Below are 61,601 nucleotides of genomic sequence, written 5' to 3'. Positions count from 1 at the left end.
AAGCCATTTATATTTCATAATAATTAGGTATAAACTCGTCACCCAAGCGGATTTGCATTTTCGTTTTCTTTTTAATTCAACTAATTTTACTAACTTTTGTTTTTTGTCAAACAATAGATTAAATGTTAAATTAGCTATCAACGGGAACAAACATATGCCATCATGCAAGAGCTGAACACATTTTCACCATTATGGTAAAGAGCTACTTGCAAAAGAAAACTTTTTTTTTTCTTACTAATTTAGTTTTAATAAGGTGTAAATTATTACTGTTATCATTCTATTAAGTTATATCTATAAGACCATCTTCAACCCTTAGGCTAAAACCTAAAATTTTTAGCCTAGAAACAATTTTTCTGCTCCAACCTTCTGACCTAAATTTTTTAGTCTGAGATTATTAAAGAATAAATTTAGGCTAATTTTTTATTTTAAAGTAATTAAAAAAATATATGTACACTATCATAATTTTATTTTATGAGCATTTTAATCTAAAAATATTTGAATTCCAATAAATATTGAAAAATCACTAAATTTGGGTGAATTTTGAGTTAAATAATGTTTTTAATTATTTTAGCAGTTGGATTTAATTTGGGCCGTTAGATCTTTTTTTTACCGTTAGATTTGTTTATATTCGATTTCAGTCGTTGGATTCAATAGATCATGTGAGACATGCCCAAGTGGGTGGGGTCCCGCTGGTGGTGCCCACACCATTTTCTGGGCTAAATCCTAGAGGAAATTTGGCTTTTAAATTTTAGTCCACACATTTAACATGGATTGGGTTGGGTTTGGGGAGGGGGAATAAAACCTAAAAAATAGCATTTAGCCCAGAGTTGGATTTGGTCTAATGAGAAGGGGTTGGCAACTATTTGGATGTTTATGCTGCACTTTGTAATGTAGGGCAAAATCCGGGGCCCAGTGCCATGATGGGTCCACTCAGAGTTGGATACCAAGTAAGTAAATCAGAAAATCAGAGCCGTTGAAAAATAATTTGATCTAAAATTTATAGAGACCCACTCATCATGAAATTGGAATGGTTTTCTTGGACTGAGGAACGAGAATGTTTAAGTACTTCGCAATGTGTCCCTTGATGGGTTAAGTACTTTGAACCGTCCAGAGGGGTTACACGACCTTTTTGTTTATTGCAAATTGATGGACAGATTGGTAAAATGATCAAATTAAATCCGTCAAAGTTAGATTTGAGGAAGTAAATAATTAAAATTTTGTCCCCTATGGAGTTGTAATATTAGTGGGAAGAGTATTTTTCCTTATCGCTTGTATTATAAAATTGACAGGGAAAATGCCAGAACGCCGTCTGGTAATCCTTGTTGGATATAAGTCAACAATCTGTGATAATTTATATATGCTAATAAATAATAAATGCAATAGAAACTAACAAAATATAAACTAGAATATGAATTATAAAACAGACAACTTGAAGATCGAGGCTTGCGTACCGCAATGTCCTTGAAACAGAAATTTCGTCCCTACTCTGTGCTTGTAGTTCTACGGACGTCTGCTTCACCAGGATTCAACGATCAAGTTAAAATTCCAGCACCGGAAAATTTAACTTCTGGCGAATTTAGTGTGGTTCTCTCAGTAAGAAGGTTTATGAATGTAGAAGATGAAGTTTATTATTTCTGTTATCTAAATGCTATGCAGATGTATGTATATATAGCAGATAGATGCCTGTTTGCAACAGGTATGAGAATGGGGTGTGACTGTTGGGAGACATCTCTTCAGAAGGGTGCTTTGCTCTGTGTTCAGAAAGAACTCTCAGACTTCATCTGAAAGGATGAGTCTTTTCATAAAAAATAAATAATTAATTAAATTCGAATTTAATTAAAAAATAATTAAGTAAATCCGAAAAATAATTAATTAAATAATTTAATGTGCTTTGCTCTGTGTTCAGAAAGAACTCTCAGACTTCATCTGAAAGGATGAGTCTTTTCATAAAAAATAATTAATTAATTAAATTCGAATTTAATTAAAAATAATTAAGTAAATCCGAAAAATAATTAATTAAATAATTTAATGTGCTTTGCTCTGTGTTCAGAAAGAACTCTCAGACTTCATCTGAAAGGATGAGTCTTTTCATAAAAAATAATTAATTAATTAAATTCGAATTTAATTAAAAAATAATTAAGTAAATCCGAAAAATAATTAATTAAATAATTTAATTATTAGAGCCCCAAGGCCCAAGGCCCATCTTTTGATAATTAAATATATATTAATTATATATTAATTATAATTAATTATATATTAATTACCAATTAATTATTACACCCCAAAGCCCAACCCCAAGGGTGAGCCCAATTTTAGTCTCCAGGCCTATTACTCCAATCACTTTCTTTAAAGGACAAAACCTTATAAAGTGATAAAATCTTTTGGGAATGGCCAATGTGGGACAAGGAAATTTCTACTCAAACTACTCAAATTTCCAACAATCCTTTCGTTTTGAGTTTATAGCTTTTACTATTTTATTGATAATAGAGAGTAAATTTGATGGGAGAAAAAAAATGCATGAGCAATGGTTGGAAGGAAGTAAAAGAAATGTACATGAAAGATTACACCAACCGAAAACTAAAACAAATTTTATTAGGTTTTGTTTCCTACATTATCCTTCATTTCCTTCATCTATTCTTCTTCGATCTACGTTCTTTCATATGCATTATCTTTATCTCTATCAAAAGAAAACTAAAAATGAAATCATATCAAACAAACCCTAAAAGAGTTCAAGCCCTTTTGAAACCATTACATATAAGAGAAATAATGGATAATAATCAGGTATATATGGGAGAACTTAAGGAATTGAAAAGGGCAAAGAGAGGTGGCGGGAGGGAGGAGGGAGATTTAAGAAGAGATTATGTGAATACTAATATTTGAAAGTTAAGACAAGTTTGCTTGGTTTTTAGTTTTTATTTTGTGAATCAATTCATACACATTTTTTTTTATCATCATTCCCTAACCGTTATTCATTCTCTTGACCCAAAAACAAAAACGTTTTTCATTCTCATTTTCTCCCATTTACTTTTTCTGTATCTCTCTCACAAAAACTAAAATTAAAAGCGAACTTGGTATCAAACGGACATTCAATTTTTTATTTTTCATTTATTTATTTATTTACTTTTTGTGTACTTTTTCATTCCCTTCTTTTATAACAAAAAAAAAATTATTTAGAAAATGGTACTATCAAACCAACCCTAAAAATGTTTTAGGGATGGAGATTAAGAAAAAAAAAAGTAATGACATGATAAAAGAAAAACATGTGAGAATGTGAAGGTAAAAAAGTCACACATCAGTGAAAAGGAGAAATCTTGCAAGGGCTTGAGGTTGGGCTACTCCACATAGCCAATTCGTTTTATAGTGAAATCTCAACCTTCTTTGTAGTAACAGAGCTAAATTGGCCCAAGTGTGAAGCACAACGGCCACACATGCTCCACGTCATTCAATTTGTGTTGTTCATGTGTTTGGCTTGAACATTCGCCACACATGAGGAGGTGTGTGAGGATGTAAAAGTAAAAAAGTCTCATATCGATGAAATGAGAAATCTTGCAAAGGCTTGAGGTTCGGGTACCAATTCATTTTATGGTGGAACGTCCACTTCTTCAAAATAAATGATCAAATCATTTATACGTCTCTAGGTTAAAGAAAAAGGGAAAGGGATCTCGGATCCCTTCCATCTAATCCTACAAGTCCACAAATCCAGACACTTGAAATTTGATCCAACGGCCCATAAAAAGTTATAATAACTTTAGCCGTTTGATCAAATTTCAAGAGTCCGAATTTGTGATCTTGGTGGATTATGTGGAATGGATTCGGAAATGATCCATTTCCAATAAAAAAATACCAAAATAGTTCACACATAACCAAATTTATAAAAGTATAGAATAATGCATAGCCGAGAATCTCATGCATTGAAGCCGACATGCATATATGAATGAATGTCTGCTTTTTGTTGGTGACAGTCAAAATCAAATTAATATGTAATTTCCAAGAAATTTTAATGAAAAACTCATAGTACATTTTAATGAAAAATTATATTTTTACATTAAAAAGTCAATCATGATACTATTCACTTTACCATTTATTCATTTTCATTAGTTTTCCTTAACTTCTATACATTTCAGGCCGATGAATTCATGCACGACCAACACAATAATTTGGGATGAGGATCCCATCCGAATCCAAATGGTGGGGATCTTAGGGATCCTTACATCCTAGCCGTTCATCGTATATCGTGCGGTTAGTTTTCATCAGGTACTATTTATGTTTAATTTTAAATAATAAAATTCAAATGATTTATGACAGCACGATATATGATAAACGACTAGGATGTGAGGATCCCTAGGATCCCCACCATTTGGATCCGGATGGGATCCTCATCCAGTAATTTGGTCTGCATCGTGATCCTTGAATTTCAAATTATTAGGTTTCAAACCATCCATCTGTGTCGTATTGTTTTCCATAACTCATGTAAAAACAAAGCCATATTGGCAAATTCAATCTACAAGACTCTAATGCTCATTTTTACGTGTATTCGTGTACCATGTGGATGGATTAGCCACCACTCCACCACCATTGACCTTGGGAATTTTGTTTCCACTAGACCTTTGAATTGTTTGATCGTTACATTTGGATTTTTTTTTTTTTTTACATGGTATATAAAATTATTGAGCAACGTGATCGAGATTTGATGGACTTAAACTATGGTATAATAATTAAACACACATATAATATAGTATTATGAGATTAATAACATCATGTGATAGTGTAGAAAATTCACGATTAAGTCATCATATTTAGCCACTAAGGTTTGAGATTTAAATTCAACATTTTGAAACAACAAAGTATTAAATCAAGGCTTTTAATATTAAACTTCAAGGGAAAAATAATCAAGCAAAATCATTAATCTAATTGACAAATTGCGTATAAGTAGATTATTTTTTGTAGTATATTTTTCCCATAATTGTCACCGTTCATTGCTCCTAAATCAGAAACTCCCTATAGTTGACAGTTCATCTGCAGATGAAGCAAAACAACAAAGTTTGGTGACCCACACGAATGAAAAAGATTTGGAATTGTTGCTGCTTGTTGCACTGCATGACACGCTTCCATTGTTGTGTTGACCTAATTCTCTTCATTGTTTGTATGGTTCATAATTTTCCAGCATTATTTGTTGTTATGACGAAATTTGTAAATGAACCACCTGTTTTACTGTCCTTATGCCTACGAATCATTTTCCACAAGATTTGGACGTCTTTTTTCTAACAATGTTTAGGAAAGTTAGTACAGTATTTGACAAGCTAATTTGTTCAACAGATATATTACTTATAATTGTTTTTAGAGATCCACGGCATAAGAGAAAAACTTTATTAATAATCATTAAGCAAGATACAATAAAAAGACGAACAACCAAATTCCGATTAATTAACAAAAATTCTTAACAAGTTAGGGTGTTTGAATAAAATCATATGCACCTCAAATCGCTCAAAACAATCCGAAGTAGACAAAATGAAATCTGCAAGTCTATGCTATAATTATTCAAGTGAAACCGTTTTAAGTGATTTTCACATGCTTCTTTTTTTCTGTTGCAAACTTTTCTCTGTCTTTTGATTTACTTAATTCAAGTACCCTAAATTACAATCTGGTGGTAATCCTCTTCACTTGTAAGTGAAAGGTATTAAGTTCGAATCTCATAGATGACGAATTCGATACCAAATTAGGTTGCCTATTATGTGGCTTAACCCAACCTCCCTCCCCTTAGTCACTTCTCAGACGGTTTAGTCGATAGTGACGGAACTATTATACCCTAGTTGACATAAGCCTAACATTTTTCAGTACAACTTAAGTCTTAAGATGTAATTTTCAAATGATAATTTAATAACAAATTAATAAAATGAAGAATGTAAACTATTTTCATCTCAAGCTTTTTCAGTTGCTTGCCCTTCTCCCACGACATTGATTCCCTCTATTATATTACACATGCAGATTATAATATAAATACGAAATATAATTATATGTAGATGTAGATGTTATGGAATTTACTCGTATTCTTTTTATTTATTTAATTTTGGAAATTATATATTGAAACACAGTGGAAAAGATGATGCAGTTTGCAACACTAAAACCCAAATTATATCGCTAGGTCAACCAGTGCCACTCCTCAGTAGGTTTCGAGAACACTCTTATCTTAGCCACTTAAACAAATTGAGTGGGGCAGTCATTTGATTGTGCTTTTTTTGGAAAAATTGGAAAAAAGAACACGTCTTTCAGATTAAATTATAACTTCTTTATGAGAAGATTTGTCAACCATTTGTTTATTAATCAGTGGTTAACACAACAAAATAAGCTATATCATTGGGCGGTAGTATATAATATTGTAATTTTTCAAATGCCAAATAAATGAGAATTTTTCGATATGGGCATGATCTTTAGACCTATCCATAATTCCATATTATAACATGTGCTTTATTCAAATTGTCGCGATATGATTTTTTTTGAGATTATCGTTGGAAGGGATAAAAATGTTTTCTGATTGTGTTTGTGTTGATCCTAAAAACTACCAAGTCTGCGTGGCGCGTAGGCCGAGTAACTAATAAGCTAACTACATCATTTGGTTATGTGCGGGGCGTGCCAACTCGACGGTCGAGCTCGGCCGGTGAGTAAAATGTGTGGATGCGGCATTGGGCGAGCTGCTCGATCTTGCGACTGCGGCCGAGGAAGGAACACGTCTTGGCCTTTAGGTTCTAGAGCCTGAAGACAAGGCTACTATTTCTACGAAGTTCACAAATCATCGGCACCGGATTCGGTCACAGTGATTATATTCGTAAGAGTACAAGCACGCCGAATCGACACCAGAGTATACGGACACAAGCACTCAAAAGAGATGTATGTCTTGATGGTGAATGTGGTTCGACAGTCAAAATGTCGAACTCTAAAACTCACTTGCAAATATCCAATCATAAAACAACTTGACGTTCAATGTGCCGAGCCCAGTAACTTGTAACACCTCACCTCGCCGAGAAGGCTAGTGAGATGATCTCTGCCAATAAGGATTTGAAAACCCTTCTTGACCGCGACTTGGATAGATAACCAGTCAGCCTCGACGCAATGTTGTTTATCCAAACTAAAGGTGCTCCGTGGTCGGTTGATTATACGGCAACAGTGCTATTTATCCAAATTGAAGGTGTTCGTCGATTGCCTTTGTTGAGAATATCGCGTTTATGAATGGGAAAAGCAAGAACAAACTCCGGAAATCGAAAAACAAATAACCAAGATAAATAACACCAAGAACTTACGTGGTTCGGCAATATGTGCCTACGTCCACGGGACAGCAACAACAATCTTTCACTATATCAATAATGAGTACAACCAATAATCTTGCCAAATCTCTAGAACTAGGACTTGACGAAAAACCTGAAAGAACAAGAACAAGAAATACAATATCTCTTTTCTTTTCTCTCGCACACACTTTACAATATTCTCTCACTCTAATCCCTTGATTGGTATACAATTTATTGTTTTGCTCCCCCTCAAAACTAGTACAATAGCCCTTTTATATAGACATAATAAAGGTCTTCTTCACTAAGGATTATTAATCCTAATTGGAATCTAGTTATGAATCCTACTTCAATTGAGAAACTAACTCTAATTGGGTAAACAACTCCAATTGGGAAAACAATTTAATCCTCTAAGACTATTAATTCCCAATAGACTTAGGACAACTAATCATGGGCTGGAAAAAATCCAACAATCTCCCCCTCCAGACCATGAGGAAGGTATACCATAATAGGATTGCTCATCTTGACCAAACTCCCATTGATCGAACTTTTCATGACCAGACTCCCCTTGATCGAATTACCCATAACCAAGCTCCCCCTGATCGAACTACTCATTAACCAAGACCCTCTTGATTAGACTTCTCTTGACCAAGGCTCCCCCTGATAAAAACTACCATCGTCATTGGCAAAGGAAATTATAGACTTCTTTGCCAGAAAACATCGCTTATCTTCATCTTGGTCCAATTAGCATCAAACATACTTGTTGGCTTGCTCTTAACACCTTCAGTAAAGCATGTCCTCCTCTTGATTTCCATGTAACCCAATTAAAGCGGGTTGCACCCTCCATTCTAAACGGATATCAGACAAACCATGCTCTGATACCACTTGTTGAGAATATTGCGTGTAAGAATGGGAAAAACAAGAACAAACTCCGGAAATCGAAAAACAAATAACCAAGATAAATAACACCAAGAACTTACGTGGTTCGGCAATATGTGTCTACGTCCATGGGACAGCAGCAACAATCTTTTACTATATCAATAATGAGTACAACCAATAATCTTTCCAAATCTCTAGAACTAGGACTTGACGAAAAACCCGAAAGAACAAGAACAAGAAATACAATATCTCTTTTCTTTTCTCTCGCACACACTTTACAATATTATCTCACTCTAATCCCTTGAGTGGTATACAATTTATTGTTTTGCTCCCCCCTCAAAAATAGTACAATAGCCCCCTTATATAGACATAATAAAGGTCTTCTTCAATAAGGATTATTAATCCTAATTGGAATCTAGTTATGAATCTTACTCCAATTGAGAAACTAACTCCAATTGGGAAAACAATTTAATCCTCTAAGACTATTAATTCCCAATGGACTTAGGACAATTAATCATGGGCTGGAAAAAACCCAACAGCCTTCACAGTGCTGTTTATCTATACTGAAGATGTGTCGGCGAAAAAGAAAATAAAAATCTCAAGGTTATTGAGAGGTTTCTCGTAGAGCTAGAGTTTGTGTAGGGCAGTTTGTGTGTTGATTTGGAGAGGGCTTTTCCGTTGTTTGTAGCCTTGTATTTATAGGGATGAGTATGCGCTGGTTGATAAGCTAGTAAAGACTACCATGTTATTAGAACTCTTCCACTGATTTGAGCCTCAAATAAGCCTTACTCCCCCCAAGACTCTGAACTTAGCCAAAAATACAACCAAATCTGATCCTTGTGTTTAGTCTTATCAGTTATCACATCAAATCCCCAAATAATCCGCATGCTTGGAAATGAACAAATAAATAGCCACCAATTATTATATATATATATAGTTAGCCCAGTCCACACGGCATGCAGACTATATGGCCCAATCCTATCATCAATTCTTATGGCCTTGTACTCAATCTGACAACACCATCACCATGCATTAAAAACCTAGCCTACCTAGGTTTCTCATCTCATCCTCACATCATCACCAAAAGCCATCATCTTTATTGTCGTGCATGCATTCTGATCAAATGAATTTCAAATTCATTTTAAGCTTCCAAGTGCCGTCAGACATCCCAAATCAATTCAAACTGTATTGCTTTATTTGAGAGGAGGCAGATTCTCTGCCCTCCAGTGCCCTCCTGTTTGTGTGGTCACGGTTAAGCCACGTCAACATTTTATATTACTATTCCTTTTTGTCTTATTATCTCTATAAAAAAATAATATAAAATGTTGACGTGGCTTAACCGTGACCACACAAAACAGGAAGGCACGGGAAGTGGGAGGGCAGAGAATCTACCTCCTATTTGAGATATAAATTGCATCCTATTTATCTGGTTTAAGAAGATGCCAAGAAAATAATTATTATGATAAAATCCATAATATTATCCTTTAGCAAAAATATCTTCATTTTTCCATCCGACGGTTGAGAACCATGCTCACTCAACGGCCTCGATTACTCGGACCAATGATGTAAAATCGGGTCCAAACAGTTTGGTATAAAAACTTAGAAGCGCTTATGACTCATAGAAGCCCATGCTTCATGAAAAAATGGTTATGAACCCAAGTGTTTTTAGAGAAGCAACCAAACATGCGATTACTTGTAACATTAATTTAACTTGGCATACCAAGTATTGCCCATGCATAATCTTTTTGGTGTACAATCTCACTTAACCAATTGGAGTAAATGCTAATTTCGCTCAAAATACACTTGAAAAAACTTGGTTGCAAGTGCCTAATCTTACTCAAAATATCGTGTTCTAAAACTTGAGCTTGCACCTTTCAACGATTAAGTGAAATTGAATACAAGAAAAGTATAATACTCCTACACGTGAAGCCAACATGAACATCTTGTTACACTAGTTGACGAAAATTGATCAATAGAATAGACCAAAATTGGTATCAGAAGTAAACCTCAATGGTATAAGTGACGAAATTGAGGCCACAACTTAAAAGCAACACTTAAACGCAAACCACATGAACCACTTGTGACTTTTAGCCTTAAATGATCTCCTAAATTTGTCGTATATTTATGTTATAACACGTAAATTAATTTTAAACAAATCAAAAAGTCATGAATGCAAAAGAGGTGGGAGTGGTATTTCATGATCCTGTTTGGAACCATATACTCATTCTTTAGTGTACTTTTTTGGGAGTGTATCTGTGTATGTCCCTCGTCTATGTTCAGCGTCACTTTCCCAATGTAGGAAGCTCCATTAAATTCAACACTCATTTTTACTTACAATGGAAAAGTTGAATGCAAAGGATAAAATTGACATGATCAACACTACTCAAATAAGAAAATGAATTGTTATTAGCACTTCAAAAGTTTAAATGTCCAAACTTTTTATATTTAGATTTAAAAATACACTTACAAAGGGTGCACAATAAATTTTTTGGAGTGGCCAATGATAATTTCCATAAAGAAAGAACCCCTTCCTTTTTCAAATCACTTGCTAAAAACCTATGCATTTGAAGTTCGGCTTCAATACTACATAGCATTCAATGACTCGTGTTTTAACCTTTAGAGTTGATCTGCAGAACTGTATTTTCAATCTCATCCATTTATTTTCCGTATTCCTCATTACTACGTTCCATTGATGAGAGAGAGAGTGTGTGTGGTGTTTTGATACATTGTCATTTTAAGAAAATAATAAGCAAATGCAGTGTCATATCTCTTGATTATTTCAAATATCAATACAAAATTGGCCTTTTTGTTTTTATTAAGCACTACATGTCACTCTAGGTACTACATATCATTCCTTACTTATTTTACACAATTCAGAGCATGTCAAAGGACGTTGCCAGAGCTTGGAATGCTAAAACTTCATCTCACACTATTGTGTTCTCTTCTTGTCCAGAACTTGAATACCTCAGTCATAAACTGAATCAGTAGACGTACAGGCTGATTCTGGCTAAACCTCCTCCTAAACAAGCCACAACATGCAATACTTTTGATAGAGTTAACTCGAGAATATGGTCAATTCAAATACTCATATGAACAAGTAATCACATCGACCTTTAGAACACGGTGAGAAGGCCATATTGAACCAAACAATAATGCCTATACTTTCAAGTGACATGTTTGTGAACAATTGACGTGGGAATCAAATCTGAACGCAGCAAATGGCTTTCAAGGTGGAAAAGGTGGCGATTAACTGTGTAGGAGGAGACAAATAGAATCTTGGTAGCTGTAGCAACAGACACTCCAGCAGAGACTGTTACACCCACCCCTAATTTAAATTGTATTTTCACTAAGTTTGAAACTATCTTGCTTTTAAAATGGTTTTTGGGTCTTAAATGGTGTGCCCAAGGGGCCCACCCCCTGTTTTGTCCCCCGGTGCCCTTTGCTTTTTCTTTTATTTTTCTGAAAGTCTTCCTCTTTCTCTCTTCTCCCTCACTCTCCCTCATCACTCTCTCTCTCTCGGCTCTCTCTATCTCAGCTCCTCTGAGAGCTTTTCTTACCAACAAACAACACCACAACAACATCAACATCTCCATTAGCACCCTAGTGAGCTTAGAATTGAAGAAATAACACCCCAAACCCTTCTCTTCCATTTGGCCAGTACTGTTCATCGTCTTCCCCGATGAGTTTTTGGATTTTTCAACGTTGGTAAGCTTCTAAAAACCCTTGGGATGTGTTTTAGGATTAGATTTAAGCTTGTTTTAAGTTGTGTATACGTTTGAATTACAGAAAATAGCTCGGGAAAGCTTTTCCAAATTTTCCGGCGAGCACCGTCACTTTCGAGATAATTTCCAGCCAAACCACTGCTAGTTGGCCGGCGTTCAAGGTATCAATATCTTCGTCTCATCGAGTACTATAATTTTCCTTTTTGTTTCACTCAATTTCGTTGAGTATTGAAGACGTTATACTCATTTAAATCTTACCCAGTTTCCGGCGACCTCCGAGGCTTTCAAGGCATTTTCCGGCAAAACCACGGCGATTTAGATGTCGTGTGAGGTACCATTCTCTTCGACTCTTCAAGGGCTACAACGTTCGTTTTTGTCCCGCTTAATTTCGTTGAGTAGTGACAAAGTTATGGCCGTTTAAAGGTTGTGTATTTTCCGGCCGATTTTCGGCTCTCTCTCCCATTGGGTCCGGCGACCCACCAAACCCAGGCTCTTTGGGCCTTTCCTGCGGAGCCCAACCCAAACCCATTTCTGTTTTCTTATTTTTTTGGTTTTATTAAATTGTTTTAAGTTAATGGCCCTTTGGGCCGTTTGTGTTGAAGCCCCAAAGACCTAAGCCTTTAAAGGCTTAAAGCCTTCAGGCTGTCTCTCTCTCCCTTAGGCCATCTCCAACCGAAGGGTCCAGAGGGCCAGATGGCAGAAAATAGCCCTAAAACCGTCTCCAACCGAGGGCTCGAGAATCTGGGAGGGCCCCACGGAATTTCAAAGGGCCAAAGGGCCAAAGGGCCAAAGGGTTGGCTGCTTCCAGCCAGCCCCGGGCCGGCTATTTTTTTTTTATAGTTTTGTTATTCCTGTCGGTTATAATCGACATGAATACATGCTATTATTTAATATACTAAATAATGGTGTATTCCTGTCGGTTATAACTAACAGGATTTTTTTTTTAAATTCAAATGAAACGGCTACTAGCTGTTGCATTTGATTTGATTTTTTTTTTACATTATTATTATTTTTTTTTATTTACAAAATTTTTCATATAACTTCTATTTTTTCCTATAACTTCTATTTCACAAAATTTGGTTCATATTTTTTTTTAAATTCCATTTTTTTCCTATAACTTCTATTTCACAAAATTTGTTTCATATTTTTTTTTTAAATTCCATTTTTTTTCCTATAACTTCTATTTGACAAAATTTGTTTCATATTTATTTTAAATTCTATTTTTTTCCTATAACTTCCTAAGCCATTATACAACATTAAATTAAATTAAGTAACATGAAACAACATTAAACAATATGAAACAACATTAAATAACATTAACCAACATAAAAATTATACAACATGAAACTTAAACAACATTTTAGTTGTAGTTTTTAAATAATAAATTATGTTTGGCCCTATGGCCCTTTGGCCCTCGGTTGGAGACGGTTTTTTGTGACAGGGCTAAAACGAGCCATCTGGCCCTTTGGCTCTCGGTTGGAGACGGAGGCAAATATGATCATGTACTGTTCATTAAAATATTAATATCTTGGAGAATCTTAGAGGGCCAGAGGGCTAAAACAAGCCCTCTGGCCAGCCCTCGGTTAGAGATGGCCTTAGGCCCTTGGCCTTGGGGCCGGGCTTTAAGCCCATTTCCTTAAAATCCTAATCCCAATTCCCTAAAGCCAAAAACCCTTTTATCAACCTAATTCCCTAACCCATTAGCCTAAACCCATTAACCCTTTAACCTAAACCTAAACCTTAACCGGTTCAAACCCTTTTTGGGGAATATTTCGTTAAGGAATATTCCGTCAGGGAATATTCTAGGAATATTCTATTGACTTTTACATAATTTATTCGGGAGCCTTCTTAGGGTAATTTGACGTTCTGAATCTGTTTCCAACGTCTGTTTTCCCAAATTCAATTGTTAAAATAGAGTTTTATTAATTGGACCCTTTACGTGCTTAGGGGCAATTATTGGTGACGTTTTCTTGTTCGTTAGTTTGCGTGGCTCTTCGGCGACTAAGTACTGTGAGTGGACACCTTCTAAAATGCATGTTTTATAGTAGAAATGCATACATGAAAAGCATGATTTGATGATTACGTTTTATGAAACGTTTTGTGAGATAACATGCTTACTGAGGCTACTTTGAATTATTACTATTTTTCCTATAACCCGTGTTCTTATAGAATATCTGATGGATGACGATATGATATTTAGAACATGTTTCGAACACCTCTTTATAGTATAGATGATGGATGACTTTATACTATAAAGTTGTTTTTCAATATATATATGTTCAATGGTTTTGTACTTACCTAGTGGTCCTTTCCGCTATGGGACGTAGGGATAGATTCCGGTCCGTCCCGGGCGACGGTTTGGTGTTGGCATAGGGCCTGGAGTGTGTTTCCTCTGGCTATTTAGCACAGGAACGGGGAGCCGGCATGGGGCCTGAAATGTATTTTCCTCTGACTGTCTGCTTAGAGACGGGGAGCCGGCATGGGGCATAGGGGTTATCGGACAATTCACTAGTGATTATTATATATGAGTTATGATTTGAGACATTGCACGACATGCTAGGTTTCGGAAAACCTATGTTTAACATTATCTATGTGTTTTCATAAAACCTGGGGGTTAGTACGTTAATAACTGTTTTATTATATATATATATATATATATATATATATATATATATATATATATATATATCAACTTGGTCTACTCATGTTTGTTTTGCGCCCCCTTCAGGACTTAGAATCGAGGCATACAATTCCGACATCAAGGTTCTTCCGCATCAGCATCTTCGAGTCCTCTTGGTGTGGGACCCATTCTTTTATTCATTCAATTTTATATTATTTCTTTTAGTATTCTAGTTAGTCGTATGCTCTGAACACGTTCCTTAAATGCATATTCCTTATTATTTTACATTTATAAGTTTTATCTATCCTTTATTTTCAGCAATTGCACTCAATAAATGGCTTTCGTCACCCTCGGGTGTCGGCCAGCACATGACCATCCCGATGTCCCAAGGATATCGGAATCGGGGTGTGTCAGAGACTCTCTTCAACAATCAAAATGGAAGACGGGGAAATTAACTGCAGGGGGATTACATGGACTCTTGCTATCAGTAGAGAACACGCAGCCACGCATATGAATAACAAAACAGCTAACCAAGATGGGAACAAGCTAACTAAACTCAAGGCAAAAATTAATGCCAAACATCATAAAACCTCTCATAGAAAGGAAATGCAGGCATCCATAAACAATATACTTAGTATTTAAAACACTATTAACACCGAATGCCACTACCAAACGACCAAAACCGCAGAAACTTAGCAACCCATCACATAAAAACCATGCACCATTCACTTATAAAAGGATTATACACACCAAAGATTTGTTTTAATTGCACAATATCAACACTACCATTGGAAATACTAAAGTTACCTGCAATCTGAAAACAAGAAAACACAACCTAGAGATTCAATCATACAAACAACAAGTGAAATCTCATACAATCAAATAAAGATACGCTGGCTCCACCCCATATCGTCAAATTTCAATGATAAAAACTGGGTTTTAAAGCATTTTCCATAACTCATAAATCCCAAACTTTTTTCCCAACATTTCAACCACAACAAATAATCAAAACTCCAAATCTAGACCAAAACAAACAACAGCAATCCGGCGCAATCATATCACATTCACAGAGATGGATCAGCAGAAAGATCTTTGATCAATGCAGGAACTTCGTGACAGCAGATAGCAACTAGCGTACTAGCAACTATTAAAATGTTGGGAGCAGTCTAGGCTGGCATTCAATATTCAAACGTAACCCCACGCCTTTTCATGCGACCCATCCACTAAGGCTGATACCAGATCAAACCCTAGTTTTTAATTTTAATTTCCAAGAGGTTACAAAAGTCACAGTGCAAAATCTTTAGCAAGGACTTGGGACCCTCTTCGGATTTTTTTTTCCCAGCATTTTCTGCCGTCACAAAATCCCTGCTCAAACCTTTTACTATTTCACCATCATATCCATCTCAATTGTGACAATTTTGCTTCTTTTCTGTAATTTTCTCGGCATCCAAACAGAAGGTTAAGGGGGAGACTAAATACCTGGGCAATGGCGAAGAGCTTGAGGGTGATGCTCAACCACCCCCGTCGCAGTGAGCAGAGTAACACTACAAGGCACGAGCTGGTAGCTGCGAAGGGAGCGGCAGATACTGTTATTGTTATATAGGGCGGCACGTTTTTGGGACGATGTCGTTGGGTCTATTCTCTTACCTAGGTCTGACCCTGAAGCCCAGCCCAGTTAATGCGAAGAATAAGGCCCATCAACTCTTGCAAACCTTGGTTTTCAAAGGCCTAGTACCAAAAGTAAAATATGTTCAAGGTTCTTAAAGACAAAAGAGTCACTACCGGTCCTGAGATTTTCTTTACACAATGAAATACGTCTACATTAAGGAGTAGGGAATAAATTAGTTGCGAACTCGTCATTTTCGACATCTCACTTGCAAATGAAGAGAATACTAGCAAATGAAGAGAATACTACTAGACCGTAGTATTAATATGTGATAATATTTAAAGGAGGAAAATTTACCATTAAATATGGTATAAAGCGTTTTTCTTGGTTGTTGAACAACAAAAATATATAACATATAAAAAATAGAGTCCATACAAATTAGGTCAAACTACAAGATAAAACAAAAGATGTAATCCAGCTCAAAAGATAAGGATGGGCTTTACATACAAATCAACATCCATAAATAAATAAATATAAATAAAATATGCATTTCTTCCTACAAAAGGGGGGAAGAAACGTGCAAAAACAGGTGCTCCTCCATTTTCTGCAACAAAAAGAAACATGGAGTCAATAAGGGGGGTTAAGAGAAAGTGGCGAAAAAAAGGCCTCTATCTACCCCACGTAAGAGCTGTAGAACCCTCCTAAAATGTCTATAAATAGGCATCAGTTGCAGTAAGAAGAGGGAACAAAAAAAAAAAAGAAAGACTCTGCAGAAATTGTGAGAGAAATTGAGAGAAAAGATAGCAACAAAGGGGAGTGACAATAAAATGCTGCAGAAGTTGAAGCACATGGAGAAGAACAAAGGAAAAAAAGGAAAGCAAGGAAGACACGGCAAGGGGAGCAAAAGTTCAAGTTATAAATTTATCGTTTATAATTTGTTCTTTGTCTTAGTGTTGGTTCAGTTTTTTTTTTCAAAAGAAAAGAAAGAAGACTTGGCTCTTCTTATTTTCACCAAAGCAAAGAAAAAGGTGAAAGTTCCACCATCGCAGCCCATCAAAAGGATAAACCTTCCTCCTTCCACCTTGAATTTCCAAGATCACACCACTTCTCTCTTGGATCCTCCACTATGGAGCTCTCCGCTCACATCCTCCTACACCGTTCCTGGAGTCGTTTCCCAATTTGAGAGCACTGCTATTGTAGCAATCACTACCACCAATGTTAACCTCCCCATGAATTTCTTCGGGTGGGTCTAAACCACCTCGTGAAGTTTCAACCAAGTCTAAGTGATCATTGCATTGCAGCAAACAGCTCAAAAGTTGCTCTTTAAAACAGATTGCAGAAGCTCAAAAGCTTTCTGTGAAGTTCCTACACCTATACCCGACGATCGTGCAGTACTATTCAAGACTAGGAAAGATCAAAGTCTTCAAAAAGGGGAAGGAAAAAAGGCTTGCTGACAAAGGTGGAGATAAGCTTGGGACAAATGGTTTTAAAAGTCCCATATTAAGTGGGATCAAAAGTTCAAAAGAAAAAAAAAATAAAAAAAGGGGCTGCTCAGATTCAAGAAAGGTTTGCAAAGGAAAAGTGAGTAAAATTGACAGATACTACAAGACAAAAGGGAAAAGAAGAGAACGTATTGTTCAAGAGTTCCACCCAAAGTCTTCTATGTCGAGAATTCGAAATATAAGAAAAAAATGGACAAGAAGGTTTGCAGAGAAAAAGTGAGTAAAATTGACAGATACTACAAAACAAAAGGGAAAAGAAGAGAACATATTGTTCAATAGTTCCACCCAAAGTCTTTTGTATCAGAAAAAAAAAATAGAAAGGGAAAAGAAAACGTAATGTTCATCACATGGATGTCAGCAAGCTTCAGTGGTGAAGTCAAGAAGAAAAAGATGTTTTCCTACAATTAGAAAAGTCCCAGCAAAAGTACACTTAAAATAATGAGGCTATTGGCTCTACAAAGAAACAAGACAAAAATATGGGCAAGTGTGCTTAGGGGAAGTCGAGGCCCCCTGATCCTTTCACGTGATGAAAAGCAAAACAATTTGGGAGGCCATGCAGGTGTTTCTCTAGAAAGAGGGACAAGTTTGCTACAGAACAAAAATTTGCCAAAGAAAAATTGATATAAGATTTGAACCCCACCAAAGAAAAGTTGCGGCAGGAAGAAGAAAAATAAAAAGAAAGGGTGGCTTTATCCCTTGTGAAGTCCTACTGGACTTAGAAGAATTCAAATTCACAAAAAAGGAGAGAGTAAGCTTGTTGTCAACTTCCTTTGAAAAAGCACTCTCGTGAAAATCAAAAGGGAAAAGCCATGGGATTCTAATCCTTCTCAAACTTTATTGGTTAAAGCACTACAAAGGAAGGAAATATTGTTGCTGCTACGCTCTCAAAGAATCAACCAAAAAGAAGGAAAATACTTTAAACCGTGTGGAAAAATCATACAAATATAGTCCTAATTTACTTGGGATTAAAATATGAGGGAAGCTTTTCAAAAAGCTAATGCAAGTTGAAGTTCGTGGGCCCACCATTTTTACCAAGATGGACTTTGTAGACTTGAGCACCCATTAAATTAGATCAAGTCAACAAAACTTGCAGCATAAGCATGGAGACAATGACAACACAAATCCTTTCAAACACGTGGCCTTCAAACTTTAGTCATAATTATGACTAGTCATTCTTTTACCTGCTGCAGAACAACTCTCCAAATTAAATGGGAAAGACCACTTGAAGATCAATGGAGCTATGAGATTTTATGTGGTCACAAAGGACAATTTCTTTATGGTGATTTAACTTATGCTGCTTCCAATTGGATCTCATCCTCCTCAAACCACCAAGGGGATATATGGCAAGGACAACAAATCAAAGTAGAAAAAAAGGGAGACACACGGCAAGGACAAAAGCAAGTCAAAGCCAAAAATAGAGAAAGAAGAAAAGCAAGGGACTTAAGCCTGAAAAGGCATTGGTAAAAGAAAAAGGAGCCCTGACACTTGCTTTTATATTTTCCATATGAAAGCAAGGATTTTTTTGTGATACAATGCAAAAGATAAAAGGCAACAATAGAGTGATGGGCTTGTAGGCAAAATAAAATGGGTTCCAAGACAAAATAAATGAAAAGGAAGACAAAATCAAATACCAAAGTAAAAGTAGGTTCATCACAAATATTCCCATTAAAATTTACAAGACACAAATGGCACGAAGCCGCGACAAAATCTCAAATGGCTCGAAGCCATATCAAGTATTGAAAGGCACAAAGCCGTATCAAATTTCAAATGGCACCAGGCCATATCAAATTTACGGTAGCACAAAGTTGTGTCAAAAATTCAAATGGGCACGAAGCCATGCCAAATATCAATTGGCATGAAGCCGTATCAAAATTCAAATGGCACGAAGCCATATCAAGGCATTAAAGGCTCCAATGGCTCAAAGACCTCGCCTGCACGAGCTAAAATTGCATAAGGCACCAATTGCTCCAATGGCTTAAAGTCCTCGCCCACATGAGTTAAAACTGCATAAGGCATTAATGCTCCAATGGCTCAAAGTCATCGCTCACACAAGCTAAAACTACACAAGGCATCAACCGCTCAAACGGCTTAAAGTCATCAACCTCTCCAATGGCTTAAAGTCCTTGTCTACATGAGCTAAAACTGCACAAGGCATTAAACGCTCCAACGGCTTAAAGTCCTCGTTTGCATGAGCTAAAACTGCATAAAGCATTAATTGCTCCTTGCCTGCACGAGTTGAAACTGCACAAGGCATCAAACCCCAACAAAACACATAAGGAACTACGAGTGACTTGATCTCTCAACGAGGGTACGTAGGTAATCTAGGGCTCTATCTAGACGCAGTCACAAAATCAAATAAACACCCAAATCCCCAAGTTACGATTTATTCATATTAGAATAAAAGGGTATTCCTTTCCCAAAGGAATGGTTGTAATTAATAGGCGCGTAGCCTAAAATAGGTCGAACTCGAATTAATAAAACCCTCTTTGAAAAAATGAACGAGGGCGAAATTGTGTTGAGTGAATTATTTGTTTACATATTGTATACAATTTTTGCTCAACATTGGTAAACTTTGTCATGAATGTTAAAAATAATATTAACTACCATGTAAAATTGATTAGGTTGGATTTCTGTATTGTTATACTACATACACTAGAAAATAATTTCGAACTTTCGGCACATTGGCTCGAACATATTAAGCTTGTGGTTTAAGTTCTATGGTAACTTAAATCAAAAGACTGCCAAATAGGCCACCAATACTATATGATCATATATGGGAAGGATTTTGTGGGAAATTCACACACGTGATTATAAAAGCAATTTTGTCTATCTCAATTCCTCTTAGGCCATCTCCAACCGAATGAGGGCCATATGGCTCGTTTTAGCCTTCTAACCTTCCAAGATATTAATATTTTAATGAATAATACAGTGCCATATTTGCCTCCATCTCCAACCGAGAACGATGAGAAATGAACCCACACCAGGGTGCATAGGTTTTATTGTTTTTCACCACTGGATGAAGCATCATCTGTATTATGTAGCATGTTGTTATCTAAAATAAATCAATACAAGATTTTTATACATATTTTCCTTCACTTGTAAGAGTTTGAGAGTCTTTGTAACATCCCACATCGCCCAGAGGAGTGGATCATGTAAGCCTTATATGTAGATTCTCATATTTACCTAGCGCGAGGCATTTTGGGAACTCACTGGTTTCGGGTTCCATCGAAACTCCGAAGTTAAGCGAGTTCGCGCGAGAGCAATCCCATGATGGGTGATCCACTGGGAAGTTCTCATGTGAGTTCCTAGAAACAAAATTGTGAGGGCGTGGTCGGGGCCCAAAGCGGACAATATCGTGCTATAACGGAGTCGAACCCGGGATGTGGTGGGGGCCCGAGCCGGATGTAACAATTTGGTATCAAAGCCAACCCTGGCCAGAAGTGTGTTGACGATGACATCGGGCCCCTAAGGGGGATGGATTGTAACATCCCACATCGCCCAGGGAAGTGGATCATGTAAACCTTATATGTATATATTCTCATCTCTACCTAGCGCGAGGCCTTTTGGGAACTCACTGGCTTCGGATTCCATCGGAACTCCGAAGTTAAGCGAGTTCGCACGAGAGCTATGCCATGATGGGTGACCCACCGGGAAGTTCTCATGTGAGTTCCCAGAAACAAAACCGTGAGGGCGTGGTCGGGGCCCAAAACGGACAATATCTTGTTATGACGAAATCAAGCCTGGAATGTGATGGGGACCCGAACTAGGATGTGACAATCTTTTTGTTCACCTTAATTTTGTATAATGGGCTTGTAAATTTGTTTTCTTTTGGCTCAATGTGTTCAGTTGTTTGTTGAATTATTTTCTTATGATCATTATTGTTTAAGTGAAAAATATACATTGTGTATGTTATTTTGTTTGATTTTAAAATACATTGTATGTATTAATGTTTTCGTGTGCTTTGCTTTTATTTGGCCCAGATTCATTTTTTTTATTTTTTGTATACCAATTTATGGAATGTGTTTTGCCGTTGGATTTTATTCATTAAATATACCTAACTTAGACTAGTGTGATCGCTAGTGAAGACCTAATGTAAAATCCTCCACTCTCTTACTTTGCTTTAAATTTTCTTTTCATTTAGTTTAGATTGATCTATATTCAGTTAAAAAAAAATAACGTTTCTTGCATAATCCTTTTTTTAACCGTGGAAAGTTCTTGTTAAAAAGACAATTATGCAGGAAACGTTACTTTTCTGAACTAAATACAAATCAATCTAAACTGAATTTGTTTTCCCATTGGATTTTATTCATTCAATATACCTAACTCAGACTAGTGTGACCCCCTGTGAAGAACTAACGTAAAATCCTCCACTCTCTTATTTGCTTTAAATTTTCCTTTCATTTAGTTTAGATTGACCTATATTCAGTTCAGCAAACTAACGTTTCTCCTATAATCGTCTTTTTTAACTGTATGCGGGAAACGTTACCCTTTTTGAACTGAATACAGGTCAATCTAAACTAAATGAAAGGGAAATTTAAAGCACCCAATTGTAGAAAATTTATGAATTAAATCACAGTTCATACAATTCTTTGCTCCCAATTCATGTCTGCAGAGCTTGAACCCATCTCCTAACAATTAATTCGGCAATTTGCTTGGGATGGAGTTGCTCTAAGAATAACTTTTTTTTTTCACCTGCACTTGTAATTTTCGGTTTCTTTACTGCAATTCATATTGTAACCATACCAGTTTAGAATAAAAATGTAAATTCCCTTCAATGGCTCAGATTTTATTTGAGAAATGTGTTGAGCTTTTGGCCCTCCTTCACACCAAAAGAAAAGAACTGTGTAAAATAAAGAATCAATGAAAGTGTTTTTTGTTAATGGTATAGCCCATAGAATAGCTTAGTTTGCCTTTTCTATTGGCAATGAACTAGTTTGGTTCAAGGAGGCCATTTCTATTGGCAATGATGAGATTGACAAATACTAAAATTGACTTTCACTAACCGACGTCTTTAGAGTTCTATTCCCTCAAATTGACCAATTTTAGCCAATTTAAATCATAAATTCGTTAGCTAAATGACATGAATTAGGAGATTCAAATCTTCATTGATGTCTTGATAGTTTAAACATGCTTAACTTTTGTCCACGTTATCACGGAACGCTAGTTTAAACATGCTTAACTTTGGTAAGAATCTGAGAGCCTCCAGATGTCAATTAGCATAATAATGTATGAATTAGATTAGTTTTAAGACGTATTATTATCGTAATTGTCTGATTAAGTGGGCTTTGCGGTTTTGCAGATGGGAGTCACTCTTACATGTTCCGCCATCGGAAGAAGCATATCGGTGAGTGCCCAATTCCCCCCCCCCCCCCTTTGGATTGTTTTTGTGGTGAGAATTTTCAGCTGCTTTCATGTAATTATGCTCATGAAGTTTATATGGTTCTGTTTTTAATGTTTGGAAGATTTACAGGAAATTTATATCAATCATTTTACATTTTATGTGTAAGAAATTTACATAGGCAACTTATAAAGTCTAATTCTCTTGGTCATCCAGTGATTAACAAAACTTTTTATATGTATACATTTTATTATTTTTTACTTCGGAAAAAGTTAGTGTCTTCTGAAACCTCGCCACACAGGAAGGACATGGGGATGTAAAAAAGAGGATCCTATCAACTTATTTTGACCTCATGAGCTTATTCTTACTTCACAATCGATAAACGAAAGAAAACTTCCATCTCCAAGTTTAACTCAGACGTAACTCCTTCTTTTTGGGTGTGAAGTAGTGTCAAATCAAAATACCTAACAAGCATTAGCTCCTCTGAAAAAGAGGTGATCCAGCCACACACCTTCCAGTACGGCTACCTTATTACGACTTTACTCCAGTCACTAGCCCTGCCAATTTTGCATCTGTTTAATTCAGCTGGTTTACTTGCTCGCACGTGTCTAATTGCATAATTCAGAGTACAGTGAAACATTTGGCTATCGTACTAATGGGTTTTTCATTGAATTTTGGAAGCATCTCAGACTGGACGCGGGTCGGTGCATTTTCCGTTGAACCTTCAGAAGCATTCCTAACAGAAAAGCTGATCAAACCATCAAGGCTCCCAGAAGGATAGAGCATACAGAAAATGTTGGAGTCCTGCGGCTGTTGTGTGTTGGATAAAGTTAAAACTGGGATATGGATTGCTGGTAATTACTTGGGCTGCACTCAATCATCCTGGTAATTATTTTAGGGAAAAGAATGAAGATTAAATAGTGCTAAAGTTTAAATTTTATCACTTCAATTTAGTTAACTTGTGTTTTCAACTGTAATGGTGTTCCACAGATCTCCAACTTGCTCGATGCCCCGTCTGCGAGCTCAATACTTGTGATGGTAAGGCAGAATAACCCATCACTGCTCAATATGTGTGCTTGATGGATGTGATCACTTGCCGTTTGTTAAAATGCCTTTGTAAATCTAGATTAATGTGTTAAAATGTATTTTTTAAATTTTGATTAGAAACTTTAATCTTGCTTTCTTTCTAGTTCTGGAGAGGAGCAGAAGGCATGTTTGCCAAAATGCTGCAGAGTGCAGAGTAATGTGATAAATCCACAGTCACACATTATCTTACTCTTCAAAAACGACACTTATTTTCGCAATCTGTTTACGTTTCCTTGTTATATTTGTTAATAGCGTAATTGTGCATGTTTGCATATATATGCAGGAACGATGCAGACATTGGATGCAAGGCGTATAGAGCTGTTCTTGAGCGAGGGGTACAAGAATGGAAGTTGGGATTACAAGCTCATCGGTCACCATGTCAACGAGCATGCCAATGGTGCTTGTGGGGCAATTTTTTATATGAAACACCTCAAGGACTCTTCAACATCTTGTAACTTCAGATACTCTTTTCCCTACTAATTCTCCAATAACCCAAAATTAGTCACTTGGCCATACTACGGATTGGTTTAGTATATGTGACACTGGTATTTGCTGTTTCAGCTACTTCTTGTTACATGTAGCAACAAATTCCCGCATGGCATTTTTCCCAAACACACATTTTAACCATAATTTCAACCACTCGCGTTTGTTGATCGTATAAATTGATCTGGTTTAATGTCAAATTAAACAGCAGCAGTGTTTAATCTCAAGCCATGGGTGGGCAAACCAACAGACTGGCAACCAAAGGCTGTCATTACTCTACATGCAGTTGCAGTCAACACAAATTTGCAGAAGAACGAAGGTACTAGTTAGTCGATTTTCCATAAACATAACCGAACTCAGCTTAATCGAGAATCTAAGTGACAAAATCCATTTCTAACTTCGATATTTCATCGATATTCTATATACCAGGACTTCAAGTGAAATGCCATGTCATGAGAGCTGGACCTCAAGGAGAAGTAGCATCCATCAGAATCTCACAGCAGCTCCTGTAAAGTCCCACGCCTCAAAACTTGCTTGCCAAGCTACACGAAACAGATTCCCGGAACTCCACAGGTTATTGCCAGTTGCTAATCTCCTAAAGGGAACTTAAAACGCCTTTCAAATAATCAGATACTACGAAAATATTTCAGTTAATAGCTTAATTTCCTGTTAGAGATAGATTTGGTCGTTCTTGTAGAACTAATGGGCACATGATGTGCTGCTACATATACATGTTTACATGCTCACACTCACACACATACTTGTGAATGAAATCAATGAACGGCTCAGATGAAATCTTTGAAATTAATTACTTAAACATTAATTAATCTCTAATGATCATTCTTATGCTTAATGGATGACCAAAGGATTCATCTCTGACCTAGAATTTGAAATTATAAAATATGATTACAAAAACATATTTTAATTTGTAAAAGCTTACTAAGAAATGATTGTGATAAGCAATGAGCACTTAGTGATAATTACTTTATAAGCTTTTGACTTTTGGATTTTTATATATATTTTTTATATAAAATTTATCTAAATTACGAGGAGAAATATTTAAACTCAAGTCGAACTTCGACTTTCGGGTTGTTAACGAAGCTTTGTCATTCATGTTTTAGTCCTTCTGAGATAACATGGACATCTCACACCTCCTCTTTCCCCTTCTCTTCCTCCTCTTCACCCACATCTCTGCACTCAATGATTGCCCGGCTTCCGATTGTGGCGGTGACGACAGCTTCCCAATCCGATTCCCTTTCCGGTTAGTACCCAAACAACCCAAAAACTGCGGTTTCCCGGGTTTCAACCTGGCCTGCAACAGCCACGGTCAAACAACTCTAAAACTTCCAAACTCCGGCGACTTTTTCGTCAGACGAATCAGCTATGCCACACAAGAAATCCAACTTTTCGACCCCGAAAAATGCCTCCCTCGAAAGCTTCTAACCCTCAATCTCTCGGGCTCTCCTTTTGTTACTCCCACGTACCAGAACTACACCTTCCTCAGCTGCCCGGCTTCGTTCACCAAGTCGAGGTTCACTCCCATTGACTGCCTCAGCAACTCCACCACCTCGGTTCTGGCCACCCCTTCCGCCACCCTGGCGAATTCGATGTCCGCCACGTGCCAGATTGTTGACACATTGGAGGTTCCGGTTTGCGGGCAGGTTCAGACGGAGGACGGATTCTCAACCAACCTTGACTGGGATCTTAGTTTGACTTGGTATGAGCCTTCTTGCAGTAGTTGTGAGGTGGAAGGTGGCATTTGTGGATTTATCAACAACACCACCCAAGAACTCGGTTGCACCTTCAATTCAACAGCAGGTAATTTTCTAATGGTAGACTTTAGATGCGGTTCATAACTATGAATATTCTTTCATTAAAACCTTATTGGTTTTTAATTTTTTATCAAAGTCCATAAAATTAATGTGATAATTTATTTCTATGTACGTTACAATATTTTTTAAATTAAAAATTTATATTTATATTTGTTTATATTAATGAGATCTTAAATAAAAAAAAACCATAATTTGTGGGATTAAAAATATTAAAATATAAATATACTATTGTGTGTGTGTATATATATATATATAAACATGGGTACATTCATCAAAATTAACCAAAAAATTATTGTATCAAAACATGAGTACATTCTTCAAAATCACAAAAAAAAAAAAGAAAGAGATATTAGGCTTAATAATATTAGTAAATTTTTTCGATTAAACTTAACATGGATACATTCTCAAATCAAAGAAAAAAGAATGTATCCATATATGTTTAAAAATGGATTAGAAAAAAATTGAATAGATTTTATATATAAAAAAAGTGGTACATTTTACATATAACAAATTGGTATATTTAAGAATGAGTACATTTTAAGATTAAAAATTTGAAAAAAATACATGAATGGGTACATATAATTAGCATGGGTACATTTAGCAAAAATAAAAATGGGTACAAATAAATAAAAAAAATATGGGTACAAATAAAAATAAAACTTTAAAAAATATGGGCACAAAAAAAAATTAATATATGGGTACAAATTAAAACTAAAAAGAAAATTGGTACATATTAAAAATGGGTACAAACTAAAAATAAAAATATATGATAAAAATATACTAATGGTAACATTTTTAACATTAAATGAATATATTTAGAAATAAAAAATATTTTATTATTGAAATAATTAATGATGTTATTAATACCAAGGACCATGATCAAAAATTGAAAAGGAATAAGGTTTTAATCAATGGAGTAGCAAAAGTAAGGATGAAAACCTAATTTCTCCTTTTCTAATTCACATATTTGCATGATTGCAATTTTCCATTGAAAGTTCATAAAGGGTTTCATACTCTCGTTTTCTTCTTTTGCACCGTTTTTGGTCTTGTTTTCGTTCCTCAATTCTCTTTTGATTTATTCAAGATAAGTAAGATGGGGTTGAAAGCCACTTACCTTTGCAAGTTGTAGTTTTGTAGTTAATCATGATAAAACTTAAGAGGAAGAGTAGAAACTAAAACTTACACAATTTGACCGACCATCTATTATTTTAGAGCGATACTTCTTTTCTCAATTTTAGAAGTTATTTAATTACGCATTACAGTATTTGTTTACACTAGATTATTATTAGAAGTATTATTAATAAAAGCAATTTCAAATATGTTTTTAAAAGCAGAAAATGTCTACTAAATAAAGAATCAGCAACGAAGAAAAGTTCATCTTGCCCTTGTAATATGGCACACGGTACGCCATCTTATCGATTTAAAAAGGTTCAACACGTTATCTTGCAGGGGCGGGGCCAAAAGTCAAATTCCAATCTGTTTTTTTATTTTTTTTTTAAGAATAAGAAATGGAGGAGAATAGATAATATTATTAAGGGAAAAAAAATTAGTAATAGTAATTCTTTGTAATATAAAAACATCACTAGGATATAAAAAAAAATTAAAAAAATTAAGTGGTGGATAGATAGGGCCATTTTCTTTAGCCTACTGCATTTCAGATTCAAACGACAGATCAAGAGCTCATTTTCCAGCACTAACAAATGGCTTCAAATTCTAGGAGGATCAAGCAATGGTTTATATGTTTTCAGGATCATTTGCTTGTCCATCACGGTACCAGCCACCACATGCGCAGTTGTGATTGGCTGCTTTGCTTGTATCAGTGGCAGGGGTAATGCTGCACAGCGAAGGTCCACCGCGGTTAATGCAGAATCGCCACCACAACCCCCCGCCGTTGTAACAGTTGGTTTGGATCAGACAACCATTGAATCCTACCAGATGCTAGTTCTTGGGGAGAGTAAGCGCCTTCCGGGACACAACGATACCACCTGCGCTATATGCTTGTCGGAGTATCTCACCAAAGAGACGGTGAGATGCATACCAGAATGCAAACACTGCTTCCATGCTGATTGTATTGATGAGTGGCTGAAACTGAACAGTTCATGCCCAGTTTGCCGGAACAACCCGTCCCCGGCTCATGTCAACTCAACGTCCCCGGCTCACGTCAACTCAACGTCCCCGGCTCACGTTGACTCAAACAATGTCTGAAATTTCTCTCCTTTTTGTGTTTTTCATTGTACATGCTCACATTTTGTGGATGCCGACAATAGAACATGTAGTTTTGTGGAAAAACAAGACTAAATTATGGGACGACAGTGAATTTCACAAAACGAAAGTTGCACATATATTATTGCATCAGTCAAAGCATCATGGTACACAAGTACAAAATTAGTCCGACAAACGGGCAGAGATAGAAATATACACATCGAAACCCCGATATTCATACATTGATGAGATTTTTTCTTCTTCTAGAAAGTACAAAGTTAAATGAAGTACATAATGTTGTCATTTCTTTGCAAGGAGCTTCTTTGGAATCTTCTCGATCGGGGTAGCTTTTAGCATGAAAAGCCTCGCAGCTTGCTCCTGCAGAGTACCCCCGCACTTTAACCCACGAGTTTGCAGTTCAGACTTTAACCTTTCCCGGCCAAGAACCTACAATAGAAAGGTGGAAAGTCATGTTGATTCTGCTTACTAACGATTTGAAGTCAGAGCCCTCCCCAACTAAAATGACCATGGTGGGCAAGATGAAGGTGCAAGGTGTGAGACAAAAGCAACGAGGCAGGGATGTAATAATTAATATGGGCATTAATTTAGCTTTCAACGTGGACATGCCTAGTCATGTTCACAAGGCGGACTGTATTATACATAATCAACAAACACGGGAAAGCGAAAAATTCAGCTTCAAGAACTTAACCAACGCCCTAAAACATTTAATTGGAAGAGTAATGGAGGCTGCAAAAACCCTATATCGCTTTAGCAGTAACATAAATTTAAATAAAAAGATTATTAATATGATTAAAAACTTAGAAGCATACCTCCATTTCAGCTGCTGAACCGTACTCATCAAAATTCAGTGGCTTCTCTATCTCTAGAGTGTTTCCACTCGCAACTGTTTCCTCCTGAACTCCTGAATCATTGGCTTCAGCAATGACTGATGCACTTTCAATTTCTTGCCCATGCCCTGAACTAGGAACCTTCTGGGATTGACCAACTACTTCATTCAGATTTCCCATCTCAGGTCCACTGCAACCTATCTTTCCATCTTGATCTGCTTCAACTCCCGAAACCGTATCAAGCTCTGAACAAGTAACACTTGCACTACTAACCATCTTCTCTTCAGGAATCACTGGTTCAACCATCTCATTCTTCTCGTTATCAAGAGATTCTTGACCAGGGCCTCCACCAAAAGGTTGTGCTCCCTGCACAACCATCTCTTTCTCTTCCTCCGAGCCACTCTCACTTGAGCCCCCACCTGAGATCTCACCATCTTGTTTCCTACCAGTCACAGAATCCAAACTTCTCTCAGTTTCTTTACTTGAATCTGAGTTATTCCCATTATTTAATACAATGGATTTCTCATTTTTATCTTCATTATCACTGTCGTCATCCTCTGAATCACTTTCGCCCATTTTCCTCTTGCCCATCCTTACAAAAACAACAAATCAGACATCAATACCAATAACAATCATCTTATACAACAATATTAAAGAGAAATGGCAGGAAGATACAGTGTTTCTGCAAAAACTTTCTGAAATAAAAAAATGTAGGATTTCCGAAACAAGGTTTCACCCGAAATCAAGATTATAAAATGAAAAAAAATAAATAAAAAACCAGACATTGCTCTAAGCAACCTTCTGGCTAAACCTTGTCTATCCTAAATGAACTTAATGGGTTCCATTCCTTCACTCTATCATCCGATTGACCCCCGTAAATCAAAAGCAAAGAACATGGCTTTGTTAACCAAATTATGTATATCGTGTGAGTTTTCGACTTCAATTTTCATACTAACCTCTATACCAATAACTAACACGTCCAAATTCTAATATTCATTTCAACTCATAAAAGAAAAAAACCATTTATCTCAAACCACCATATCACTTCCCCATTGCATTACTTTATTTCATTCTCCTAAAAGCATTCCTCCGAATTCATCATTTCCAATTTCCAAGCACAAAATCAACATAGCAAACATAAATAAACAGAACCCATTAAAACCCAACACAAATCCTTACCGAATTTTCAGCCTTTTCGAATCTGCCACTGTTTCCTTGGCCGCCCCCCTACGCTTTCCCTTAACAGCCTCCTTAACCGAATCCAAAACCTCCGAAACACAGCGTTCCGATTGCTCCCTATACTTGGCCACATACTTCTCAACCTTATCGTCCCCAGTTCCCACTTTCCCCTTCTTCGCAATACGCTTCAAATAATCCTCCGCCATCTTCTCGAGCATCCTCTCTTCTTCCTCAGCCCTCCACTCCTCAAGCTTCTTCTCCGCATTAACATGCCGCAGCCTCCGACCACTCATATCACGACACGCGTCGAAATTACTCGTCTTCTTCTGCCCGGCCTTCGTCGCCGCCCCACGCAGCAGCGACCCGAACCCGCCCTTTCCACCGACGAGCCGGAGCAGAAGATGCACCGTTGGGAAGTACGGCGCGTCAGAGGAGGAACACGAGATGACGGAATCATCCTTGAGTTGGCGAGTCCCGGTGACGAGGCGCTGGTGCTGGAGGGGTATTTTGGTGATTTTGTATAAGAGGTGCTTGATGGAAGTGGCGGGGATCTTCGGGGTTGTGAATTTTAGGGTTAGGGTTTTGCCCTCCAAAAGTTTCACGAATAAGTTGTAGGTGCTGGATTTGGTGACGGTGGATTCCGCCATTGATGAAAATTGAGGGGAGAAGTTAGGGTTTCGAAGGACGAAAGATTGATGGCGATCGAGTCGAAGGACAAAAGGGAAAGGTGGTTTGTTCTGGGGATTGGTTATTTATGCGGTTCGCGAGTTTCCGTGTTTACCAGTAACCAATCCGGGATCACATCCCGGGTCGGGTCTTTATTTCCTTTTCGGGTAAGATGATTTTGTACTTTCTAAAAAATAATTTTAAAAAATAAAATACTCTCTATTAATTAATAACATACTCATTTTTAACTAAAATTCTTTGAAATTATCATTTTAATCCTCTAATTAATAAAAGTATTATGAATAGAATAACTAATAATAAGGACATAAGCAATAAAATTCGCAACTCCGAAATACATAAGCCCAAAATAAAGAAGAAAACTGAAAGATAAAAGCCTTATTTAATACTTGGGTTGTAATGGATTTTTATAGAGTTAATTAATTTATAGAGATTTCATATGTATTTTTAATTCAATTCCCTTAAAATCTTATGGGAATATATGAGATTTGTGGATACAGTACGAAATCTCTCAAATTTCATCTAATTTCTCAACTTTTTCAAATTATTTAAAATCAATTTAGAATTGAATACATTTGTAATGTTATAAACTTCTTCAAAGTCTAAATTGAATACACTCGGATTTATAAGGATATTAATACTTTATCTTAAAATTCTAATTAAATACCTCTTAAGATTCCTCAAAATCTCAATTAAATACACCATGTAACCAAAGTATAAAATATCGATGATATCAGAAATATCGGTAGTCTAAAAACACGGAATTTTCGATGGAAATATCGGGATATTATCGATATCCATAAAAATTGAATAAAAACCATGGAAATTGTAAGAAAAACTTGGAAATTTTTATTGAAACTTTGCAGGATGTTTATTTAGTCAATTATCTATTAGTTTATCACAAAAAAAAATTGGAAGGAAATGTATTGCATGATGGATTTAACTGATTTAAGTTGATTATATAGAGAGCTGGCAAACATTGTGAGTGTAGAAAATATGTAGTAATTAATTAAAGAAGTTTAAACACACCATAATCATTTATATATAATGAATTAGTACAATATTTTACACTTTATACATTGCATAGTAAGATATATGAGTGACTTAGTACCACATAGAGTTCCTATCAAGGTCTAAAATATCGATGATATCGGAAATATCGGTAGTCCAAAAACACGAAAATTTCGATGAAAATATCGGGATAATATCGATATTTTAGACCTTGCATGTAATATACCATTGAGTTTTCAAAAGAAAATGAAAGGAAAAAAAAGTCAATTTTGTGGGGAAATTATAATGGATTTATAAATAGAATTGAGAATTTAAGAGATTCTAATAGATTTTAAGGAAGTTTAATTGATTAGTAGACATTTTATGTAAAAAATTTATTCGATCCCTCGAAAACTTAGGAGGATAGATGAGATTTGTGAATGTTTAAATTACACTACGAAATCACTCAATTTTCCTCAAATTCCTCAACTTTTTAATATTATTTAAAATAAATTTCTAATAGATACATCTAAAATATTATAAACTTCTTTGAAATCATAATTGAATACCCTCGGATTTCTAAGGATTTTAATTAATTATCTTAAAATCCCGATTAAATACACATTTTAATTTCAAAGAATTATTTAAAATTATGATTGAATATCTATAAATTCATTAAAATAATTAAAATCCTTCAAATTCTCAATTGAATACAATCTCATAACATGTTTAGTTGAAAATTTATTTAAAATGAGTAATTTATGTAAAGAAACATTTTCGTATATAAAAAAAGGATAAAAATGAATCAAAATCACAAAGAAACAAACAAATCAGACCACGACTGTTATGATCTCTCTTCAGCCAAGAAACAAAGAGAAATAAACTTTGTCTCCTCTCATACGAATCCAAGAGCCTTCCACTCCCATAAGGATTTAATGGGCGAAAGGGGTCGGAGCTTCACGGTGGATCCGAACGTCCCCAGATATGTCTGCCAGAACTGCCGCAACTCTCTCTGCGTCGTCGGCGCCGATTCCTACGCCGAAAAGTTCTTCCACGATTTCTCTCGCTCCGGTTCGTTTTCTTTAATCCTTGTATTAATTTTGCTTAATCCGTATTATGTGTGCATGTAATCGCCCAAATTTGTGTTCTGCGAATCGGATTATAGAATCCCAATTACTCTCTGGGGGCTTTCAATTGAAGTTTCACATGGGTGAGATTGCGAAATGGTTTTCATGGATGGGCAAATTTATAATTAAAATTTTAAAATGGGTTGGGGTTTGATTTAGTAAAGCTAAAGTTTTGTTCTTTTTGAACTTTTTGAATTTCAATTGCTGCTCGGAAACTTCAATTATGCTGGTTTAGGCGTTAAATTTTGCCATGGAGTGTTAATTTGTTGAGCAAATAGTTTGAGATGGATTTGGGACTTGTTGCTGGGTGCCCCTTGTTGTGAAGAGCTAAGTTGTAACTCTTTCTTTGTGGAACCTTTGCTAGAATGAGAGCCATGTTGGACTAATCGATCGAAATAAGCGTATATCTGACTAGAATCGCACAGTGCTTACTAAAATATAAGATTTCCTGAGTTGTATATTTTGTGCACATTTGAGTTTGTGATTTACACGGAGTTAAGGGTTTTTTTATGGCCCGGTGCAGTGATGTGTGCTGGAAATGATTCGTTGTTTGTAATCAGTGAGTGTTTTGGTGATGAGCACATGCAGGTATGCAGGGCTCTTCAATGCATGGGGCGACCAGTGTGTTATCATCAATGCGGATGGACAATTCTTTTGTTGTATTACCGCAGCAAAGAGCACAAGGAGTCCCTCCACGTCCCCGTGGTGGAGCAGTCAATACAGGCCATTCTGGAAACGCAATGGATGAGTCCTTTGTGGTTGTTAATAAATCTGAGTCCTCAGCGGATGGTGGTGGGGCTCATTTGCCGTCACCTGATGGAGGACCCAATGGTCCTTTGCAGCCTAACAATTCTGGCTTTCACTCTACTATATCTCTCCTGAAACGGGCATTTGAAATTGCGAGCACCCAAACACAGGTATATCAGAATGCAAAAGAACTTGACGTTTTATGGTATGTTGGTGCTGGTTATTGTTTTTTAAGTAGGTTATGATCTATAGGCTTCTGCTAACATGTCCAGGTCGAGCAACCTTTATGCGTTGAATGCATGAGGGTATTGTCTGATAAACTTGACAAGGAGGTAGAAGATGTCAATAGGGACATTAAAGCATACGAAGCCTGTCTTAAACGCTTGGAGGGTGAGACAAGGGAAGTGCTTAGCGAGACTGATTTTCTCAAGGAAAAACTAAAGGTGCCTATTTCAAATATTGTCTAATGCAATAATATCTATGTGATCTGTCTATGGATAGTGAAAAAAAAGGTTGTTTTATTGCCATTATGCCTTCATTCCGAGCAATGTCGCAAATGTCAACTCCAAATGTCACACATCAATTGCCTACCTCCGTTTAGGTGGCACTTTTGGAGATTGCGTGGCCAGTAGGATGCACTGCATTAATATAAATACATTTGAGCTCTCATCCTACATTCAAGTGTTATGTTCTTTTTCTTTGTTTTGTTGGTCATAACTGAACCTCTTCTCCTTATTGATTACCCCTTTTTGTGGGAAGTATGCCATGAATCACTCTGATTTCTTTGGTTTGGATGAGTGGGGAAAGGTGGTTATATCTTGCTGATAGGATATTTACTTTGCTGTTTAGAGTATGCAGTTTGATCCAAAAATGGCACAAATATATAGGACTAGCCTTTAAGCTGGAACAATCTTAGGCTTGCAATGGTTTATACTAATTGGAACTTTACATATTTGTGAAGGTTTTTATTTATTTATTTATTTATTTTTAATTTAAGGCCAGGATATTAGCTTGCCTACAATCCTGCAGCAATTGACCGATATCAAAACTTTCTTTTTTTATTAAAAAAAAAAAAAAAAAAACCTTCAAAAATATGTTTGGTTTCATATCAGCTTATTTTGTATCATAATTGTCCAAAGTGAAGTCTAATGCTCACTGATCATCTTTTTATGCTATTTAAGATTGAGGAAGAAGAGAGAAAACTTGAAGCGGCAATTGAAGAGATGGAGAAACAGAATGCAGAAGTAAATAATGAACTGAAGGAACTTGAGTTAAAATCTAGCAGATTTAAGGAGTTGGAGGAGCGGTAAATTTCTTATCCTCATGCTGTTTGTTGATTTTGTTGGTATACTTCCTGATAAAATATCAAGTGTGCATCAGTGCGTATCAGATTTTATCTATTATACTCACCTTCTATATGTAAACCTGGGAAATGCTGATTGCTTATTCTTAACATGTGTCAGGTACTGGCACGAGTTCAATAATTTTCAGTTTCAATTAATTTCAAATCAGGTGTGCGACTTCTTCTCAATTACTTCCTCTGCTTCTCCAGCTTTTGCATTACAAACTTTTAGGAAGTACATTTGCTCTGTATTTCTGACTTTGTGTCGATATGTCTGGCTGTTGTTTGTCTTCAACTCTTCGTAATGTAGCTTATGTTAATTCTATATAGGTTCATCGCCATTAGTTTTTGTCTTACTTATAAAAGAAAAGAGTTGCATACATAGTGCACATGTATTCTGCTTGATATCTAACTTGTGAATAGATATGTTCGTAGAAGTAAAACAATCATGCTCTGGAATCATTTAAATTTACTGTGGTGAACCCCTAATCGGATATATCATTTATGAGTCATCTTTTTCCCCACTTTATATGGATTGATGATACCTCTTTTCATAATTTTCTTGGGATAAAGTGTAAGCAAGTTGGAAGAAAACATTGTTCCCTTGGTGCCCTGTGGATATATTGTCGTTTGTGTATATGAAATTTATTTTTGGTTAACAGGAAGAAAGAGATGCAATTTTGGCCAAGATAGAAGTTTCACAAGCACACTTGGAGTTGTTGAAACGAACTAATGTGCTCAATGATGCCTTTCCTATTTGGCATGATGGAGAATTTGGTACCATTAACAATTTTCGACTTGGACGACTTCCTAAAATTCCGGTTAGAAAGCCAAACATGCATTTCCTTCTCTTTTGAGTTTGTCTTAGGACCAGTTAATTGAATTTTCACTTCCACCCTTGAGACAGAAAATAGGCTCTGATATTGATGTTTACCATGTTGTGAAAACATCTAGGTTGAGTGGGATGAGATAAATGCTGCATGGGGTCAAGCCTGCCTTCTTCTCCATACAATGTGTCAGTATTTCCGGCCAAAGTTTCTGTATCGAATAAAAATACTTCCTATGGGCAGCTACCCTCGGATTATGGACAACAATAACAATACTTATGAGCTGTAAGTATAGACTGTGCCTATAAATTTTTTCACTATTTTATTGTCTTCTTATTTTAAGGAACTGTTATTAGCACTCCAAAAAGTCATCCTGCATTCCAAACAGATAAAAATACAAGGGTTAAAAGTGCTCCGAGGTTGATGACTTTTTTGGAACGCTGCCTTATTTTAATTTCATCTAATCTCAGTATTGTAATAAACAAACTTATTAGATCCCCCTGGTATAGCAGTATATGGTGCATGAAGTAGAGATTTCAATGTACTATTTAATTGGAATCACCCAAATGTCGAGTCGCTTGGTTAGGTGATCATAAATGCATGGCCAATGTTTGTATCTATTTCTAATGTAGAAATGTAGATGTCTAGTCGGGGGAAGAATCTCTGTAAGTACATATGTACTGAAATTTAGACTATCAAGATACGCTCACCATTTTGTTGGATGTTTTGTTTAACTTGAGTATTTATTAGGTTTGGTCCGGTGAACTTGTTCTGGAGCACTCGATATGACAAAGCAATGACATTGTTCTTGACATGCCTCAAGGACTTTGCTGAATTTGCGAATTCCAAGGACCAAGAAAACAACATACCACCTGAAAAACGCTTTAAATTGCCCTACAAGTAAGTTATGCAATATGTATCGGTAATATGTTATATCATGTACAAGCTTTTTTCGTCTCTCCTTCATATTTCATTTTTCATAAATGATGCAATTTTTGCATCTATGACCATAACTTTTATCTTGTTTACCCCTTCAACCATTTTAAAGCATATGACGTATACAACACTGGCATAAGTTCTAAATGGTCTGACGAGTTTTTCATCTGCATTGTTATCCACATACTTATTACTGTGTATAATCATTCTTTTCTATTAGGCAAGAGGATAGACTTCGGTCGTGATTCCATTATCCGTCTTGGACTTATTGATGTGCAGGATTGAGAATGACAAAGTGGAAACCTATTCGATCACTCAGAGCTTCAATAAGCAGGAGAATTGGACCAAAGCTCTCAAGTACACCCTCTGCAATTTGAAATGGGCTCTGTATTGGTTTGTTGGGAACACAAACTTCCAGCCCCTTTCCGCAGTAGTGTCGTCTTCACATGCTGAAGTCTCAGGTGTAGGCTCTTTGTACTCGAGACGCAGTACCGACTCCAAGTCTGAGTTCCAAAACTCATCGCTTCCATGACATAGATATCAAATACACATCATACACCGACATGTATATAGAAACACCATAGTTTAGTCTTGTGCAGTTAAAAGCATAATTTTTAGTGTATTGTGATACTCTACTGAAGTATTCATAGTACTAGAGCAAAGGATTGATGTTTTATTTTCTGCAATACTTGTTGAATTTCAGATTCTTAAAAAAGAAAAAAAAGCTTACGAAACTTATTTTAATAAACGGATACCCATAGCCGTACCCACCAAATTTATATGAGCGAATGACCGCGACTATTTTGCCCATCTTTTAAAATCATTAAGACAGGGACACAGGAGTTGGATAAACGTATCATTTTGTCTCAACAAGCATATGGAATGCATGGCATCAATTTGCGAACACACGAGAAGGGACGTTTCCTCAATTTTTGCTGATTCCTTGCATGGCTATTTAACATGACTAGTCTTTGCATAACTAGAGTAATATGTTCTCCTAAATTGCATCGAAGTTTGGATTTGAATATCTCACACATAGTGTAACCAAGCTGGCTAGAGTAATATGCATTTTTTTTTTTTTTTGCATTGAAGTTTGAATTGAATATTGCTTGAATGAAAACGAACGCATGAAACGTCACTAGTTTAGTTGTTATAGAAATAAAACTGTAAGAATGTGAGGACAAAGTTTCACATCAATGAGGGACCAACCAATGGACATTAGTGAGGAACCAAACCATGCAAAGGCTTATAAGAAGTTGAGCTACTCCACATATTGCTAATTGATTTTATGGTGAAACCTCAACTTTCTACGTCATATCAGAGTAGGTTGGCTCACATGCGAAGCCTAAATGACATGTGTTCCACATCACCCCGTTGTTGTTGTCCATGTGTTAGGCTTGAAAATTTGCTACACGTGAGGGGGTGTGTGAGAATGTGAGAACAAGTCCCGCATCGGTGAGGGACCAAACCATGTAAGGGCTTTCAGAGGTTAGACAACTTTCCATATTACCAATTGATTTTATGATGGAATCTCAACTCTCTTCAAAAATCATCACTGACATGAATCTTGCATGATCATAAAAACAGCTGAAGAACTTGAAAACTTGAAAACTCACACTCAAGCTTGCACGTATAAATAGAATACCTTGGTGTGTTGCAAAGACATCTCTCAGCTACAATTAAAACTTGAGAACTAGCTAAGCGACCATCTTAAGAGTTAGCAGCAGCCATGTCTCGCCTAATCGGATTCTTAGCCGTTCTCCTGCTCCTTTCGATCACTGCACACTCGGCGCCTTCATGCCCTACGGTGAAACAGGAGGTGGCCCCGTGCGTCACTTTCGTGAAAGGTGGAGCCGACGCCAAGCCATCGGGGGAGTGTTGCAAAGGTGTCAAGAACCTGAGCGTGAATGCCGCTAACAAGGCAGACAAGGAAGCAGTTTGCTTGTGCCTCAAGCAAGCGTTGTCTACCATTGGAACCTATAATCCCTCTCAAATCTCTGCGCTTCCCAAGAAGTGTGGCATCTCCCTCGACCTCCCTGCAATTGACAAAGGCACCGACTGCACAAAGTAATTCATACACTTCAAATCGCTAAAGGTATCGCATTTCTGATCACTTTAGCTCATCATGTGACATTGATGTGTACTTGCTACGTTAGTTATATATTATGATTAACAGTTAATTTATTGTCTCATCATAACAACTAATGCGGTTAGGAAATACGATTATTCTAGACTTGAAATATTACATTAACACTTATCTTTCTAATTAAGTTTCTTCATTTGAGTTACTGATTTATCTTCATTATTTTTTCATGCAGGGCTGAATGTTTTATCATGCAAAGTGATCTTATAAATAAATTGTACCACATGAATGTACTATCTGAGCATTACTAATAATGCCACTTGTATGAGAAGAAGCTATAAATTATAAATTACCGATATATTCTGTCCTTAATCTGTTTTTCATTATTATTGTTTTTAAATTGTTGAAATGAGGATTTTACAAATTTCAATTGTTAAAGTGATTAAAAGCAAACAACAATGTCATATCAATAAATATTACCTTCAAAAGAAATATCTAATGAAGGGTATATTGAATTACAGAAATCGTCTAGTGCGTTCCTAGCCCGTTCTTGTCTCTAGTAACCAATCGAGTTTCTTCCTCCTCTCCCGCTTTTTGATTAGGATGAGTCACTCAAGTCCCTCAACATTATGGAACACATATATTATAACACGCCTAGAATCCTTAAATTTGATTAAGATTTTTTTTTCTTTTCATCATTTTGTTGTGAATAGAATTATTAATTAAGAATGTAATTGTGTAAACTTAAATAGAATCTCAATAGGATTTGGAGATCAAATCTTCATGAGTTAATATTACTTGTAAGATGAGAAAATTCATCATGATTAGCATAAATAAAAGTACAAGGCCACGAGCTAAGGACACAATTCTCATACACTTGAGCCCTTCTGTCTTTGTCCTCTCTCTCCCTCCCACTTTTAAAATTAGTTTCATAGCACGTTATCAGCACAACATGTCTCATGAGAAGAGAGGATTATGAAGGAAACCCCACAAAAGCTTTTTTACCATCTTCATCAACATCCAAGTAATCATTAACCCTAGTCTGTTTAATTTTAATTTATTTTATGCCATGTATATTATGATTATTGTTGTATGCTATATGCATTTCTTTTATGTTGATGAAAAAGTGTGGGTATATCGAAAAAGAACAAATGAAGGGATTCCAAAACCCTAAATTACAGAAGTCGCAGCTTAGAGTCACACTTGTTAAGTAACGGTGTCAACATATGCTATAAAAAGTATTTGTTAAGTAATACATCACCTTTTATTAATTAAAATGTTAGTTGACACAACTTCATTCTACATTAATTAAAAAATGTGGAGTTTGTTCACCTGGGAAATTGAGAGAGAAAGTCTTTATTCTTCGTTGAACCAAAGTCCAAGAGCCATAATGGTTTTCTCTACGTTCTTCTTCATCTAAATTAGACATTTCTTCTCGGTTTAAAGCTTATGTTGCACAACATATGCACAATCATGGTGGTTTTCTCTCTTCCACTACCAGTCCAGACTGTTAGGTGGTCCTTGGAGGTCTCACAAGCGCTTCTTCGAACTTCCGAGTGGTTCTGGGGCCACCTGGGTCCATATACATCTGCCCCTAGTCCCTACTATGAGACTCGTGTCAGCAACTATTGTACCTATCGAGAATTGACAACAACTGCCAACTCCTAATCAAAAAGACATGATGCGACTACATTCAAAATAATGTTCTAAATATAATTATTAATTAAAAATATGATTGTATAAATTAAAAGTATAATCCCAATAGGATTTGATCTCAAATCCTTGTAAGTTCGTATTACTTGGAAAAAACGAAAAGAAAAAAAAACATCATCTACAAAACCAATAATTGTCTACATACGACATGACGTTTAAAATACGGCATGGTGCGAATTGCACGACATAGCGCTTACCAAGACTTCAATTACAACGGCACGCCGTTTCAACATGTTTGTTTTTCTTTTCTTTCCAAACCTACCGTGTTGGGAATCCGTGAAAAATGAAGCATTTTTGCTGCTAATGGAGTTTCTGTTTCCTCGCCTCTAGAAGAGAACTGAGAAGATTCAGAAAGGTAATTGCTTTTCAACAGTTCTCTTTCTGTTTTCTTATTTTCTGTTTGGATCCCGAGAAAATATACTGCACCGACGCAAAATCTTATATTTTGTTGATTTTAACAACTCTTGCTATAATACAGTCACCGCTCTCATTCTTTTCAGCTTTCGTGTAAATCCCAGCTGGGTTCCTCAAATTCAAGCCCTCAAAAAATATTGGGTACTTTAATTCATAATATGAGCAGTCTGTTTTGGGTTCTTTTCATGGGTGCTTAGATACTGATTCACATTTGATATGTATATATGGAACCTATGACAATGCTTCTTGAGTAGTTATTTGAATTGATAAAATTGGTATTGTATAAAGATGTGATCTTTGGATCCAAATGTTTCTATATAGTGCAACCCAGTAAGAGTTCATACAACACAGAACTTAGGAATGTAAGATTTTCTTTTCTTTTCACCTTTTTTGTTTCATTTTCTTGTAATGTTTAGATATCTGCTTCTTTTTTAGCAGAAGTTAGCTGGCATAAATGGCTTGTAGACGAAGTGTCTCCACGACAGTGACCTTTGTCACTCGACGTTTCAACCCGTCATTTAGTCACATTCTTCATGATAACAATGAAGATACTAAACCAACTTCACCAAATTCAAGTTCAACTCCATCTGTGATCAAGAGTATTTTGCCAAGTGCACACAACTCAATCACTCGATTTTGTTTTGGTTCTCAATGTAGAGAGAGGACAGGCTCATCACTGGCTTGGAAAATGGGACTTGGCTCCTTCTCTTGTCGGTATATGTCTACTGTAATTGGTGATGGGTCTGATAAGATTAATGACACTGGCTATTTTGCTGAGGTTATTACGGATAAAACATTGGAAGTAGTAACCTCCCAAGCCCCTGCTGTGAGTGAAGTGGCTATTGCAGCAGCGGATTCCTTCCCCCCAGTTGCTGCCCTGCAGTACTTGATCGATGGCGTCCATTCTTTTACCGGATTGAATTGGTAACGGAATTGATTTTAGAGAATTCTCTTACTTTTTATCTCTGATGTTTATGTTTCCTATTGTGTATGATTTTAAAGTCACAAGTTTTATCTTCAAGCGCTTTTCTATGAATTCTTGAAATTGATTAATTGATTTTCCAGGTGGGCATCAATAGCTTTAACAACTATTCTGATTCGAGGGGCTACAGTTCCACTTCTTATAGATCAACTCAGGGCCACTACACAACTTAATGTTAGTTGTTCATTCCCTTAAGCTTAATGGATTTGTGTGTGTGTCTGGGTGCATGTGCACGTGCAGATTTGTTATTGAACAATAGAACATTCTGTTAGTATCTTACTTTGTTTATTTGAGATTTTTTTTTTGTACTGTGTTACAGTTAATGAGGCCGCGCTTAGAGGAGTTAAGACAACAGATGCAAAATATGGTATGCATTTCTTTCTTCTTTGGGGGGTGGGGGACGGTAGACAAACTGGAATCATGATAATCTAGTATGCTGAGATTCTCATCAAAATTCATCATAAGAAGCGAATTTGGACAACATCCTATATTGTCTATCTCATATTAACCTTGGTACTTTCCTCATTTGATATTGTGCACGGCATACAGTTTTCAGAAAGCTTCATTTGCAGGGTTTTGATACATTTTATTTGTTAGGCAACAGATCCAAATGTTATGCAAGAGGGTCAGAGACGAATGAAGGCATTGTTCAACGAGTAAGTAATTTGTCACTGTCTGATGTAATCACTTCTGATGTTTAACTATTTTCCTTTTATAGATGCTAGCTTGTCAGTCATACATGAACTTTGAGTTTAAATACATGCAAATCTTTCTTTCAATAGATGTTGTTTTCTATATTGTGTTTATTTCAAACTTTGAGTTTAAATACATGCAAGTCTTTCTTTCACTATGATACAAAAATGTTTTTATCTGAAGATAACCAATTGAAAAGTTAAGAACCTTAGGGCCACTTCTAATTGCAACAAGTGCTTAATACTGATTGGTTTATCAACAAAATGAAAAATGGGGGATAATTCACTATTAAAGACAAACTACAATATTATTTAGAAGAGACCTAAATATAAAGTCAGAAAGTCTTCTTCCTGAATTTTCCTGGGGTAGCCTTCTCACATGAGGATTTGACAACCATTTTTCCTGTAGATTTTCATTATTTTCAGATTAAAGGAGTACATACACAGTGTGTCCTTTTACTTCTCGATTTCTTTATCATTGTTTCTCATGCAGCTTTCTTGTGTTGGCATGCGCGTGCTTCTAACTATGGGAAACTTGCGCGAGTTTATGCAGATATGGAGTCACTCCGTTTTCTCAATTGAAAGGACTATTCATTCAAGGTCCCATCTTCGTCTGTTTTTTCTTAGCTGTAAGATATCAGAGCCCCTCAGTTTTATAGAATTTTGTTCGAACTATTCGTTAAATATCCGAGTCGTGACATCGAACTATTTGTTTAATATCCGATTGTTGTCACGACTTTCCAAATTTCAAGTTACGTTTCATTTTCTTACTCTTGTAATGTAGATTAGAAACATGGCCGAGAAGGTTCCTTCTTTTGAAAGTGGTGGGGCTCTTTGGTTTACTAATCTCGCTACTCCCGATAGTCTTCTCATCCTTCCAGTTCTAACATCTTTGACATTCCTGATTACAGTAGAGGTAGGCTTTGTTTACTTGGATTTTTTATGAGCATTTGGTTTTTTATATTTCTATCAGATGCTTTCTGCCTTGTTTTATTACTGTAATGCTTTCGAAGGGCGAGCAAATATGTGATTTCCATATGTTTTTTTAGTGCAATATGCAGGAGGGTCTGGAAGGGAATCCTATTGCCCAAACTATGAAAAACTATTCTAGAATCCTTGCTGCCATTTCAATTCCTGTGATGATGAGTTTCCCTAAGGTTTGTGAATTTACTGAATTTAATGCGTATCAGGTGTAGGGTATGTGCATGATCTTGTACTGAGCTTTGTTCCCATGTCTTTCCAGGCGCTCTTCTGTTATTGGCTGACCTCCAACATGTTCTCCCTTGCATATGGATTAGGTGAGTTCTTCCTGCAAATCATGAACTGCAATTTGTATGTAAATGCTTCATAACTATACTTTGAATTGAAGTTGCTTTAATCAGATGCTAAAATGCGATTCAGCATATTAACGTCGGTCTCCCGTTCCCAGTTTGTCAGCACTAAAATCACATTTTTTCGAGCATGTTAGAAAAATAGTAAAATATAACCCATTAGATGGACCAGTTCCCTTTTAACAGAATCTGGTGATTCTTTTCACCTCTTGAACATGTTTAAGCTTAACTGGTTTCTCTCATATTTTGCGCTGACAGACTTTGTTGTCTTCCTGCAGTAATTAGGCGCCCAGAGGTGAAGAGTTACCTTCGCCTTCCAGTAATTCCCGTGCCACCTCCTCCTACTGCATCCAAGCCTCATTCCTTTATGTCTTCGGCAATTGAACAAGATACTACCGTTGAATCAGAACCTTCGTTATACTCGGAGCAAACAAAGGCCGCAGACACGAGAATATCACGGACTTCAATTCTCAAGCAGAGACTTAGAATTCTGGAAAAGAAAATCAAGGAAAAAAAGAAACAAAATAAGATGTGAACGCAACAAGTTTATGGTGCAACAGATGATGAAAAAGTTTTCGGTAGACAGGCTATAAATCAGGTAACAGAGGAATGGAATCCCTTTCAAGAGAACATGTTCTTAGACAAATAGTGCTACCCATTTTTCTACGGTGTGATTTTAAGCTCTTAGATCTACTTATATCAAATGATCCTAAAATAAAGTTTAGGTGACTCGTATTATTATTATTGAATGACTTGACAATGATATGAGAGCGTTTTCTCTTGAGTGGTGGTGAGCATTACCACCGCGTTAATTGCTGTTGAATTAGTGGTTATGCTATTGTAAAACTGCAGCAGCTCATATGTATGGTGACAGTGTGACGAAGAGGATGCCGTCAAGTTTGCACAATTTGCCCATGTTGTTATTTAATACAGAAACGAAAAGGCACATTGAGCATCCAGATTGGTACCTTCCCCTCTTCCCTTTTATACATAGAATACCATCCAGCGTGATGACGGTTGTAAATGGCTCGTAAAACAAATGGAACCCTCAACGAAATCAGAAAATCACTCAGAGCAATAAATTGCACACATAAATCTCTCTGAGTGTAATTGTATGTATCTAGTGATGTTCTGCAGTAAAATCGGGCTCAGCGGGCTTCTGATGCAGCAATGGCAGCAATGTCGGTGAAGGCCTAGTGTCGCGCTTAACCTTTTGTCGCAACCCTCGCAGCGCGTTGGCTGCAAACTTTGATGCATATACAGCGGCAAGGAGGCTTGGTAAGGTTCCTGCATCTTGCAGCCTGTCTTCTTCTTCGCGTAAGGACTTTTCGAGCTTTCTCTTCCAGTGCCGGCGCCAAGCTGCTTGTATGAAACAGGCTGACCGTGTTCTCCACTGCAGGGAGTAGAACCTGAACAGTAACAATTGTAGCTTGCAGCATAAGATAACTACATACCAAAGACCAAAACAATCAAGACTACTAACCGTAGTCCATATATCGGTTTAATTCTTTGCTTTTTCGTACCACAAATTTCCTTCAAGTCATCAGAATTACTATAATTAGAGCCTTGCCTGAAAGTATGTCGGAGCTGCTTGCTGTGCAGGCGCCGAAACTGGGAGGCGACAAACTTCAAATCATCAGCCATGAGCGCAAACGCTTCAACCTCAGTTTTAGCTTCCACTGTCCTAGTTGAGGTGGGGAGATTGGTGGAGGAGTTTGGAACCAAGGCCCATGTAAGAAGCTCTTCTCCACAGAAGTCACCAGCCTTAAGATCAGCTGTGTTAAAGAAGCCTGTTCTTCCACCATTCGTAGTCATAGTCGCTAAATTTCCGCGCATAATAAAGAGCATCTCATCTACTGGATCACCTTCTCGGGTTATGAAGCTCTTGTCCGTATACAGAACTGGCTTGAGGCGATCGCACATGGCATCCATCAGTTGTTCATCCATTTTTTCGAACATTGGCACCTACAACAAATTGAGCTGATTAACACAACTGCTAAATTTTGGATAAAGCAAGTATGCAGAAGTTAGAAATGAAAACACTCACTCTCTTGAGAAGAGCCAAGCAAAGATGGCGCTTTATGTCCTTTCGTAGCTCTTTAGGAAGGTTACGAACAAGATTGTCTTCCTCAACACCTCTTGTTTCTTGCCATTTGTACTGATCATACCGTCGAATCCTTTCCCTCAATTTCTCTGGGAGCATTCGGTGTGACATCCACTGTTCTGCATCGCGCCTTTTCACTCTCATTTCTTCAACCCTCACAGTTGTGGACTGCAGATACTTCTACAACATCACAAAAAAGGTCAGTATCTTCGACTTTTGATCATTCAATCCAGGACAAGAGTAAAATCGCCAAATCGACTATTACCTGCATATTGCCAATGAGCAACGAAAACAGAACTAATCCGAAGATTGATATGGCGACTGCAAATATTATCTCCCAAACATATGTGCTTGTTTGGAGGTTTTGGCCAAGTGAACTGCAAAACTTCAGAGTTTTAGATGCTACACGTCACAATTCTATTAGGAACGGAGTTAAAGGATCACGATTACGCACCTAAGGTTGCGCAGACCCCACCAGAAGCAGAACAAGAATTTCTTTGGAAAATCTTTGGTCTCCGTCACACCCGACGCAAGAGCATCATTATATATTCCAAAGTTGAACACTGATGAATTTTTAATGTTGCCCGGGTCACTGAAAGGGCAAGAAGCGTTCATCTTTGCAACAAAGCTTGCATCATTGTCATGGTTAGGAACACAGTACAGGAATTTCTTACAATCAACGTTCCCATTGAACTCCGCCTATGTCTTACATGGCCGGTCCCAAGCCCGGATAAAGGAGGAGGGGGAGGGCGTCAGGTAGTCGACAGCCGGCACTCCATGATCACGTCGAATCCTTATGAAAATGAATCCAGAACAAAATCGCGCTAAAGCTAGGGCGTCACCCGTAAGTGGCGCGCTGTGTGGCCTGAGCACAGTGATAAGTGAGCAAGGGTCGCTGTATCTCCATCGGCACCCGGATGCAGTGTTAAATGAGCAAGGGGGCCATAGAAACTTCTTTTCGAACGACTCCACTCAAAGTTGTTTGGGAGCATATGCTCCTATCAACTTTACCCGGGACACACAAAAGAAGTACTTTGATCCTATTAGACGGGGGAGGGTGAAGAAGCTAGGACAGAAGGGTAGAGTTCAAGAGAGCAAAATGCGTTTAGGAACGTGGAATATAGGAACCTTAACGGGAAAATCTATGGAAGTAGTGGAAGTTATGGTGAGGAGAAGGATAAATATTATGTGCCTACAAGAAACTAAGTGGGTTGGTAGTAAGGCAAAGGATCTAGAAAACTCAGGGTTTAAACTTTGGTATTCGGGCACAAATAGAACGAGAAACGGTGTTGGCATCATCGTGGACAAGACCTTGGTACAAGATGTTGTAGATGTCAAGAGGGTAGGAGATAGAATCATGGCAATCAAGATTGTAATAGGACAAGAACTTATCAATGTGATTAGTGCGTACGCACCTCAAGTAGGGTTGGATACGAGTTCGAAGGAGAAATTTTGGGAAGATCTTGGAGACTTGGTGCAAGGAATTGCTCAGACGGAGAAGTTATTTATAGGAGGAGATTTAAATGGACACGTGGGCAGGGAGACAGGCAACTATGGAGGTTTTCATGGTGGCCATGGTTTTGGGGAGAGAAACGAGGATGGGGAAGCTATCTTGGATTTTGCAATGGCATATGATCTCTTCTTAGCCAACACCTTCTTTAAGAAGAGAGAAGAACATGTGATCACCTACAAGAGTGGGTCGTCAAAAACACAAATAGATTTTCTTCTAATGAGGAAAGGGGATCGTATAACTTGTAAGGATTGCAAAGTTATACCAGGAGAGAGCGTGGCTAATCAACATCGCTTGTTGGTGATGGATGTACATATCAAAAGAGTAAGACAAAAGAACAAGACTTGGAAGTGCCCAAGGACTAGATGGTGGAATCTAAAAGAAGAAAAACAAGCCATTTTCAAAGAGAAGGTAATCACCCAATGTGTGTGGGATAGAGAGGGGGAAGCTAGCCAAATGTGGGATTCCATGGCTAGTTGTATCCGAAAAGTAGCAAAAGAGGTATTAGGAGAGTCCAAGGGCTTTGCCCCACACCAAAAGGAATCTTGGTGGTGGAATGAGGAGGTACAAACAAAGGTGAAGGCTAAGAAGGAATGTTGTAAAGCCTTATACAAGGAGAGGACTGATGAAAATGGTGAAAGGTATAGAAAAGCGAAGCAAGAGGCGAAGAAAGCTGTCAGAGAAGCTAAGTTAGCGGCTTACGACGATATGTATAAACGACTAGATACCAAAGAAGGAGAGTTGGATATCTATAAACTATCTAGAGCAAGGGAAAAAAAGACAAGGGACCTAAACCAAGTGAGGTGCATCAAGGATGAGGATGGAAAGGTTCTTGCTACAGAGAACGCGGTTAAAGACAGATGGAGAGGTTATTTTCATAATCTTTTCAATGAAGGACATGAAATGAGTGCTTCTTTAGGGGAGTTGAGTAACTCAGAAGAGTGTAGAAACTACTCTTTTTATCGTCGAATCCGGAAGGAAGAAGTCGTTGTAGCTTTGAAGAAGATGAAGCATAAAAAAGCAATAGGCCCAGACGATATACCAATCGAAGTGTGGAAACTTTTGGGAGAGACAGGTATAACATGGCTCACTGACCTTTTCAATAGGATTTTGAAAACGAAGAAGATGCCAAATGAGTGGCGAATGAGCACTTTGGTGCCTATCTACAAGAATAAGGGTGACGTACAAAATTGCATGAACTATAGGGGTATTAAGCTAATGAGTCATACAATGAAGCTCTGGGAGAGAGTCATTGAGCATAGATTGAGGCAAGAGACACGGGTTTCGGACAACCAATTCGGGTTCATGCCAGGGCGCTCAACCATGGAGGCAATCTATCTCTTACGAAGATTGATGGAAAGATATAGAGATGGGAAAAAGGATTTACACATGGTCTTTATAGATTTGGAAAAAGCGTATGATAGGGTCCCAAGAGACATTCTTTGGAGGATTTTAGAGAAGAAAGGAGTACGAGTAGCATATATCCAAGCTATAAAGGATATGTATGAAGGAGCAAAGACTGCCGTAAGAACTCATGAAGGACAAACCGAAAGCTTTCCCATAACTGTAGGATTACATCAAGGCTCATCCTTAAGTCCTTACCTTTTTGCGTTGGTAATGGATGAGTTAACACGACATATTCAAGATGATATTCCTTGGTGTATGCTTTTCGCAGACGATATAGTGTTGATAGATGAAACTCAGGAAGGGGTAAATGCAAAGCTTAACCTTTGGAGAGAAGTGTTGGAATCTAAAGGTCTTCGCCTAAGCCGATCAAAGACAGAATATATGGAGTGCAAGTTCAGTGCAAATGGAGGCCAAAACGAGTTAGGGGTGAGGATCGGAGATCAAGAAATACCAAAGAGCGACCGTTTTCGTTACCTAGGATCTATCTTGCAAAAGAACGGAGAATTAGATGGAGATCTCAACCATAGAATACAAGCTGGATGGATGAAGTGGAAGAGTGCATCCGGCGTGTTGTGTGACCGCCGTATGCCACTGAAGCTCAAGGGAAAATTTTATAGGACGGCAATAAGGCCGGCGATGCTGTATGGCACAGAATGTTGGGCGGTGAAACATCAACACGTACACAAAATGGGTGTAGCGGAGATGAGGATGCTTCGTTGGATGTGTGGGCACACGAGAAAGGATAAGATTAGGAATGAGGATATCCGGGGTAAAGTAGGAGTAGCCGAAATTGAAGGAAAGATGAGAGAAAATCGGTTACGGTGGTTTGGACATGTGCAAAGAAGGCCTACTGACGTTCCGATTAGAAGATGCGACTATGGGACAGAGGTTCAGGGCCGAAGGGGTAGAGGAAGACCTAGGAAAACTTTGGAAGAGACTCTAAGAAAAGACTTAGAGTACTTGGATCTAACGAAGGACATGACACAGGATCGAGCACAATGGCGTTCTAAGATTCATATAGCCGATCCCACTCAGTGACTTGGATTTTCCAAGTCTCCAACCGAGAAGTTTTCCTCACTCGGGAAATTAAGGGAACACTACCCCAACCTACATGCTCCACTCAGAAAGCTTCAACATACAAGCTTTAACAAAAGAAAATTCAAAGAACTTAGCGAAGAAGGCTTTGGTGTATTTAACACAATACGTTGAAATGAAGGAAAGCTTATTTATTGATATCCCCGATAAGCTACAAATATGTACATATACATGAGTCAAAATAAGCACACAAGAGGGAGCCTTCACAAAGGTTGCTTAGGAGAAGTCTCAGCAGTCGGTAGAGCCCCAGAAAGAGAAGGCACCGGAGGGGGATCATTTGGAGCCTCAGTACTGGACAGAACCCTAGAAGGAGGAGGCATCAGAGGTTGATCATTTGGAGCTTCATTACGCGGTACAGCCCCAGAAGACGAAGGCAATAAATGCCTTTGGAACAAACCCACAAATCTCTGATGATCAAGTAAAACCTGACCATCAGTTTCCTTCATCTGGTCAAGCTTCCTCTTCATGTTTGTAGCATAGTCATGTGCGAGCCGGTGCAACTGTTTATTCTCATGCTTGAGCCCTCTAATCTCCTGTTTGAGACTCATCACTTCAGCCGCCAATGATTCAACTTGGCGGGTTCGAGCAAATAGGCGTTGGGCCATATTAGACACAGAACCTGCACACTGAACACTGAGAGCCAGCGAATCCTTAACAGCTAACTCATCAGACCGTTTGGAAAGTAGTCTGTTATCTTTGGGAGTGAGAAGGTTCCTGGCCACCACCGCAGCGGTCATATCATTCTTCATCACGGAATCCCCAACGGTAAGAGGACCAGTAGGGGAGACGAAGGATGGGCGCCATATGTTGTCTGGAGAAGGTGGGGCTGCCTCTTCAACAAGGTTCAAGTCAAAACGACGGTCGGAGGGGCCAGACATTTTCAAAGGTGTTGAAGAGAGAAGAGGTCGGACAAATCAAGATCTTAGAAGTGCAAGAATGAAGCTTCTACTGGTGGAGATTCAAGTGTGCTTTGGAACTTAATGCCAGCCCCTATAAAAATCTGCACTCGACGAAGCTTCAGAAATCGAAGAGGCGCCTGCTCAGAAATCGAAGAGGCGTTTGCTTTCTCAAAAGCTGGGCTGCTTAGAGATCACGAGGGTTGATCTCAGAAATCGAAGAGGCGTTTGCTTTCTCAAAAGTTGGGCTGCTCAAAGACCACGAAGGCCGATCTCAAAAATCGAAGAGGCGCTTGCTTTCTCAAAAGCTGGGCTCCCCAGAGACCACGAGGGCCGATCTCAGAAATCGAAGAGGCACCTACTTTTCCAGCCTTTTCCAGCCTTGTCAGCACCTGTCACACGCACACTCAGTTTTGCGGAAATTATGGGCATTCTGTCAAAGACTTCTGGGGAAGTAGAAAACACATGAATCTTACTGTTCAATCACCCACTTCCCACACGCAACAATAGCTCATGGGTACCACAGATAACTTTGCCAAAGTTCTCTGCCAAAGTTGAGCACGTGAAGCTTGCAGCTCCCACTACATCGCTCTGACCAAGAAGGGTAAAAGAATAGCAAAGAAACAGCACTAACAAAGTTTAGACCCATAAATTTTGAAGGTCTAGCTACCATATTATTACCCACAAGGGTAAAGGAACAGTACAACTGCTGGATAATTGGAAAGTCCCTGTGTGTCAACCTCTGTGCTTCGTGGCAAGGTAGACTAGCAAACATGCCCAACCTTTACTCACATTCGAGAAAACACTCCCAATAAGATTGCTTGCTCCAAAATCGAAGAGGCACCGTCCTCCGAATCTCGAGAGCCAGACTCCCAACATGACTACTTTCTTAAAAATCGAAGAGAGGGTAAAGGAACAGTACCATTGCTGGATAATTGGAAAGTCCCTGTGTGTCAACCTCTGTGCTTCGTGGCAAGGTAGACTAGCAAACATGCCCAACCTTTACTCACATTCGAGAAAACACTCCCAACAAGATTGCTTGCTCCAAAATCGAAGAGGCACCGCCCTCCGAATCTCGAGAGCCAGACTCCCAACATGATTACTTTCTCAAAAATCGAAGAGACTGCTCCCCGAATCTCGAGAGCCAGACCCCCAGCATGATTGCTTTCTCAAAAATCGATGAGGCATCGTTCTCCGAATCAATCGAAGAGGCGCTCGCTTTCTCAAGAGCTGGGCTGCTCAGAGACCACGAGGGCCGATCTCAGAAATCGAAGAGGCACCTACTTTTCTAGCCTTGTCAGCACCTGTCACACGGACACTCAGCTTTGCAGAAATTATGGGCATTCTGTCGAAGACTTCTGGTGAAGTAGAAAGCACATGAATCTTACTGTTCAATCACCCACTTCCCACACGCAACAATAGCTCATGGGTACCACAAATAACTTTGCCAAAGTTCTCTGCCAAAGTTGAGCACGTGAAGCTTGCAACTCCCACTACATCGCTCTGACCAAGAAAGGTAAAAGAATAGCAAAGAAACAGCACTAACAAAAGTTTAGACACATAAATTTTGAAGGTCTAGCTACCATATTATTACCCACAACTGTAAACGAACAGTACCACTGCTGGATAATTGGAAAGTCCCTGTGTGTCAACCTCTGTGCTTCGTGGCAAGGTAGACTAGCAAACATGCCCAACCTTTACTCACATTCGAGAAAACACTCCCAATAAGATTGCTTGCTCCAAAATCGAAGAGGCACCGTCCTCCGAATCTCGAGAGCCAGACTCCCAACATGACTACTTTCTCAAAATCGAAGAGAGGGTAAAGGAACAATACCATTGCTGGATAATTGGAAAGTCCCTGTGTGTCAACCTTTGTGCTTCGTGGCAAGGTAGACTAGCAAACATGCCCAACCTTTACTCACATTCGAGACAACACTCCCAACAAGATTGCTTGCTCCAAAATCGAAGAGGCACCGCCCTCCGAATCTCGAGAGCCAGACTCCCAACATGATTACTTCCTCAAAAATCGAAGAGACACTGCTCTCCGAATCTCGAGAGTCATACCCCCAGCATGATTGCTTTCTCAAAAATCGAAGAGGCATCATTCTCCGAATCTCGAGAGCCAGATACCACAGACCACTTTTTCAAAGTGCTCTGACAGAGTTAAAACATGTGAAACTGGCAGCTCCCACTACCGTGCTATGACCAAGCAGGGTAAAGGAATAGCATTACTACTTGTTGTTAGGGAGACTCCTATATATGTCGACCTCCATCCCCAACGGACAGGCAGACCTGCAAAAATGCTCAACCCTTCATCATATCTGAGAGGGCACTCCCAACGAAGCCTTTCGAAATATTCAGCTTTCTTTCCCCCCGATAATACCTCTGCAAACAAGCTATACTAGAGCAAGAATATCTCATATCATCAGGGTTAAAAGCAAGAGTATCCCATATCATGCTTTTTCCCTGTCTTTTCTTTTGGCCTTGTTTTTACCTGCAAGACAAGGAGAAAGAGAGCAATCAGTCAGCACTTGGAATCAAGCTTCCAGCCAGGAACTGACTGCCTGGAACCCCTTACCTGATTACTTACCTGGCATTGCTCTCGAGTACTCATCTTCAACATCTTATGTTTCCAGGGAAGATTCCGCATCTGCTTGAGGAACAGATAGGGCAAGTGCGAAGGATACAAGGAAGCATGTGGAGACAAGCGTAACAGCACACGTGCCGATACATTCATTAATTTGTCAAAAGCAAAAGTATCCCATATCAGCAGGGTGGAACGTACTCTAGATTTGATGGACTTGTTTTGACCCTCAAATTCTTCAGTCGGCCTTATACTCTGGAGGAAACCAGAAAACCCTCCAGCTCAGTTCAAGAATAAGCCTGTGGAAAGTTACTTCTTCAAAAGCAAAAGTATCTCATATCATCTCTTCTCATTTTTCTTCTCTTTATCCTTCATGCTGCTGCAAGATGGGGAGAAGGTGAACAATCAGTCGGAGCTCTGATTGCTTACCTTGTCTGTCACCTCTTTCAGCAGACCCCCTAGCTCGGCGACTTGGGGGACTCCTACTACATGGTTTGTATCGCGCTTGACCAAGCCTGAAACTACAAGTAAGCTTCAAGTGAAATTGATACATTACCTTGTGCATCTCCACCAGTTAAAGATACCACCCATGGATGGAGGAAGAGTACTTCCAGAGAAGATGCCACATCTACCTATGAGACAGATAAGGCAAGTCAAGACGACACCACACTCCGATACTTAGAAGTTTCGTGATTACGAGATCATTCTCCCACAATATTTCCTAATGTCATTTGTACTAAATCATTCACTTGTACTCACTAAATGAGAGCTTGAACCTATGTACTTGTGTAAACCCTTCACAATTAATGAGAACTCTTCTATTCCGTGGACGTAGCCAATCTGGGTGAACCACGTACATCTTGTGTTTGCTTTCCTATCTCTATCCATTTATATACTTATCCACACTAATGACCGGAGCAATCTAGCGAAGATCACAAAAAGCGATCGTTTTCGCTACCTAGGATCTATCTTGCAAGAGAACGGAGAATTAGATGGAGATCTCAACCATAGAATACGAGCTGGATGGAAAGAGTGCATCCGGCGTGTTGTGTGACCGTCGTAGGCCACTGAAGCTCAAGGGAAAATTTTATAGGACGGCAATAAGGCTAGCGATGTTGTATGGCACAGAATGTTGGGTGGTGAAGCATCAACACGTACACAAAATGGGTGTAGCGGAGATGAGGATGCTTCGTGGGATGTGTGGGCACACGAGAAAGGATAAGATTGGGAATGAGGATATGCGAGGTAAAGTAGGAGTAGCCGAAATTGTAGGAAATATGAGAGAAAATCGGCTCCGGTGATTTTGAACATGTGCAAAGAAGGCCGACTGACGCTCCGGTTCGAAGATGTGACTACGGGACAGAGGTTCAGGGCCGAAGGGGTAGAGGAAGACCTAGGACAACTTTGGAAGAGACTCTAAGAAAAGACTTAGAGTACTTGGATCTAACGGAGGACATGACACAAAACCGAGCGCAATGGCGTTCTAGGATTCATATAGCCGACCCCACTTAGTGGGAAAAGGCTTTGTTGTTGTTGTTGTAACGTTCCCATTGCACTGATCGCGCCAGCACCTGTACTCACGTTCCACGGAGAGCAAGTACCAAAAGGCTCCAACTATCTGGTATAACACATTCGCTATCGGATCAGAAATGCCACATGATTTTCTCAGATATTTTTTAGGACTCGAAAACTATCAAAAGATCAAACCAAACTTACATGACTGGCTAGCATGAAGAGCAGAAGATTGACAGCAGCCCCGGCCCACGCTGTTTCAGTCATGAAACCAGAAGTTCTCGTTACTTCTTGGTAGAGTGGATAGATCCTCCAAAATCTCGGCACATATTGCGCAACGATTATAAACTTCAACAAGTCCTTTGCAACCAGTGGAACCGGACCCGAGATTGTAGGGATTATAACAAAAACTACAACCTGAACAGATTTAGAAAATCCAAAAAAAAAAAAACGTCAGAGTCTTGAGTCACAGACATAAGCTCCAATCAGAGATATGGTTGATGGAGATCACTCCGTTTCAATAACAAAAGCATGTACAAACTTCCTGTAGCTCTCGGATATTAAACAAAGAACTTAGTTTTCTGAAATTGATATGATCGAACAATTTGTCAAACTCCTGACTGTACCTGTGGCAGGGGAAGAATGGCTAGAATGTCAATGATGAAGTATGAGGACAAGTATCTTTTCGCAATGGCCACGGGATCATCAATTAGCTCACCCCTCCCAAATACGCGAGACGATGGGGCAATAAACCCCGTGCGGAACTGAAGGATGATGTGAAATACATGAAAGATGTCGGTACATGATCGAAGAACACAAACAATGATCTGCAATGTCTTGTGCAAATTGAGGCATTTCTTTTTGCCATCAACCACCGCGGTATAAAAAAACAGCGGGTCCAAGGACACAGCTATGACACAAGAGAGCACAAATATCCTATTCCAATTCTGAAGAAATGGCCCCTGAGGGTGAAGAATTCTCCTCCTGGAGCCTGACTCATTTGTTAGCCGGTGACCTACAGAAGTGGAACTTGATGGTTTTTTCAAGCTTCTAAACCTGTCAGAACCTCTCTCCAGTCCGCTCCGAATACTCCACAAAACTGCATTCACAGATGGTATCGCTCTTCTTGGATTTCGTTCATCATCAGAAGAAGCTTCGTTTTCAGAACTTCGAGGTCTCTCCAAATGCCAATCTTCAAACCTGGATAGAACAGCAAACGTAGCAAGCACCAGAGAAGAAACTAATTAGATAAGGCAGACAACTAAATCAAGGATCAACTGCACCAAAATGTTCCTGATTATGAATACAGTGTTTTATTCAACATTAGTATCACAAGCACCGATCTTCTCTCAATCGAGTTAGTTACTGCTAGGGATGGGCAAAATATTTAAACTTCACGGTTACGATTATGGGTAACCGTTTAGATATATAAACGGTTATGGGTAACCGTTTAGATATATAAACGGTTATGGGTATAACCGTTTACCCATGAAATTTAAATGGGTGATTATGGGTATTAACCGCAGTTATAAACGGATAACCATTTACCCATTTATTTTATATATGTAAAATTAACACAAACCATGTTCTCTATCGGACAAAACTTAGATCAATGCCTATAGTGCATGGTTTATATAGTTAATTATAATATAATGTGGGTCGTTATATATATATTATGTTAATACTTTACATTATGGGTTAAATAACCCAAGAATATTATCTTCTAAACAGTTTTCGTAGCCTAAGAATACTTGGCAAATATTATATTACCTTAATTGGTAACAGTTAAAAATATCGTTCGTAAACTATTATTTCAATTATTGGAATGGTATAAGGATTTAAAAAATTAAAATACAGAAATGTATGATGAATGTACTTATAACAGTGTTTAATTGTTAAAAAAAATTATGACAATTTTTTTTTAATTTTCAAGTTATTAAAAAACATGTAGACGGGTGAAAAATGGGTAATAGTAAAAATAAAAAATAAATAAACGGGCTGAAAACGGTAAATGGGTAAACGGATATTAAACGGTTACGATTAAATGAGTATGGTTAACCGTTTAGGCAATTACCCAATGGGTAAACGGTTATGGGTAAATATCCGCGGTTACCCGCCCGCCATAACCGTTGGCCATCCCTAATTGCATATAAATGGTGGTATTTAAGTAAATGTAACTGGACTGCTGCACTAGGGTTTTTACAATATTTCAGTCTCCTACAAAATATGGTGATTGCTTTTGATATTTTGCTTTAGTCATGTGAATTAGTAACATAATACAAGTGCACAAACAATTGTGCGAAAGTATAGTAGGTACCGAAAGTAATAGCAGCAGCATTGGACAAACTAACCTTACAAATTTATGCTCCTTGGAGTTCATAATTCTGATATTGGATTCCTCTTATTAACTGCTCTTTGATATTGAAATCTACTTCGCTAAAACTCGAAGAGGCTTACGATATAACAGACCTAATAAGAACAGAATTATTGATAATGTCATTAACCTCTTAAGTAAGAGTGATAGACATGATCATAAATTTATAGCATCAATTTTCCAATAGAATAATCAGTCTGGAAAATCCACGTTTTCACACTCGAAACAAAACAACTATTCAGTGATTATTTTCTTCTAAGCTGAGTTAATCATTGTAAAGGCATTGACACAAAAGTCTGAATCAAAGAAAGAATATTACCAAAAAAGTAGAAACAGGATGAAAACATGGCAATTGAAAATCATCCATAGTTAAACCGATGAACACTAAACCAGGGAAAACCCTAACAAACATTCAAAAAGAACAAACTATATAACGCTCCTTTGTCCCCTCATACAAGTTAACCTTCTGTTTGGTTGCTGAGAAAAGAAAACTTCAACTTTCAACACTTCTGTGCTTATATATATTGGTATACGTTATTTTCCCACAGAATGAAAACCCATGTCAGAAAAAGCAAGACTCATGCATCAGACCTAGACCCAACAAAGATGAAGCTTCTTCTTTTCTGATATTCTCAAAGTTATGAGTATTTTCTCTTATTTTCTCACCTTATTTTCTCGGACCCCAAACAAAAAATCAAAGGCCACAGAACTTGATGATGAAGAAATCGAGGAAAAAAAAGAATATGTTACAACTTGTAGGGAGATTTCGTTTGTGAAAAAGCAAAATAAGTTTTGCAGAGAGAGTTTGCAAATAGCAGTTACACTTGTTCTCCTGTGAGTTTTAAGAGAGAAATAATAGCGGGAGGGAATAAAAACACAAGACAAAGAGAGAGTCCACGCGTGTGAAGAGTCCAAGTCAAGCCCAGTGAACCTCCAAGAAACTGATCGAGGATGGTAAACTAGTTTCCATGATTTTACTATTTTATATATTGTCTGGGCTACATGGCTAGGGCCCACTTACCATCATGCCTTTTTTTTTTTTTTTTTTGGTAAACACCATCATGCCTTTTATATATCTTTCGGGGTCATCAGTTTACTACGTGTTTTGAACACATTGCAAGCGTTTATTGGACGTTGATGATATTGAGGCTAAAGTGTAATTACGTAAGAAAAATCTCTCATAACTTATTGGGACTTCAAATACCTCTAGTTAATTGTCCTAACCCACAGAAAACGATTCTCATCTGATCATTTTCTTAGGGATTCTGCAATCATATCCGTTCATCGTACATTATACGGTTAGAAATTATTTAAAATTTAAAATTCAAATATAAATAATACCTAAGGAAAACTGACCGCATAATGTACGATAAATGGACACGATTGCTGGAACCTAAGATCCCTGAGAAAAGGATCCGGCAAGGAACCCTTTCCCTAACCCACGTCCGTTTACTTCTATCATGTTAATTATTACGTTTTACAATACCATACCAGCAATTGTATGCATGTGCTTGTTAAAGTTCTGAAAATAAATTTTACAAAAAGAAATGGCCCTTCAAGCTTTTTGGTGACGATCTTGAAACGATTTTTTCGTCATTGTCATATATTTAGCAACTATTTATGGATAATTGTTTTGTCATTCAAAGTTTATTTTATTTGGGAGAAAGGCTTGAAAGACAAAATGAGGACAACTGATATGGATACTTGGTTGTGAAGCTTTGAAAAAAATAGTAAAATTATTTTGCGTTTAATTTACTATACTGTTCATAATTTTTATTTTGACTATTTTTTTTAGTTTCGTTAATAGGGTTAATTTAATATTTTCAACTTTTTTTTGTTAACAATTTTTTTTTATTAATAGATAATTTAGGGCATGTTTGGTATCTTAATTAAAAAAATTCATTTTCAAAAATATTTCTTAAGAACATTTTTTTATAAGACTTAAAATCTTGTTTGGTATGATATTCAAAATAGGAAGAGATCAAATAAAAAGAGAATATGAGTGAGATAGATGAGTAAAAAAAAATTTAAAACCGACTTTTTGTGTTTTTCCCACAAGTAGACTAGTTTTTCAAGTTGGTTTTGAGTCCACTTTTAACAATCTGACGAAATGAGGATTATTGACTTGAGACTCAAATTATATTTTTGAGTTAAAAAATTTGTGTTCAAGTTGAATACCAAACATACCGTAGATATTCGAGATGATTCTAAGAGCAACTCCACCCTTGGAGCCCTTCCCCTTGGCAATTCACTATTGAATCCACCATATTGAACAGTAACTGCCTTTAATGAATAGTAACTAACATTAATGAACAGTAATTACCTTTTGCATCTCCACCATTGGAGCCCTCCCCCCTGACAATATGTAATAAAATATTAGTTTTTTTTGTTTGTTTAAATAATATAGAATTTAAAAAAAAAACATTGGAAATGGGGCTGCAGGCCCTCGGGCTGACACAAAAAAAATTAAATAATGCCTGGCCCTCGGGCTGTAGGCTGGTGGATTCCTCACGAGCCTTGTGCTCGGGCTCCCACCCTCACTCGAGCTCTCCATGGCTGGAGCATTGTCCACCGGGCCTTAGGCCCTTTCTTCTCCCCTGTCCCCCGAGCAATCCACATGGTGGAGTTGCTCTAAGGAAGAAGATTTAATTTTGAGTAAATATACTACCCTAATCATTTTCACGTGTGTATGATCTTTGGCAGTTGACGACAAAAACGACTCGTCTTTCGTTTAAAGGGAGGGACCCCAGAACCAAACCTTCTCAATTATTTCACCTTACATACTTCTTTGACGGGTAATACTAAATTTATAGATAAAAATTACAAATTAAATGATGTATCATTAACATGAATGAGCATGTTTATCAACGTTTAAGTAATAATCTAATCATTAACTTTCATGTCATTTAATTTACAAAATTTTGTTTACAAATTTAATCTCCATGGCATTACCCAAACCGAAAAACATCCTCAACCCCATCAACATAATCCCATACCAAAATCACTCCTCTTAATTGCGTTTTGCACCTCTTTTTCTTTGAAACTTGTTGCTTTTCTGGATTTTTGTTTTTCCAACCATACTTATTATCACACGATGTATAATTTGGAGTTCACTATCTCGACTAAACTATCTTGCCTGTTAGGGGAGCTTAATTGAGAAAGTGTTGCCAAAACAAGTTGAAAGCAGTTAGTTCGATTGGTTTACATACAATGCACCGCACGTCGTCTACAACTTTACTTTTGATTTCCTCAATTCGTCATGAAATTTGCTGAATGAGAAGACAACGTTCGTATATTGTTAAATACCACCACAAATGGTATATCCGATCATCATAAAATGATCAAAATTGAAGGATGAAGAGATAATCGATGACTTGAGAAAATTGAAGGATTAGAAACTTGTGACATAATCTAATGTACTTGTAAGATTAACATTGTAACCCCACCAACCATTGACCCAATAAAACAGGGAAAAGGGAGCCTTCGTTTGGATACGAAAATAGTACGTAGTATGAATCCAAATTAATAGTTGAAGACTTTGTTTAGCACGTCATACGTAGAAAGAGTTCATTGCTTTTTTATTTGAAAATGTCTTCTTTGTGCACTTGCTTTAACTAATAGTCAAATAAGTGAAATTAGGACCAGGAGGCTTGTATTAATCTCAGTTGGTTTTAGAA

At 37.6% G+C, this 61,601-nt stretch overlaps 8 protein-coding genes and 1 long non-coding RNA gene across 13 annotated transcripts; 5 read left to right on the top strand and 4 right to left on the bottom strand.

The window, feature by feature from the left end:
• Window positions 1-7,296: 7,296 nt before the first annotated feature.
• LOC126629708 (uncharacterized) lies at window positions 7,297-8,979 on the bottom strand. The gene is made up of 2 exons (XR_007625834.1): window positions 8,376-8,979; window positions 7,297-7,413 (listed from the first exon to the last, which is right to left on the bottom strand). It is a non-coding gene; the product is annotated as an uncharacterized LOC126629708 (long non-coding RNA).
• A 2,616-nt stretch (window positions 8,980-11,595) lies between these two features.
• LOC126629119 (probable F-box protein At3g61730) lies at window positions 11,596-25,317 on the top strand. Its single transcript, XM_050299009.1, has 11 exons — window positions 11,596-11,861; window positions 11,943-12,039; window positions 12,141-12,209; window positions 13,826-13,888; window positions 14,607-14,674; window positions 22,906-22,950; window positions 23,634-23,798; window positions 23,935-23,982; window positions 24,314-24,481; window positions 24,722-24,832; window positions 24,943-25,317. The coding sequence occupies exons 7-11, from the start codon at window positions 23,738-23,740 to the stop codon at window positions 25,023-25,025; spliced, it is 471 nt and encodes a 156-aa protein (XP_050154966.1). The 5' UTR covers window positions 11,596-11,861; window positions 11,943-12,039; window positions 12,141-12,209; window positions 13,826-13,888; window positions 14,607-14,674; window positions 22,906-22,950; window positions 23,634-23,737; the 3' UTR covers window positions 25,026-25,317.
• Window positions 25,318-25,447: 130 nt separating this feature from the next.
• On the top strand, window positions 25,448-28,648 carry LOC126629118 (putative RING-H2 finger protein ATL21A). Its single transcript, XM_050299008.1, has 2 exons — window positions 25,448-26,331; window positions 28,063-28,648. Exons 1-2 carry the CDS (start codon window positions 25,650-25,652, stop codon window positions 28,548-28,550), a joined length of 1,170 nt encoding a protein of 389 aa, XP_050154965.1. The 5' UTR covers window positions 25,448-25,649; the 3' UTR covers window positions 28,551-28,648.
• A 14-nt stretch (window positions 28,649-28,662) lies between these two features.
• LOC126629117 (uncharacterized) lies at window positions 28,663-31,347 on the bottom strand. The gene is made up of 3 exons (XM_050299007.1): window positions 30,575-31,347; window positions 29,378-29,987; window positions 28,663-28,994 (listed from the first exon to the last, which is right to left on the bottom strand). Exons 1-3 carry the CDS (start codon window positions 31,219-31,221, stop codon window positions 28,848-28,850), a joined length of 1,404 nt encoding a protein of 467 aa, XP_050154964.1. The 5' UTR covers window positions 31,222-31,347; the 3' UTR covers window positions 28,663-28,847.
• Window positions 31,348-33,063: 1,716 nt separating this feature from the next.
• LOC126629791 (beclin-1-like protein) lies at window positions 33,064-37,975 on the top strand. Its single transcript, XM_050299933.1, has 9 exons — window positions 33,064-33,319; window positions 33,964-34,292; window positions 34,395-34,565; window positions 35,304-35,428; window positions 35,586-35,634; window positions 36,127-36,285; window positions 36,419-36,576; window positions 37,042-37,191; window positions 37,507-37,975. The coding sequence occupies exons 1-9, from the start codon at window positions 33,184-33,186 to the stop codon at window positions 37,757-37,759; spliced, it is 1,530 nt and encodes a 509-aa protein (XP_050155890.1). The 5' UTR covers window positions 33,064-33,183; the 3' UTR covers window positions 37,760-37,975.
• A 981-nt stretch (window positions 37,976-38,956) lies between these two features.
• On the top strand, window positions 38,957-39,298 carry LOC126630179 (non-specific lipid-transfer protein A-like). The gene has a single exon (XM_050300299.1). It carries the CDS (start codon window positions 38,957-38,959, stop codon window positions 39,296-39,298), a length of 342 nt encoding a protein of 113 aa, XP_050156256.1.
• Window positions 39,299-41,263: 1,965 nt separating this feature from the next.
• On the top strand, window positions 41,264-45,254 carry LOC126629523 (mitochondrial inner membrane protein OXA1-like). Of its 5 annotated transcripts, none has more exons than XM_050299591.1 (11): window positions 41,264-41,378; window positions 41,524-41,578; window positions 41,873-42,361; window positions 42,503-42,593; window positions 42,739-42,786; window positions 43,017-43,075; window positions 43,665-43,740; window positions 43,896-44,027; window positions 44,161-44,268; window positions 44,355-44,409; window positions 44,721-45,254. In XM_050299591.1, exons 3-11 carry the CDS (start codon window positions 41,892-41,894, stop codon window positions 44,975-44,977), a joined length of 1,296 nt encoding a protein of 431 aa, XP_050155548.1. In that variant the 5' UTR covers window positions 41,264-41,378; window positions 41,524-41,578; window positions 41,873-41,891; the 3' UTR covers window positions 44,978-45,254. The 5 variants fall into 5 exon arrangements, with proteins under 5 accessions (XP_050155548.1, XP_050155546.1, XP_050155547.1 ...); XM_050299590.1 differs by having other exon boundaries at window positions 41,265-41,378; window positions 41,876-42,361; XM_050299589.1 differs by lacking the exon at window positions 41,524-41,578 and having other exon boundaries at window positions 41,876-42,361.
• Window positions 45,255-45,340: 86 nt separating this feature from the next.
• Window positions 45,341-58,700, bottom strand: LOC126629522 (cyclic nucleotide-gated ion channel 1-like). Its single transcript, XM_050299587.1, has 10 exons — window positions 58,591-58,700; window positions 57,902-58,019; window positions 56,177-56,750; window positions 55,755-55,967; window positions 55,592-55,656; window positions 47,001-47,237; window positions 46,812-46,923; window positions 46,490-46,726; window positions 46,013-46,407; window positions 45,341-45,851 (listed from the first exon to the last, which is right to left on the bottom strand). The coding sequence occupies exons 2-10, from the start codon at window positions 57,928-57,930 to the stop codon at window positions 45,563-45,565; spliced, it is 2,151 nt and encodes a 716-aa protein (XP_050155544.1). The 5' UTR covers window positions 57,931-58,019; window positions 58,591-58,700; the 3' UTR covers window positions 45,341-45,562.
• LOC126629524 (uncharacterized) lies at window positions 50,762-53,633 on the bottom strand. Its single transcript, XM_050299594.1, has 2 exons — window positions 53,075-53,633; window positions 50,762-52,160 (listed from the first exon to the last, which is right to left on the bottom strand). The coding sequence occupies exon 2, from the start codon at window positions 51,434-51,436 to the stop codon at window positions 50,762-50,764; it is 675 nt and encodes a 224-aa protein (XP_050155551.1). The 5' UTR covers window positions 51,437-52,160; window positions 53,075-53,633.
• Window positions 58,701-61,601: the final 2,901 nt, after the last annotated feature.

This window comes from Malus sylvestris, chromosome 7 (genome assembly GCF_916048215.2).
Source record: "Malus sylvestris chromosome 7, drMalSylv7.2, whole genome shotgun sequence".
Classification (NCBI taxonomy): Eukaryota; Viridiplantae; Streptophyta; class Magnoliopsida; order Rosales; family Rosaceae; genus Malus; species Malus sylvestris.
The sequence above is the reverse complement of the archived record's forward strand: the minus strand, read 5'-3'. Positions and strand labels throughout refer to the sequence as shown.

Excerpts from the sequence above, each read along its gene's own strand:
- LOC126629119 (XM_050299009.1), top strand. The coding sequence starts at position 23,738 with ATGTTGGAGTCCTGCGGCTGTTGTGTGTTGGATAAAGTTAAAACTGGG. Across the intron at positions 23,983-24,313 it reads CGAGCTCAATACTTGTGATG|GAACGATGCAGACATTGGAT; the intron begins GTAAGGCAGAAT and ends ATATATATGCAG. Across the intron at positions 24,833-24,942 it reads AAATTTGCAGAAGAACGAAG|GACTTCAAGTGAAATGCCAT; the intron begins GTACTAGTTAGT and ends TCTATATACCAG.
- LOC126629118 (XM_050299008.1), top strand. The coding sequence starts at position 25,650 with ATGGACATCTCACACCTCCTCTTTCCCCTTCTCTTCCTCCTCTTCACC. Across the intron at positions 26,332-28,062 it reads CACCTTCAATTCAACAGCAG|GAGGATCAAGCAATGGTTTA; the intron begins GTAATTTTCTAA and ends TTCAAATTCTAG.
- LOC126629117 (XM_050299007.1), bottom strand. The coding sequence starts at position 31,221 with ATGGCGGAATCCACCGTCACCAAATCCAGCACCTACAACTTATTCGTG. Across the intron at positions 29,988-30,574 it reads TCGAAAAGGCTGAAAATTCG|GATGGGCAAGAGGAAAATGG; the intron begins GTAAGGATTTGT and ends TGTTTTTGTAAG. Across the intron at positions 28,995-29,377 it reads GTTCAGCAGCTGAAATGGAG|GTTCTTGGCCGGGAAAGGTT; the intron begins GTATGCTTCTAA and ends TTTCTATTGTAG.
- LOC126629791 (XM_050299933.1), top strand. The coding sequence starts at position 33,184 with ATGGGCGAAAGGGGTCGGAGCTTCACGGTGGATCCGAACGTCCCCAGA. Across the intron at positions 35,429-35,585 it reads TTTAAGGAGTTGGAGGAGCG|GTACTGGCACGAGTTCAATA; the intron begins GTAAATTTCTTA and ends AACATGTGTCAG. Across the intron at positions 36,577-37,041 it reads AATAACAATACTTATGAGCT|GTTTGGTCCGGTGAACTTGT; the intron begins GTAAGTATAGAC and ends AGTATTTATTAG.
- LOC126630179 (XM_050300299.1), top strand. The coding sequence starts at position 38,957 with ATGTCTCGCCTAATCGGATTCTTAGCCGTTCTCCTGCTCCTTTCGATC.
- LOC126629523 (XM_050299589.1), top strand. The coding sequence starts at position 41,892 with ATGGCTTGTAGACGAAGTGTCTCCACGACAGTGACCTTTGTCACTCGA. Across the intron at positions 42,787-43,016 it reads GACAACAGATGCAAAATATG|GCAACAGATCCAAATGTTAT; the intron begins GTATGCATTTCT and ends TTTATTTGTTAG. Across the intron at positions 44,410-44,720 it reads CTCCCTTGCATATGGATTAG|TAATTAGGCGCCCAGAGGTG; the intron begins GTGAGTTCTTCC and ends GTCTTCCTGCAG.
- LOC126629524 (XM_050299594.1), bottom strand. The coding sequence starts at position 51,436 with ATGTCTGGCCCCTCCGACCGTCGTTTTGACTTGAACCTTGTTGAAGAG.
- LOC126629522 (XM_050299587.1), bottom strand. The coding sequence starts at position 57,930 with ATGAACTCCAAGGAGCATAAATTTGTAAG. Across the intron at positions 55,968-56,176 it reads CCATTCTTCCCCTGCCACAG|GTTGTAGTTTTTGTTATAAT; the intron begins GTACAGTCAGGA and ends AAATCTGTTCAG. Across the intron at positions 46,727-46,811 it reads TGCTCATTGGCAATATGCAG|AAGTATCTGCAGTCCACAAC; the intron begins GTAATAGTCGAT and ends GTGATGTTGTAG.